Raw genomic sequence first — 72,089 nt, 5'->3', positions numbered from 1 at the left:
CTCAGTTGATGTCTTCTATAGAGTAGAGGACCTTAGTTGAGGTCTTCTATAGAATAGAGGACCTCAGTTGAGGTTTTCTATGGAATAGAGGACCTCAGTTGAGGTCTTATATAGACCAGAGGTCCTCAGTTGAGGTCTTCTATAGAATAGATTACCTCAGTTGAGATCTTCCATACGATAGAGAACCTCAGTTGAGGTCTTCAATAGAATATAGGACCTCAGTTGATGTCTTCTATAGAATAGATATCCTCAGTTGAGGTCTTCTATAGAATAGAGGACCTCAGTTGAGGTCTTCTATAGAAGAGAGGACCTCAGGTAAGGTCGTCCATACAATAGAGAACCTCAGTTGAGGTCTTCAATAGAATATAGGACCTCAGTTGATGTCTTCTATGGAATAGATATCCTCAGTTGAGGTCTTCTATAGAACAGAGGTCCTCAGTTGAGGTCTCCTATAGAATGGAATAGACGACCTCAGTTGAGGTATTCTATAGAACAGAGGATTTCAGTTGAGGTCGTCCATAGAATAGAGGACCTCAGTTGAGGCCTTCTATAGATAAAAGGACCTCAGTAAAAGGGTTTTTTAGAGAATAGAGGACCTCAGTAGAGGTCTTCTATAGAATAAAGGACCTCAGTATACGTCTTCTACAGAATAGAGGACCTCAGTAGAGGGTTTTTATAGAATAGAGGACCTTAGTAGGGGTCTTCTATAGAATAGAGGACCTCAGTTTAGGTCTTCTATAGAATAGAAAACTTCTGTAGAGGTCTTCTATAGAATAGAGGACCTCATTAGAAGTCTTCAATAGAATAGAGGACCTCAGTAGAGATCTTCTATAGAATAGAGGAACTCAGTTGAGGCCTTCTATAGATGCATCCCGATGCATACCTTTAACAACACATTCTTGCGCAACACTTTATAATTATGTAGGAACATGATTAAGGATGCGATCGATATTGTCAATAGATGAAAGTTTTAATTCAGACAGGCTGATGGTATATCTCTGTCGGCAAAGCCGACTGATAATTTTTACTTGTTCTAGAATCAACGTGTGCCCTAATTTCAAAATCAAGGCTAATTGATCTGTAGTCTGTAGGTAATATGTGACTCTGTTTTCCCGCTTTGGGAATGTAGGTCGCCTCTATCTCTTTCGCAGACTAGCTTTAAACATCTCCGTCAGTAGCATTATATATTATCCAGTCCAGGCGATTTGTACGGCTGAAAGCTATCGATCGCCCATTGAAGCCATGGGAGGATAGTTAATCTACAGAGGGTCATCTTTTTCAGTGCTGGGTTGATTATTCCTTGATGTATGCTAGCCACCATGTAGATCCATGCAACCGAGGAAGTGTAACCGCGATAGTAGACCCGGAGTCTCTAGTCCTGCGTTAGTCCACGTAACGCCGGTTCATTTAATACTACCTATGAATTTGTGATAGATTCTTGCGAAACTTTGCTACTTCCTTTACTCCCTCTAAAGCTAACCCAAGATTTTTACTTAGCATTCTTGAACCTTACAGGCATCTCAATCAGTCTTGAGCTATGTCTTAATGGTATTGTTATATAACCAATTTACGTAGAGTAGCTAAGTCTTTGCTCCACAAAACCATTTGGGATAGGTGATTACATGGACAGATATAAAGACATACCCATCCATATTCTATCTTTTTATTTTCTTAATTGATATTGTTTTAACTTTTTTAGCTTCAAATGCAACAATTCTTGCTTTGTTGAATTCGTTTGTACACGTTGTTATGTACACCTATTACACGGTTGCTGCCGCCAAACCGAACATCGATTTAAGGCCATGGAAAAAAATATTGACCAGCATACAGTTGATACAGTTCATCCTCGTGGGTATAAACTTCTCAATTCCAATATTTTTTTATAAATGCTTAACATCGCATTTATTATTCTGGATGTGGACAGGATTTATACAGAATTTATTTATAATTGCAATGTTTTCAAATTTTTATTATCGTACGTATATACGAAAAACTAAGAAAGTTAAAATATAAGTAAAGAAAATTTTCTCAGATGTTGTACAATTTTTTTAATCATTTTTGCCTGTTTTGTAATATTTTATAACTAATATAAATAAATGGAAAATATATGATTTTTTAACTTTAGTTTATATACTGTTGGCCTGTTTCTTTACGACGATTTGTATTCAAATTCGTTCGAATTACTACCAAACACCTGTTGTAGGAAATGTTTTTTTGATTGAAAATAAAAACAATTGAAACATTTTTCAAAAAACATAAGATCGGTAGTAGTTAGAACGAGTTTGTGTTCTGATTGTCTTAGTGAAACAGGCGAAAAATATGGTATTTATTGCAAGGGTAAGTAGGCCACCTGACATTGTTTTTTGGAAAATTTGACACTTGTTAGCCTAAACATACTCAGGACAGTTTGATGGTTGAAGGTCGTCTAAAAACGGAAGTTATGCCAGAAAAAAATTGAGCCGTGCGTGAACGGATAATGCAAGATCGCCATGTTATACACCGTGAGATAGAGACACTCTTTTTAATTTCTTCCACAAACTAACATTTGATATTGCATGAACACGTGACCACAAAAGTGGGGTTTTCTCCTAGATCCCGCACAATTTCTCAAACTACTGAAAAAGGGCTCTTGTCGATTGGTGCAAAGAAATTGTGAATAAATACGATCGCAATGCTTAAAACGACGCACAATGGTTCAGAAATCGATTTTCCTGACCAAAACCCCAAATATTTGTCGTCACCTATTGTTAGCTTCTATACAGGATTCGATAATAATCATACTGAAACTAAGGAAACCAAAAAATTAAGTCAAAATATTGGAAGGTGTGACGTGCTCCTAGAAACAACAATTTTCTCCATTTTGAAAAATAAGTAATTTTTCAAAATGTCTTGAGAAAGAAAGAGCTATTTCTCGGAAACTATAAAGGATATTGTGTTCATTGTTCTTTTGTTAGGTAGATAGGACTGTTACACCTAAGAAAAGTTTCAATAAATTACAATAGCGTTAACGCGTATTGCGCTATTTTAGTTTTCCGGAGTAGAACTTTTAGGGAACAACGTGGAACAGGGTTTGGTAATAACCCAAAGATGCCGGAGAGTGTAATCTTTCAGCCTATATATACTTTTGTATTCGTCCCGTTCCGTTCGTTTAACACTTTATAATATTATTGAAATTACGTGGAAACAAGGCAGAGATATACCCTCAGCCTGTGTAAATTGAAACACTTTTTTCCAAAAAAGTTATGTATTTAGCGGGTTTCAAAATTTTGGGCGTATGAACCGACAAAAATGTTGATTAGGATTAAAGTTCAAAAGCCTTGCAGGAGGTACTTAAAGGAATGGATAGGGGGTTTTTACACCCTTCGGACTGTTTTCTCAAGAAGTAAGGACTTGCCCCAGAAAAAACTTTTACCATCGTAATTGAGGCAGCTTCAACAAAGTGATTCGATAGCAGGACTTAAAGTGAAATTATACGAAATTTTGTGTGGGATGTACCGGATGGAGTGGACAAATATAGTCCATATTCAAACCTGATCTATATCTGGTAGATATGTTAGGATGTGCAATGTATGGACCAAATCGTGCGCACAATTTTTCCGAACATTTTTGAACTTTTGTGGGGGAGGTAACTGAAGAAGTGGACCGATATGGCTTATCTTCAAACTTAAACTAAGTTTGGACACAATATTACGAAGGCCAAATTTTGGACGGAATCGGCATATCCGTTCGAGAATTATCTTGCGCTCCAACCTCTACACATGGTGTGAAAGAGGTTTTTTTCAACTTTCTTTATGTAAGTGTATAAAAATGTGTGTTTTTTTCCATACCATTTCCCATATAAATTACAGCTTTTGTACACAAACGGACAATATTGCAGATTTTTTTGTAATTACGGATTACTTACTCCCATTCGTATATGTTTGATTTTATAAAGTTTTTTGCTTCTCCTGTAAAATTATTATTTTGTTAGTTACGACTTTTGGCATTTATGGTGACGATATGTGTTTTTACATGAGTTTTATGAGAACCCAAGGAGCATATTTTAATTTTTGAGCAAATTTTAAATATTTTGAACAAAAAATATTTAAAAAAAGAATTATTTCTTTATATAGCTTATTTAATGGGGTGTGACCATTTTTATACCCTACTCCACAATGTGGAAATACCCTAAGTTTGTTTTGCTAGAAATGCATGAAATATTCGTCGTAGACTCCCAATGTGGTATACCATTTTTCATGTCTCGACGAGGTAAAGCGATATGTGTCCATCCGTCTGTCCATTATAAATTGTAATCAAACTCCAGGTCCGATCGCCTCGAAATTGTAAATAAGGTAAGATTATGTGACGAAGAATACGCTTGCAATTCATGATGGTGGTCAGATAATATTTAAATAGACCGAAACTTTTGTGTGAAAATTGAAAAAAAAAATAATATTCAGCTTATATCTTTATTCCTGAAAGTAAGCCACACTTAGGGAAGGGTTTCTTGACCTTTCTATTGATGCAAATTCTGTTCATCTACGTGATCAGATAACAGAGTTAGATCCTAATATATCCAGTTATTTTCTAGTAATGTAATCATAAACACGCTATATGTCGCTATTGCAGTTCAATAGTCATGAAATTTTGCACGAGGTAAGAGTTTGGGTCCAGGAAGATGCATACAATTTCGTAAGATGTTCTGATACTATTAGCGAGTGAAATTGACCAAAAATATATAAAATATAAAAATATATAAAAATGTTATTCCTGATCGATGATTTAATTCCAGAAGGGTAAATTACTTTATTACAATAATGTGTCGGTTAGATAACGAACCTACTGCCTAATATAATGGACTCATGTACTCTACTCCGCAACGCGGGAAGCGTATACTAAGTTTGTTTTGCTAAAAAATTCATGTTACATAGCTAAATATCCGTCGTTGACCCCCAATGTGGTATACAATTTTTCATGTCTCGACGAGGTAAAGCGATGTGTGTCCGTCCGTCTGTCCATTATACATTTTAATCAAACTCCAGGCCGCAATTATGGATCCTTCGTCACGAAATTCGGAGGCCAGCTTCAGGCCAGAATAGACACCTTTATTGGTGATGTTTGTTAAATATTTAGAGTGAAATGGACCAAAAACAAATTTTTTATCCGATTTTTTAGCTGTTCTGTTTGTCGTAAAATGGGCCGATCGGCGGAATTTTAAATAAGGATTGCGTTTATGACAGAGAAGAAGCTTGCAATTTAACGTGATGATCAGATAGTATTTACCAGGTAAAATTGATCGTAAACTTTATGTGAAATTAGTAACATTTGTAATATATCAAGCTTTTTGTAGAAAATTAACTTATGTTGAAACTGAGGTATGGGGTATTGTAACTCGCGATCTGTTTTACTATACCATAACTTTTGACCGCATTTCGGTAAAATAAACTGTTTTAGCCCGATTCACCGAGGGGTTTCTTAAAATAATAATTTGAGCGGAAGCTGTGGTCGTACCAAGGTAAAAAAATCGGAAAAAATAGTAATAATATAGTAATAGTAATAAACGAGTTTCATTATGTTATTTTCCAATTAGTGGTTTTACAACACAATGTAGAGCTTAATGCTCAAAGGAGAAGTTAAAGAGCACACTTCAGAGTTGAAGTTTCTAATGCATGATTTTTTAATATATCCACTGTATCTGCCTCAAACGGATGCTGACATTTTGAAATCTGAAAAACGTTTTTTTTTTTTTTTGAATTTTTGCTTTAATCGGGACGCGCAGCTGGATTTCCCTAAAAGCTTATTATTTGATTGTAGTACTCGCGATTTCGCATTTTTGAATGTATAACATGAGGGTGTAGCCCTCACATGATCACAGTAATCTGCGCCCAAACACGAAACTTTTGTGCGTAAATTTTTCTCAAAAACCTATTTTTTTGGTTTAAAATTTACAAACGTCTTTCGATTTCCGTGGAAACCCGCGTAAATTTAGTTTTTTTACGTTCTGAATCTATCAAGCCACGACGCATAAAAATCCACCCACTAGATCGGCGGATATGATACCCCTCAAATTTCGAAAATTTGCAAAAAATTATTTTGAAAATATCGCATATTAAAACGCGTTTTGGATGTGTCAGTTCTACTTAAATAAATAGATCGATACGCGTGTTTAAACTGCGCGAAAACAGATATTTAAAAACTCTCGTAAATCCAGAGATATAATAGATTTTTTCTAAAAATTTAGTGCGATGCTACATCCACGGTTCTTGATGGATCGCATTGAAACGGCATAGAGTGATGTATTGTTTAATGGTGATTATTGAAATCGGATGCGCATAAAATGTAAATGAACTTCGCGGAAATTGTGACCATTTTACTGTATTTTGCACCCTAATATGCAGCAGATGCTACATCGTGGCCGCCAAATAGACTTTGACAAACTGTACATCAAAAAAGAGGGATTGATTCGCTGTGTTTGAAAATCGGATGCGCATCATGTCATTTTCATAATTACGCGGTTTATATGCGTCTCAAATGTTGTAATATTCAATATAACATTATTTTAACGTTATGCCACAATTGGAATTCCTTGTAATTTAATATAAGGTTCTAATAATAGTATCCAATAGGAAAACTATAAGTGAAAAATTTGTTACAACGGAATATCATCATTATTGCGTGAAATTTTTACGAAAATGCCGAAGAACTCAAAAATGTTTTCTCCAACTTTTCCTATAAAACCATAAAAAAATAAAATTAGAATAATATGATTTTAATTTTTTCGTAATATTTTCTTCGTAATTTTGCAAATAAAATGAATACTATAGCTCCAACCTTCACAGCTTAGGTCTCATTTTATTCCTCAAAATGTCTGGATGCTGTTATAATTTTTTTATATATTTTTCGTAAGTATGAGAGCCATTGTTTCAAAAATATGTTTGTAAATACGTGAAATTATTTAACAAATTTGATTTTTCGCGAATCCATTGAGACTTTGCGATTATTTTTTGCATCATCGCAAAGGGTACGAATTCAGTTAACGATAATAGGATATAACAGCTAACTATTTTAAGCCGCGATTTTTTTTAGAATTTTTTCTAATTATCATAATTAAAACGGTCATATCTTTTGCGCGCAACGATCAAAATTAGTAACGAAAACAGATTTGAAATGCTGATTTTTTTCTTAATCTATGTACCAAAAATCATTGATGTAGTATCAAAATTTTTTTTGATTTTTTTGAAATGGAAAAGACAATTTTAGACATTTTTCCTGATATATGTTATATATTCGTTCGTAGTCGACACATTCAGCCCACGTGATTTATTTTTGGCCGACCTTTCCGAAGATACCAACTGTGTTGACATACGTGGAGGTCGTACTGCGCTAGAGTTCGCAGTTATTGTTTAATACTGACAGCACGAGGAAGATGCCAATAATTTTGGATAATGATCGGATAGTATTTGGTATGTTATCATGTATATATGTATATGAGCGGACGGCTAAAATACGTCGCAATAATACCGAAGAAATTCCGTGGAAAACTAGTGCCCATAGGTAGTGGAGTAGGATATCACATGGTCAGCCCTGTCCGACTATAACCCTTTCTTACTTGTTTATATATAGGAAGATATAAAAACACAAAACACTCATATTTTGATTTAAAATAGAAAAATACTCAACTTTATAATACTTGAAGAATTATGAAAATACCTTTATCCGTTCAAAAGTTACTGAATTTTGACCAAGTAAAAACGATTCTGAACCACTGTGCAACATTTACAAGATCGTCACAGACGACGAATCTTGGATCCATGCGTATGAGCCCGAAACAAAACAGCAATCAACCGTGAGGTTATTCGAAAACGAAAGTTGTTCATGGAAGAAACACTTCAAAGCGAATGGTCGCCTGTTTCTTCTATTATACGATTTGAGAAACGTAGGGCGGTTAATTATGAGTGGTGCAATACATTTTGTTTGCTGAAGTCTGATGTGAAATTCGAAGAGGAATTGATGGCTCGTCCACCGTACAGACCCGACTTTGGTCCCAATGATTTTCGTAGCCAGAAGATGCTGTAAAAGCGTTTAAAACCATGTTTTGAATGAATCTCAATCGGGGTGAAAAAATGATCCAACAATTGGTTTGAGCACATGAAAAGAGTGTATCTTGCTGAAAACTACTTAAGAAAACAATAACACTAATTTTGATGGTAAATATTCGTGTTTTTATTATTAAGCCAGTAACTCGTCTAGTTCCTCTCGTACAGAACATTTGTTCCATAAGCTGAACTAAGAAAAGATATCCATTCATCTCTATTTGTAGCTTTATTTTGCCATTCGGGATATCGTGTTCATAGAGAGTTCATCATCGCTCATTTTTATCACATGGCCTAGCTGACGCAATGGTTGTATCTCGATACGTTGAACTATCTGATGTCGATGTATAGCAGATACAGCTCTCGTGGTTCATACGACGTTGACATTCACCGTCAACGCATATTTTTCCGAAGAATTGTTCTCTCAAACTCTGCAAGCTCTTTCTTAAAGGTATCAGATACTTCCCCTACTAGTCGTCCCATGATGCCTTTATCATCAGCATCTGCAAGTAACATGTGGCTATTGGTGTAAATTGTGGTGCAATGTTGTCATCTTGTCGGAAACCTCTTTTGGTACTGAACTCTTCAGATAGGTTCTTTCCTATCTTAACTGAGGACGCAGTATCAGTTCGAGTCATCTTACAAATCCGAATGACCTTTGCGGGGTTACCAAATTCAGACATTGCTTGGAATACCTTTGATCGTAGGAGACTATTTTATAATCGAAGAAAGGGGGGTAGGTGTCGATATGCATCTGTTGTAAATATCTGGTCAATGGTGGACTTGCCAGGTCTAAAGCCACATTGGTATGGCCCAATTACTTCGTTGACCATAGACTTTAGTCGTTCGCACAATATTCTTGACACTATCTTGTGGACAATAGGGAGGAGACGTATACCCCTGTAGGTAGAGCATCTTATCTCCTTTCTTGTGGAAGAGACACAGGATGCTCAGATTCCAATGGCCGTGTACGCATTCTCCTTGTCAGATGGTGTGTGTAGGCTACGGTTGGGAACAGTTCAGCTGGTTAGTCATTGGCTGCTGCTGCCTTATTATTTTTTCAGCTGTCTTTACCTCATCTTGGCCGGGCGGTATACATCCAACACCATCTTCTAGGATCGGATATGTTGTATCTTCGTAGTCTTTGCTAGTATTGGATACCAACACTTTGGAAAAATGCTGTTTCCATATCCAGAGCACATAATATGTATCAGTTACTAAATTAACTTGCTGGTCTCTACAGTATGGTTTACCTGTACCATCAGTTTGATGTTTCACACTTTGGTAGATTTGTCAGACTTCATTCTGGCTCCTGTATGTCTCGTTTATTTCACACTCCCGCTTTTTCCATTCCTCTTTCTCTCCTGCAGAAAAATAGTTTCTGCCCTACGCGCTGCTACTGAATGTAAAGTAGCCCTATAAACCGCCTTTGTTTTCTTTGGTAGCACCACGACACTGCTGGTCATACCATGGTTTCCTTGGTGGTGGTCTTTGATATTTTGAAGTATGGATTTTGCGCCTGTTTGCATGGAGTGGACAATACTTTGACATTGCACAGTGGCCAATTTTACGAAAAACCTGGCCAAAACTATAAAAATGAATGAATTTAGACATAACCTAGGGTTCTTATGTTTTTCGGGTCGCTGGTTTCATTTTTCATATATTTTACCGCCAGACGGTCTTTAAATGGGTCTTTTTGGTTCCTTCTCCTATAAAATGTGATTGTTTCATATAAAAATGTCTTCAATCGGTCGGAACCTTTACAGATAGTTCCGTCAAAAGTTTTAGCTAAAATCCTCAAAGTACCGAAAATCTGGAGGTACCGTAATATGGTGGCTATACCAAAAGTTGAACTATGTTGACAATTTTTGGAGGCGATGTTTTGTGACCACTGAGAATCCCAAACGTCAATCTACAGGTAGTTCGGCTAAAATCCTCAAAATGCTGAAAATCGAGCGGTACAGATGTAGGGGGGCTCTACCAAAACATGGACCTATGTTGACAATTTTTGGTGGAGTAGTTTTGTGGCCACTGGGAACCCCAAACGTCAAATTACAGGTAGTTCGGTCAAAAATGTAGCTAAAATCCTCAAAATACTGAAAATGTGGAGGTACCATTATATGGGGGGTATGTATACCAAACCGTGGGCCGATATATCCCATCTTCAAACTTGACCTGCCTATGGAAAAAATACAATCGAGTGCAAAAATATAGCGCTCTAGCTCACGGACAGACGGACATGGCTATATCGACTCAGAATTGTATCCTAATTAAGAATATATATACCTTATAGGGTTACAAACGGAAAAACAAACTTAATATACCCTCCATACAATGGTGGAGGGTATAAAAACACAATTATTGGAATATATGAGAGATCTATTAATTTAATTTTTTGTTTGTTTTTTAATTTCTTTGGTTAATGTGTGATATAATGCAATCGAAATTACCAATTAATTAAAAATATTTATTGGTGTTATGCCCTCAGTTTAAGTTTGGCTTTTAATTAAGTTGATCGCCGTAAACAATAACAACAGTTTGAATTGTTCCATTTTTCATGTTATTTTTATTTATTAATATAATTAAACATACAGTGACCCAACTAATTATTTGCAAACATTGGAAAAAAAATAGATAAAAATAACATTTACATATTTGGCGAATAACAACATTCCTAATCATTTCAAATTTCAAAACAAAAAAAAAAAATCCAAATATATAGGGACTGTACCGTAATATGGATCTATATAGACCATTTTCAATAACAAAAGTTTTACGGATCTACAACTAATATGACCAAGATTTTATCCACCTACTTCACAAATGGAATGACAATCTTAATATACCCTCCATTATATTGTGGTGGTTATAATAACAAAGGAAAAGGAAAACAAAGACCTTTTAAAATTAAAGATCTTTGCAAATGTTTTAGGACCATGATCTACAAATCTGAAACTTGAATCTTAGGACACATGTACATGCAAAGTACATGATATTACTGTCAAACAGGAAATACAATAGTTTGGGACTGACGTCACAACAACACTCAAAGGTGAAGCACTGACTTACAACTTCTATGACATAAAGCATGAGTTTGGTTGCGGATTAGTAGTAAATCGGAGGTTAAAATATCTGGTCTCCAGTTTAACCCTGGTTAAACTGGGTCTATACTAAAACGTGGATCTATATAGAAAATTGTGAACAGAAATAAGTTTTAGCTCTTACTTTCAAAATACCAAAAATCGGGAGGTACCATTTTATATAACTAAACATGAAGCTATGTTGACAAATGTAAAATTATAGATCTTTGGTAAAAAAGGTAGCAAAATTCTCAAAATACCTAAAATTGGGACACTTATATGAGAACTATAGCAACACATGAACCCACGTTCATAATTTTTGGGGGAGAAATTTTGCGACTACTGGGAACTTACAGGTAGTTCGGTCAACAAGATGTACCAAAAATCCTCAAAATACATAAAATCCGTATGTACTGTTTTATGGGGACTATACCAATACTTGGGCGTTGACAATTTTCGGTGGAAAAAGTTTTGTCGCCACTGATAACCTCAATGTTCAATAACAAGTAGTTCAGTAAAAAAGTGTGACCAACATTTCTAAAATACCTAAAATCGAGAGGTACCTTTATGTGAGGACTATAACAACACATAAACCCACGTTGATATTTTTGGGAGAGAATTTTTACGACCGAACTTCAAATTACCGCTAGTTCGGACAAAAATGTAATGAAAATCCTAACAATACCTTAAATCGGGAGATTCCGTTCCATGTTTTGTATAGCCCCAGACCATAACATGGACACATGTTGACAATTTTTTGGAGGAGAAATTTCGTGAGCTTTGGGAACTTCAAATGTGAATTTATAGGTATTTTCGTAAAAAATTAACAAAAATCTTCAAAAAAAAAAAACCAAAATCAGGAGGTACCTTTAGGCATATCGTCGGTGTCATACTTAAGTGTTCCATACGCCATTTTTTTACTTTATATAGATAGATATGTGGGGGCCACCGTGGTGAAATGGTTAGCACGTCCGCCTTGCACTCAGAAGGTCTGCGTTTCGAATCCCAGGCCAAGCAACATCAAATTTTCAACGGTGGCAAAACTCCCCCTCAGTAATGCTGGCGACATTTCCTGAGTATTCAAGCCTTGAAAAACTTCTCTACAAGTGGTGTCATAAGACACGCCGTTCGGACTCGGCAATAAAAAGTAGGTCCCATATCATTGAGCTAATATGAATCGGCGTGCACTCATTGATATGAGAGAAGTCTCCCTTGTCCCATCTGGGATGTTTGTGGAACAATTATATTATAGATATAGATGTGGTTCTTAGGGGTTTCCGGTGTGCTCTTTCTGAACTTTTGATCGGATTGCTCCTACCTGCTCTAGCTATCCACGTTTCGACGCCAAACATGTTTCAAAAATCAGAAAATCCATTCCAATATTTGACATTTGTGTCATAAGTGTGGATATGACACAAATCAATAAAAATTATATTTTTAAACAATTCTCTATAACTTTTATATTCCGATACATATTCCTTTATATTTTTGCAAATATGCTCTATATACTGTTATTAATAATTTAAGTAAAAAATATATATATTTTCTTTAGTCAGCCCCACACAGTTGCGCATTAAAGTGCGATTATCTCAAAACGGGCAAAGGGCGTATGGAACACTTAAGCATGACACCGACGATATGTCAAACATGAACCTTTATTGAAAATTTTTAGTGAAGAAGTTTTGTGACCACTTGGAGCCTCAAATGTCAAAATATATAGCTAACAACCTGAAAACACTGAAGATCGGGAGTTTTAGTTATATGGGGGCTCTACCGAAACATGGACCTATTATGAAAATTTTCGGCGGATAAGTTTCGTGAATGCAGGGAACCTCAAATGTCAAACTACAGTGTAACGCCCAAAAGTCACATAGTTCGTTTTTGAGGTTCATTATTTAATCTTCATCATAATTTACACTATTTATCATATGATCCATTACATAGAATTATCATGAATCTTAAATTGTTATGTTCGCGTATGTAAATTAATTTAAGTTATTCATATTATAAAATTATTTATTTAAATTTAACGGTCATCACAAACCCCCCTAGTGGGAAAGATATAAATTAAATATGGATGTAAATTAAGCAGAGCCCCTAGCGGTACATAGTGGTACTGGAGTGATGTTTGTATGTTCCTGGCATGTGGTGACAGTTCAAGTGATCGTCGTAGATTGACAGTTGATCTGGCGAAATCGTATAAAAGGAGGTGCCTTTCACATACTCGGGGCAGTCGTCTGTTGATGATTGCTGAGATAAGGTGGTTGGTTAGAAGAAACGGCGCGCAACCTTGGTTGAATTGAGTCGAAGTATTCTAAGCAATATTCCTTGGCTCATAGTGGGGACTGAACCACGGCGACGGGTGGGTGTATAGCAATATACACTATTCTCTAGCTGTGTTGACGCTACTGTACTACGGCGACGGGTGGGTGTGTAGCAATACACACTATTCTCTAGCTGTGCGACGCGACTGAACCACGGCGACGGGTGGGTGTATAGCAATATACACTATTCTCTAGCTGTGTCGACGCTACGGTACTACGGCGACGGGTGGGTGTGTAGCAATACACACTATTCTCTAGCTGTGCGACACGACTGAACCACGGCGACGGGTGGGTGTGTAGCAATACACACTATTCTCTAGCTGTGTTGACGCTACTGTACTACGGCGACGGGTGGGTGTATAGCAATATACACTATTCTCTAGCTGTTTTGACGCTACGGTACTACGGCGACGGGTGGGTGTGTAGCAATACACACTATTCTCTAGCTGTGCGACGCGACTGAACCACGGCGACGGGTGGGTGTGTAGCAATACACACTATTCTCTAGCTGTGCGACGCGACTGAACCACGGCGACGGGTGGGTGTATAGCAATATACACTATTCTCTAGCTGTGTTGACGCTACTGTACTACGGCGACGGGTGGGTGTGTAGAAATACACACTATTCTCTAGCTGTGCGGACGAAATACTACACTGGACGTGGATACTCAACCGGGCGCCGTCTGGTCAAGCCGCTGCCACATTATTCGTCGATATTCATCGGGCTGCCGCATTGCCAAGCCGCTGCCACATCCTTCGTCGATCTTCATCGGGCCGCCGCATTTTCAAGCCGCTGCCACATTATTCGTCGATATTCATCGGGCTGCCGCATTGCCAAGCCGCTGCCACATCCTTCGTCGATCTTCATCGGGCCGCGGCATTGTCAAGCCGCTGCCACCATTATTCGTCGATATTCTTCGGGCAGTCGCATTGTCAAGCCGCTGCCACCATACTTCGTCGATATTCATCGGGCTGCCGCATTGTCAAGCAGCTGCCACCATCATTCGTCGATATTCATCGGGCCGCCGCATTTTCAAGCCGCTGCCACATCATTCGTCGATATTCATCGGGCCGCCGCATTGTCAAGCCGCTGCCACCATATTCGTCGATATTCTTCGAGCCGCAGCATTGTCAAACCGTCACCGCTACGAGTTATTCACCGTTCACCAACCACATCTACGTTCGTCGATTACCCCATAAATCATATATCATCATCCCTCATCGATCTTCCTGCTCTCATCATTCTAATACAACGGTCACACAAAACTTCGTCATAGATTAATATAATGAGGATTGGATTATGTGTTATGTGTAGTGTAGTGTTAAGTGTTTTTATTAAATAAACTGTTTATAACGTTTTAAGGAAAACAGTGTGCTTCTCTCTCCTTGTTGTTCCCAAATCAAAAATAAATTCTTGTGACGACCCTGGCCCCCGCTGAACCTACCCCAGCTTCAAAGTGAAAACACGTCGTCACAACAGGCAGCTCAGTCAAAAACTGTAGCTTAAGCCTTCAAGATATCTGAAATCGGGAGATACCGTTCCCATCTGTGAACTTGGCTAAATATGCTCTATATTTATCTAGCTCAAGTTTTTGGACGCTAGAATGATTACAAAAGACGGGTAGACTGACATGGCTAGACCGACTCAGAACAACATTTCAACGTTTGAAAGCATTTAATTGACTAACTGTATGTTTACTTCATATTTACCACATTGTATTACAATGTAGTATATTGAAATAAATATTAAAATCAACAGTCTTAGGTAGATTACATCAATTCTAGTCACTGTTGGTCATTAACTTTTCAAACGTTGCTAGTGCTGTGTTGTAGGTGCTTAAACCGTGAAAAGGCAATTAGTCGAAATTTAACAAAAAATAAAAAATAAAAATGCTGTTGCTAAAGCTTTTATTTGAGGCAATTGTATATAGCGTGAACGACTTAAAAATAGGTAAGTGTAGTTTGAATATTCGTGTTTAATAAAACCAACTTGCCAGGAGTGTGCCTTCCAGGAATAAGGATATAGACTGTATATTAAAAATTTCGCATAAATTTCTGATAAATATTATTTGATAATCATTTTAAATTGCAAGTGTCGTCGTTGTCATAACATCAAACCTTATATAGAACTAGCTGAACCCGCTGCGCTTCGCTACCACGACTAAGATAAAATATAATGTAATGCTATAATCATATGAACTTCATTCTTTAATATTATAATTAGGAATCGGATTTTTCCATATTTTTGTAAATTATAATGCAATACATCGGTTATTAAACAATAGAAGCTGGAGCTTTGTACGTATTTTTGATTATTTTCAATATGATATCGAATGAATGGTTGAAATTTCAAAAATAAGCAAAAATCTGATTTCTAATTATAATGTATGGGGCTGCTATGGTATTTTCGTATGTAGTAGGAGGTAACACTCATAAATCCTTTCCGACTATAAGTATTCCTAGGTAAACCACTTTTACAAATTTCATATACTCGTACACTCTTAATTTCGACAGATTGAATTAAGATCTACCTGAGCCTACACTCCCCGTTAAAAGAGTGAATTTAATTATGAATAGCACCAGGTTTGGGGGTAGTTATAATTTATTTTATTCATTGGATTTATTTGCCCAGGTGCATATCGACACCTCCAAATAATAGTATGCTAAGTCTAAAAAGTGAGTTTTGCAGGAGAAGCTCTCAAAGTGTGGAAATTTTTTTGAACTTCAGTACTATGCTAAGTCAGTTTTTGTTTATAACTTCTGTTCGGATTGATCGATCATTACCAAAATTTGACAGAATTTAAGTTAAAGGACTTTCGACACCTCCAAATAATAGTTTGCTAATTCTGAACAGTGAGTTTTGCAGGACAAGCTCTAAAAGTTTGGAAATTTCTTTGACCTTCAGTACTATGCTAAGTAAATATTTGTTTATAACTTCTGTTTGACAGAATTTAAGTTAAAGGACGTTAAATATAACAAGTAAAAAGTCGTTAAGTTCGGCCGGGCCGAACTTTTTATACCCTCCACCATAAAATAGTCTTAATTAAAATGGAATAATTAGGGTCCTTTCACAATTTTAGGTGTAACAACTTTTCGACAATGGATAGACGCCTACTAATTCCTTTTGGAGATGAAAGCCTTTGGTGTGTTTATATTAAAAACCCCGAAGGACAGATGCGCCGTGAGACGAACTTCCGCGTTATGGCGTGATGAAGTTTTTGCAAGAGACCCGCTAAGCCATCATGAATTAGCATTATATCTTTGTTTGTTGTTTTGTAGAGCACTTAAGCAATAGTAACGCTAATTCCTGATGGCCCACAGGGTCTCTAACAAAAATTTCATCACGCCATAACGCGGAATTTCGACTCACCGCGGATCTGTCCTTCGGGGTTCATAATATACTCACCAAGGCCTTTCTTCCCCAAGAGGAATTTTCCGTACCCCAGACTTTCACCTCCATTTTGTTGCACAGTGTTATCTAATCTAATCTAAAAAAAATGTGTTCAGGTAGGTGAAAGGTACCACCTACGGGGCTATATCAAAGAGTCAACCTATCTTTAAATTTTTGGCGGAAAAGTTTTATAGCTGCAGGGAACTTCAAGAGTCAAATCGAGGGTAGTTTTATCAAAACAATGTAGACCCTCAAAAATGGACCCATGTTGACGAATTTTAGTGAAAAAATTTCGTGACCACTGAAAATTCCCGAAAATCGGGAGGTACAGTTATATGGGTGGATATACCAAAACATGGACATATGTATATTGACGACTATTCTTGAATAGACAAAATTCTCAAAATACCGATCATTACATCCAGTTCAGTTAAAAATTGCAGCAAAAATTCTCAAAATACCGAAAATCGGGAGATACCGTTTTATGGGGGCTATACCAAAACTTGGACCTATGTTGACGATGTTTCTTTGGAGATGTTTTATGACCACTGAGAACTTCAAATGTCAAATTACAGCTATTTCCGTTAAAAACTGTAGCTAAAATTCTCAAAATACCCAAAATCGGGAGGTACGGTTATAAGGGGGCCATACCAAAACATGGACCTATGTTGACGATGTTTGGTGGAGATGTTTCATGACCACTGAGAACCTCAAATGTCAAATTGCAGATAGTTCGGTTACAAATTGTGGCTAAAATTCTCAAAATACCGAAAATCGGGAGGTACCGTTATATGGGGACCATACCAAAACATGGACCTATGCCCATATCCTTTGGGATATAAGTTTGTTGATCACTAGAGTGATTACAACAGACGGACAGACGGACATGGCTAGATCGTCTTAAAATTTTATCCTGATCAAGAATATATATACTTTATAGGGTCGCAAATGATTAGTTCGATGTGTTACAAACGGAATGACAAACTTAATATACCCTCCATACTATGGTGGAGGGTATAAAAATGTAAAGAACTTGAAAACATGCTAAGTCGACTTAGCATACTATTGTTTGGAGGCGTCGATATATCAAACTATTGTGACACCTTAAATAACTCTTAGGATAACTCCTACTTGTATAGATAAATTTTACTCCAATATTGATCCTTAGGGCTCCCAAAGATATGATATTTATTACCTGTAGCCTTGGTCAATTCTTTTCCAACTATAAGTACTTGTGTATGTAATAATGGCTTCTACTGACTTTGAAGTCTCTTCAAAATTTTATTTAAACTGGGCATACACATCGTGTTTGGAGCATCATAAAAATGATATCGGCCGAAAATATAAAGGGGATCTAATCTGAACCGATTTCAATATCATTTGGAAAACTTACTTCTAGACCAAATTCTTTTACAAATTCCCAATTTCATTGACATTTGACAAACGTAGCGTCTTTGGTGCATACTTACTACTTACTTAGCTGGCCCATTACAGAACATTTGTCCCATAGACCGAACTAAGAGAAGATCTCCAATTCTCTCTGTTTAGTACTTTGCTTTTTGGAATACCGCGCCTTGTCATCTCTTCATCCACTTGTTTGAGCCATCTATTCAATTCTGCGTGCACCGCCATGTGGCTCGAATTTATACGCCTTTTTAGCGGGTTCATCATCGCTATTTCTTATTATATGGCCTAGCCAACGCAATCGCTGCATCTCTATACGTTTAACTATATTGATGTCGTTGTATAGCAGATATAGCTCGTGGTCTTTATTTCACAACTGATGTCATTTGTTGTATTTACGATGGTGCCGAGTTATACGAAGTCTTTTACTACCTCAAAATTATAGGAACCAACGTCAACAGTTGGTCCGATCTCAATGGACGCATTGCGCGTCGACACCATCAGCTTGGTCTTCTCGCCGTATACCGCCAGACCCACTTTGGCAGACTCTCCTTCGACCTTCATAAAGGTATCGGTAACTTCTTTTACTGATCGTCCCATGATGTCTATATCATCAGCATAAGCAAGTAACATGTGGCTATTGGTGTAGATTGTGCCACTTCTTTTCACGTTTGCCTCTCGTATAACCTTTTCTAGCAGGATGTTGAAAAGATCACACGAAAGGCTGTCTCCTTGCCTGAAACCTCTTTTGGTACAAAACTCTCCGGAGATGTTCTTACCTATTTTAACTGAAGATCTTGTGTCAGTTAGAGTCATTTTACAAAGCCGAATGAGCTTTTCGGGGATACCAAATTCAGACATGGCTTGGAATACCTTTGAACGTAGCGGGCTTTCGAAGGCTGCTTTATAATTGACAAAAAGGTGGTAGATGTCGACCTGCATCTTTTGGGTCTTCTCCAGGATTTGCCGCAGGGTAAATATCTGATCAATGGTGGATTTGCCAGGTCTAGAGCCGCATTGGTATGGTCCAATTATTTCGTTTACCATGGGCTTTAGGCGTTTGCACAATATCCATGACACTATATTGTAGGTGATAGGGAGCATAAAGTTGGAGCATAAAGTCTTATCTCCTTTCAGGTTCCAATCGTCGGGTACGCGTTATTCCTGCCAGATGGAGCTAACAAGCTTATGCATACACCTTATCAACGTGTGGCCTCCGGTTTTAAACAGCTCGGCTGTTAGGCCATCAGCTCCTGCTGCCTTATTATACTTCAGCCGGTTTATTGTTGTCTTTACATCATTTTGGCCGGGTGTTATACATTCAATACCATCTTCTGGGATTGGATCTGTGGTATCTTCGTCGACTTCGCTACTATTGGATACCAACAGTTTGGAAAAATGCTCTTTCCATATCCTTAGCACACTATCTGTATCAGTTACCAGATTACCTTGCTGGTCTCTACAGGAGGATGTGCCAGTTCCAAAGCCATCAGTTTGATGTTTCACTCTTTGGTAGAATTTTCGGACTTCATTCTGTCTCCTGTACATCTCGATTTTTTCACACTCCAGCTTTTCCATCTTTCTCTTTTTCCTACGGAAAAGACGTTTCTCCTCTCTCCTTTCCTCCCGATACCTCTATCGTGCGCTACGCGTTGCTACTAATTGTAAAGTAGCCCTATACGCCACATTTTTCTCTTCGGTGGCAGCACGACACTCCTGATCATACCATGGATTCCTTGGTGGAGGTCTCTGGTATCCAAGTACTGATTTTGGAGCTGTTTGCATGGAGTGGGCAAAGTTTTGCCATTGTCCTGATATGTTATCGGGACGATGAGTGCGTTGATTTAGAAGTTGGGTCAGTAGAGTGGAATATGCTGTGGCTATCTGTTGTGATTGCAGCTTACCGATGCCCAACTTCCGTGTTGTGTCTGTTCGCACTTTGTTTGCTACGTTTAATCTGGTACGTACCTTTGCTGCAACAAGGTAGTGGTTCGATGATGCATGTCTTCCATCTATCACAACGTGATTAATTTGATTTCTTGTTTTTGATCTGGCGACAGATCTGGTACTGCTAACTACCATGTTTCTTGCTTCGGCAAAGTCTATCAGCCTCATACCATTGTCATATGTTTCACTGTGGAGACTGAATTTCCCGACTGTTGGGCCAAAGATATTCTCCTTTCCAATTTTTGCATTAAAATCGCCTAGTATAAATTTAATGTCATGGGCAGGACAACGGTCTATTGTTTCTTCTAAGCTCTCGTAGAATATATCATTGGTCTTTTCGTCCTTGTCTGCAGTGGGAGCATGAGCGCAAATAAAGCTGATGTTGAAGAATTTTGCAGCGAGTCTTTCATTCACTGGGGTGAAGCTGGAGACCAGATGTTTTAACCTACGACCAACTACAAATCCGCAACCAAACTCATGCTTTGTGTCATGGCAGCTATAATACAGTGCGTCACCTGTAGGTGTTGTTGTGACGCCTTTCCCGTTCCATCGTATTTCCTGTATGGCAGTAATGTCGGCCATGTACTTTTCAAGTACATCTGCCAATGCATAAAATATATGAAATCGGCCGAAAATATATATGGGAACTATATCCAAACCTGAACCGACCCCAATATAATTAGGCAAACTTATTTCTACACCAAATTTCGCAATACATATATTCCAAATTTCATGGAAATTGGACATACATTGCGTGTGTGGTTCATAAAATATATTAAATCGGCCGAAAATATATATGGGAGATATATCCAAATCTGGACCGATTTCAACATAGTTCAGCAAATTTATTTCTATACCAAATTCTTTCACACATTAAAAAATTGGAGACATTATCTGTTATCATTCTATAGATATTTGCATAAAAAATTTAATTTTTTTGGAGGTACCTCCGATTCTGATGCTATATCTCCGGATCAACGCGGAATTTCAGAAATGTTTATAGCCTATGTTAATTTCAGGCCATGTAGAACAAACAAACAAACGTACAAACATTGAGAATGAATATGTATATCAGAGCCAAGCGCTGACAGTAATGAATTTTTGTACAGTTACACTGTTAGTGACGCTTCTGCTAGGTTTTGCAAATATTCATGCAGACATAAGTATGTATGTGATTCCATACGCACATTAGTATGTATGTGACAAATTTATAAATGCGTTTCTTCTATTTATGATTGTGGAAAATTTAAAACATTTGTTTAATAAAGAAAAAATAATTAGAAGAGAATTGATAATAAATGGGTGATAATATAGATAAGACTTCATTACAACAGACCTTATTTTCATTCCGCAAAATAGTATTAGGGACTTAACAAATGTTTCGTTTATTTTATGAAATTGTTTGATTTTTTAATAAAACCGTTTTATTTATTTAATAAAGCTGTTTCATTTATTTAATGAAACTATTTCATACATTTTTGGGGCCAACCAAAAACATCAAAAATATATAAAATTTTTTGCCATTTTCTTAAAAGATGTTTGCGTACTAGTTTTTATACCCTCCACCATAGTATGGAGGGTATATTAAGTTTGTCATTCTGTTTGTAACACATCGAACTAATCATTTGCGACCCTATAAAGTATATATATTCTTGATCAGGATAAAATTCTAAGACGATCTAGCCATGTCCGTCCGTCCGTCTGTCCGTCTGTTGTAATCACTCTAGCGTCCGCAATAATTGAGATAGAGTGCTGAAATTTCGCACCCGAGCGTCTTTTTACCATAGGCAGGTCAAGTTCGAAGATGGGCTATATCGGTCCACTTTTTGGTATAGCCCCCATATAACGGTACCTCCGGATTTGAGGTATTTTGACGTTCTTCGCCACATTTGCAGATCGAATTAGCTATAATTTGGCACTTAGGGTTCCCAGTGATCAACAAACTTATATCCCGAAGGATATGGGCATAGGTCCATGTTTTGGTATAGTCCCCATATAACGGTACCTCCCGATTTTCGGTATTTTGAGAATTTTAGCCACAATTTTTAACCGAACTATCTGCAATTTGACATTTGAGGTACTCAGTGGTCATGAAACATCTCCACGAAACATCGTCAACATAGGTCCATGTTTTGGTATAGCCCCCATATAACGGTACCTCCCGATTTTCGGTATTTTGAGAATTTTAGCCACAATTTGTAACCGAAATATCTGCAATTTGACATTTGAGGTTCTCAGTGGTCATGAAACATCTCCACCAAACATCGTCAACATAGTTCCATGTTTTGGTATAGCCCCCATATAACGGTACCTCCCGATTTTCGGTATTTTGAGAATTTTAGCCACAATTTGTAACCGAAATATCTGCAATTTGACATTTGAGGTTCTCAGTGGTCATGAAACATCTCCACCAAACATCGTCAACATAGGTCCATGTTTTGGTATAGCCCCCATATAACGGTACCTCCCAATTTTCGGTATTTTGAGAATTTTAGCTACAGTTTTTAACCGAAATAGCTGTAATTTGACATTTGAAGTTCTCAGTGGTCATAAAACATATCCAACGAAACATCGTCAACATAGGTCCATGTTTTGGTATAGCCCCCATATAACGGTATCTCCCGATTTTCGGTATTTTGAGAATTTTAGCTGCAATTTTTAACCGAACTAGCTGTACTGATCGGTATTTTGAGAATTTTAGCTACAATTTTGTCTATTCAAAAATAATCGTCAATATATGTCCATGTTTTGGGGCGACCTGACTTAACGCCCAACGGACATAACGCCCAAAATTAATTTTGGGCGTTATGTCCTCCCTGACCCCGGACTTAACGCCCAAAATGAAATTGGGCGTTAAGTCCGCCCCCATAGCGGACATAAGGCCCATTGGGCTTTATGTCCGTTTTCCGAAATTAATGATTTTCCCACTTCATAAGTAAAATTCAGATTTATTTAGAAATGAAGTTGATTTATATATGTATGTAATAAATTAAAAAAAAAAAAGCTTACTGAAATCATATTTAAATGTATACGGATTTTCCAACAATTTGTGGACAAATGGACCCAACATTACAGTACTGTGATCGTTATGATTTACTTGAGTTTTCTCGAAACAAGATTTACAAGCATGCACAATTTTGCAAACCTGCAATTTTATTTTTTAAAAACCTATTTCGTATAAAAGATCTTTCTTGCTTGCGATACATCTACAACGCCATAAATAAAACATTGAGTCATAGAAAATCAAAATCAAAATTCAAACCTGAATATGCTGGAAGCGATGGAGCAAAAGTCAAAAACGGTATATTTTACACGAAAACGCGCGCGCCTTTTTTTTTAAATATACGGTTTTTGACTTTTGCTCCATTGCTTCCAGCATATTCAGGTTTGCTCTATGACTCAATTTTATTTTCAATGAGTAAACAATTTTAAATACTTATTAACATTTAACTTAACAACTTACGAAAGCGATCGAGCAAAAGTCGAAAACGGTATATTTTATAAGAAATCGCGCGCGCGATTTTTTATAAAATATACCGTTTTCGACTTTTGCTCGATCGCTTTCAACATCTTTAGGTTTTATGACTATGACTCAATTTTATTTTTAATGAGGAAACAATTTTAAATACATATTAACACTTAACAACTTACGAAAGCGATCGAGCAAAAGTCGAAAACGGTATATTTTATAAGAAATCGCGCGCGCGATTTTTTATAAAATATACCGTTTTCGACTTTTTCTCGATCGCTTCCAACATCTTTAGGTTTTATGACTATGACTCAATTTTATTTTCAATGAGGAAACAATTTTAAATACATATTAACAGTTAACTTAACAACTTACGAAAGCGATCGAGCAAAAATCGAAAACGGTATATTTTATAAGAAATCGCGCGCGCGATTTTTTATAAAATATACCGTTTTCGACTTTTGCTCGATCGCTTTCAACATCTTAGGTTTTATCTATGACTCAATTTTTAATTCACAATAAGAAATAAATCACTCAACACGCTGTTAAACATTCCGTTTTGTCAGTCTTCGTTATTTGGAAATGTGTGAATAAATTCCTGAGGAGATTTCGATTTTTCGGAGCTCCTTATGCGTCCAACTAGTTTAAAATCAACTGAATGATGTTTGCTATTTTAGGAATCATTCAAATCATTTTTAAAATCTACTTAACCATAATATAACCTGAAAGAGTGTACCATTTTGAAAATTTTAAAAATTTTTTTATAATAAAATTAGACAGAATGATCAAAATAATAGTTTATTGTAGGTTTTGAAACACAGCAATTGAAACCGGCCCTGCATTACAAATATTAATTTTTAATCATTAAAATATGAAAAAAAACACAACATAATATTTTGGGCGTTATGTCCACTTACAAAGCGGACACATTTTTTTGGCCTTGTGTCCGATTATTTTTGGGCCTTATGTCCGGAGTTAGGGCGGACATAACACCCAATTTTATTTTGGGGGTTAAGTCCGGGGGCTGGGCGGACATAACGCCCAAAATTAATTTTGGGCGTTATGTCCTTGGGCGTTAAGTCAGGTCGCCATGTTTTGGTATATCCCCCCATATAACTGTACCTCCCGATTTTCGGGAATTTTCAGTGGTCACGAAATTTCTTCACTAAAATTCGTCAACATGGGTCCATTTTTGAGGGTCTACATTGTTTTGATGAAACTACCCTCAATTTGACTCTTGAAGTTCCCTGCAGCTACAAAACTTTTCCGCCAAAAAATTTAAAAATAGGTTGACTCTTTGATATAGCCCCGTAGGTGGTACCTTTCACCTAGCTGAACACATTTTTTAGATTAGATCAGATAACACTGTGCAACAAAATGGAGGTGAATGTCTGGGGCACGGAAAATTCCTCTTGGGGAAGAAAGGCCTTGGTGAGTATATTATGATCCCCGAAGGACAGATCCGCCGTGAGTCGAACTTCCGCGTTATGGCGTGATGAAATTTTTGTTAGAGACCCTGTGGGCCATCAGGAATTAGCGTTATATCCTTGTTCACTGTTGCTTAAGTGCTCTACAAAAACAACAAACAAAGATATAATGCTAATTCATGATGGCTTACAGGGTCTCTTGCAAAAACTTCATCACGCCATAATGCGGAAGTTCGAATCACGGCGCGTCTGTCCTTCGGGGTTTTTAATATACACACACCAAGGGCTTTTATCTCCAAAAGGAATTATCTCTGTCCCAACATTTGTGTTCACAGTGTAATTTAAGCAATAGTGGGAGGCAGTAGGAGTCTAACCATTGTCTAAAAGTTGTTCCACCTAAAATTGTAAAAGGACCCTAATTATTCCATTTTAATTAAGACTATTTTATGGTGGAGGGTATAAAAAGTTCGGCCCGGCCGAACTTAACGACTTTTTACTTGTTTTTATCATAATTTCAATATATATTTCATTAATAAAATCCGTTTAGTTAATCAAACCAATGAATATATTTGGAACAATATTCCAAAAATTAGCTTATTTTCTCAATTGTTGTTGTTGTAATATGTAATTTATATACCCAATCTTTATAAATTTGGTTTCATACTTTTCTATGCGTTGTCTAGATTCTGTAGATATTTTTAATTTATTTTTAGAGGTTTGTACGGACTCTGGGCATGATAATTTGGATTTACTTTAAGATTTTTTGTTATTTTTTGAGTTTTCTCGAAAATAAAAATATATTTTGTAAATATTTGAACATCTACAAATAGATGTGGAATGCTGTAAGCGATTTATGGATAAATTTTGTCATAAAAATAAATAACACATTTTTAAATATTTTTCTCTAAATGAGAGTAAAAACCGCTACAACTTTTGCGTCCATCGGCCATGTTTTGAACGCGAACGGTTTTGAAACCAAATTTTTTTCCTTAAGCTCTACACAAAAATCGTAGATGTGCTCGCAAAAAATTGTTTAAGTTTTTTTAATATGGAATTATAAAAGAATTTTGGTTCTTACCATATACCCTTTGACTCGACCAAACTTTTGTCTCATCGAAATAATGGCTTTAGAGCCCAAGAAAATATCAAACAAAACCCCTATTATTGGTACACTCACACTCACATCTTTGCATTTCCACGAAACAAAAACTATGTACTTAATAAAGTTTTCTTTTGTTTTCAGATGAACGCATAACAACTCATCCAATACTGGGTAGTCCGTGGCCAATGTTTTCCTCAATAATATTATACTTCTTGCTAATTTTGGTAATTGGAAAAAATTTCATGAAAAATCGACAACCTTATAAAGTAAAATCGTATATGCAAATTTACAACATTGTACAAATTTTATTAAACACTTTTATATTTTATGCTGCTCTCCACATTACCGTCATGAGTTCGGATTATAGTTTTAAATGTCAACCACACAATCCGTTCGATAGACGACCAAACACAATGCGATTTGTTCGACCGGCAATATTGTATTATATATCAAAATATTTGGATTTCTTCGATACGGTATATATTTGGCAAACAAGTCAAAGAAATTATTCAATTATTACTAATTAAATTCTCAAAACTTTACTCTTGCAGGTATTTTTCGTTTTGCGTAAGAAAAATAATCAAATTACTTTCTTACATCTATATCATCATTCGATAATGCTTTTGGCTGTTTACGTGTATTTATCGCAAGCGTTTGGTAAGTTTTGTTTGAACTGAATATTGAATATTTAACTACCAACAAAATATGAAGGACATTAATTAGCTATTATAGGATAAATTAAGAAAGTGAAACCTAATCTCATCCGTATCTATCTCTTGTGCAGTTTCACATAATCTACTATAGTCGAAGCCACTGTCATTCCGTCTTAAAGTTAGAAATTCAAATATGCATTGGCCTGTAATAAATCCAACAGTAATCTTCTTCCCTAACTTATCTAATGAGAGGATGGAAAATCCTTCTATATTGGGAAATCACAGGCCAGAATGCTTTGCGTACCTGCATCTGTGGTACACGTTCTCAAGGTAGAACTCACGAAGTTTTCCGATGTAGTAGCACATTGGTGGCAAATAGATCGGTTTAGAGCCAAGCCAAGATAGTTCATTTGCTAATTCGTTTCCAATTCTATTACTATGTTCTGGTACCCAACGAAGTTTAACGGCATTTCGTATATCATGCAGGGACTCTCTACATTCAATGATAACATGCGAGTATATGCCAAGACTATCGACTTATACAGGTATGGGTCCTGTGATACTGCTTTTAAGTTCCCTAGCCAATTCGGCTGCTTTCCTTCCCAAGGAGGTACTGCATAGACAACATCTTGTTGTGTTGATGTACTGGTAAAATATGCGTCTCCTCATGAAGATGGTTCACTGGTTCGCTGGTGTCATGAGGAGGCACCCTGTTGCAGTTCTCAGGTTAGCATTCCGGCTTGAATATTCCTCCACTGCGTAGCGCCGTCAAAATGGTGAACTGTGTGACAGTGGATGGACCGCATACATTACGATCTCTATGTCGTCTGGAGCGTCTGAAATTTCGGAAAGATACACTTTCAACCGTTCCGAAGATATATATCACCACGCGTTGGGCAACTCCCTTTTTCACTCAACGGGTTTCTTAATTCTACGACTACCGTCCACACATATAGTTGATATGATCCAAAGTTTCAAACAGGACTGGAGGGAAGTATTTTCTACATCCTCGAATAGCTTGGCATGGTTGACCGTATTGAAAGCTTTCGATAGGTCAAGAGCCAGCACAACTGTTCGATCGAACGGTCTGCTCTGGTTCAGTCCTCGACTGATATGTGTGGATATGGCGTGTTATGCTATTGGTGTGCTGTGCCACCACAACTGTTCGGTCGAACAACCTGCTCTGGCTCAGTCTTCGACCGATATGTGTGGATAGGGCGTGTAATGCTATTGGTGTGCTGTGCCACCACAACTTTTCGGTCGAACGACCTGCTCTGGTTCAGTCTCCGACTGATATGTGTGGATATGGCGTGTTATGCTATTGGTGTGCTGTGCCACCACAACTGCTCGGTCGAACAACCTGCTCTGGCTCAGTCTTCGACCGATATGTGTGGATAGGGCGTGTAATGCTGTTAGGGTGCAGTGTATTTTTCGGAATCCATGCCAATGTTAGGTAACTGGGAAACTGCTTATCATCATGGGAGGCGTATTGCCTCTGGAATCTTTACTGCTGGCGACATGTACGTATTTCGCGTTTCCGATGACATTTGCAACATCGCCCATTGTAAATTGTGATGGTACCTTTTCGGTTGGGAGTGCCCTTATATGGCATAGCACACTCGTCACTCTCGGAAAAGTTACTGGCACCCAATGAAAGTAACAGTCATTTTGTCACCGTTCTTTCCCGAAATCGAGAGTGATTTAACCATTACCCAATCCTGTTCCAATGTTGCATTGCTTCAGTTGGTCTACCCACTTTTTCGGCTCATGTTCGCACACTAGCCTGTTGACTTCAAGAGTAAGTTCACCATGCTCATTTGCTAGTCCCGTCACCTCTGTATGAAGCCAGCACACAGTGGTCGAAACCACTGATCTAGCGGCGCAAAATTAAAAACTTGCAAACAAATTGAGATATGTTACTGAAATTTTGCACAAACTCAGCCTGTGTCTGTGGGTAATAATGGGCCAAATATGAAGAATGTTTTGGTATAGCCCCCATATAAGGTTACCTTCTGATTTTCGGTATTTTGGGGATTTAAGCCACATTTTCGTAGCAAATTAGCTGCAATTTGGTACGACGAACCGCTACTGCGTTTAATACTACCTACGAAGTCGGGATAGTATGTTGTGAAACTTAGCAGTTGCTGACCTATGATTTTTTTTGCATTCTTGAACCATATATGCATCCCAATACGTCCTGAGTTTTGTCTTACTGACATTGTTATATGATCTCCTAGCTGATTTACGTTGATTAGCCAACTGTTTGCTCCACCAAACCACTTGGGATAGGTTATAACATGGACAGTTATAAAGACATACATATCTATATTCCATATTCATATTCTTAATAATATTGTTATTTATTTTTTTTAGCTTCGCATGCAACTCCTACCGCTTTAGTGAATTCTTTTATACACATTGTTATGTACACATATTATATGATTGCTGCCGCCAAACCGAACATCGATTTAACACCATGGAAAAAAACGCTGACCAGTATGCAGTTGATGCAGTTTGTCCTAGTGGGTATACATTATTCAATGCCGATATTTTTCTATTATTGTGATCTTAAATTATTCTGGATACAGATAGCATTTCTACAGAATTTATTTATGATTGCAATGTTTTCGAATTTTTATTATCGTACGTATATCCGAAAGAGTGAGAAAGTCAAAAAACAAAAGTAAGGTTAAAACATAAGTTAAATGTTTGTGTCATTGTTTGTTGTTTTGCAATATTTTTTATAACTAATATAAATAAATGGAAAATATTGCTTTGAGAGTTAATTTAGATTTTTATTAAGCACTTATTTTATTTAAATCGAATTTACAACAACAACCACTGTACTACTACTCACTATTTTCAATATTGATTTTGTTATTGTTTTTTTGTTGAACCATCTCTCTCTCATATTTGTTTTTGTCTAATGCACTGATGGGCAGAAATGCTCTGCCTCACACACAAAAGTGTAAAAAATACATGAGTCTCTCGCAATTTGCCCATCATTAGACTCTAATGATATTTTAACATTGTGGCGTCATTCATTGTAACCCCTTCTACTCTTTCTTAATTTTATGTACCTCTGCCCTGCTCTCTGGTTTGGTAAATTCTCTCAACTTTCTTATCTTTTTTTTTTTTTTGAATGGTCTCATCATCTCACGTATCAACAAACCACAACACAACCCCACCATCGTCTCGCCATCACATTAGCTTTGTTCCTTTACTTTTTTATGGTAAAAGTGGTAAAAGAGAAAACTGTCAAAATTGCACTCCCATCACCAGTTTTACCAGAAAAGTAAAGGAACGCAAAAATAGTAGGTCTGGTAGCAATGTCAAAAAGATACATAAAAATTCACTTTTCTTTTATTTCACAGCTTTTAATTTTGTTTTGTCAACGTTCACTTTTTTTCTTCTGTTTTGTTAATTTTTTCTTCATTGTCAAATAATCGACAAACAAATGTCGAAAAATCAGTTTTACCAGTTTTCACCCGAAGAAATTTGTCTGGTAGCCTGTGCTAGAAGAGAAAGGCATTTTTGCTCTCTCTCCTCTCTCTTTTTGGGGTTAAGGAACGCTTTGCAGGTTAAAAATGGTAACAATTGTTTAAAATGGTAACCTGAAGTAAGTAAAGAAACACAACTATTGAGACTATATCAACAAACCACGACAACACACAACAACTAAACGCTTTAAAGGAAACTACCACCATCGTAACAATTGTCAAACAAAGTGATTGGTTGTACGATAAAGTTCGCATCTACAATTTTTTAATTTCTTTAATATAAAGGCAACATCTAACATCTCAACCTAGTGCTGATAGACTCATCATGTATGTACATATGGTTCATATTGTTCTGCTATGCTCACAAGACGATAACAACAACATTGAAATTCATTAGAAGGAAACCGTAAATTACAATAATACAAAATAAAATCATTAATAAAAAGCAGGCAATTTTGTCTCTGGTGTGTGGTGGTTGTTAGTCAATAAAAACAAAACAACTCGCCAAAATTGTTTTTTCAATCTGTCAGAAAAACGAGTATTTTTGCTTTATGAAAGGCGTTCATGAAATGCAGAAATTTGAACCTTTGCCAGACTTTATGAACACTATTCCTAAAATGCAGAATTTTTTTTTGTGTCTCATTGCATATGGTAATATTACTTCGAGACATATATCGGGATTGAATATAGACTATATCGGTCCACTGCTTTGGGTACCTCCCACATAAAATTCAGAAAATGTAAATTTTGAGAATTTTCTTCAGCAGGTTGTCCTTGCGGCTCCCTTTTCGACGGTACAAGTTTTTTCGGGGCAAGTCCATACTTCCTGAGATAATGGCTTCCTGACGGTACCAACTAAAATATCAAATCCGCAAGATAACTCTCGCAGGGAGTCTCTGATTGGTCCAAACTTTGCACATCGTATTATTCCATTAGTCATATATCAGGTTGGAATATGGACTGTATCGGTTTTTTCGAAAAGTTCTTCTTGCGAACCCTTTACGACAGGGTATTTTTTTCGGGGGCAATTCCATACTTCGTGAGATAATGGGTAGTGCGTAAGATAACCCTCTAAGGGAGAAACCGATTGGGTCCAAACAGTTTACATCGTATTATTTCTTATAGCCTCCCACACAAAGTTTGGAAAGAGATGGCATTTTCATATTCCTCGTACAGCTAATATAATTTATTTAATTGACTTATATCTCCAACGCAAAAAGCGGTATGAAGAAAGTGCTTGCGCAGTTTTTTAGTCCATTCGGTCGAAAATTTAAAAACACAAAATACGAAAATTATCAACCCCTTTTACATTGTTAAAAATTATATTAGCTAAAATGCCAAGAATTTCAGCACCAAACGAAATTAGTACATCAATTATAAAGACAAAATATTTGTTAATATAATTAATTCTTGAGCATATTCCTGGTTTCAGTTGAATTCTGCAATCGATTTAGAATATTTTGAACTAGTTATGTACAACCGTATGATGCTTGGAAGAATAAGTCATCTGGAGGAGTTTTCAAGCTATATATTTTATTATTTATGATTGGACTGTGGTCTAGCGAAACAAACTTATTGAAGCCATTATTAAATACTTACTTACTTACTTAGCTGGCCTTTTACAGAACATTTGTTCCATAAGCCGAACTAAGAAAACGTCTCCAATCCTCTCTGTTTACTGCCGTATTTTCCCAATCTGGGATATGTAGCTTTCTGATATCTCGTTTGACTTGTTCGATCCAACGAAGCTTTGGCCTACCAGATCTGCGAGAACCTCCATGCGGCCCGTATTTATACGCCTTTTTAGCGGGTTCATCATCACTTATTGTTATAACATGGCCTAGCCATCGCAATCGTTGTATCTCGATTCGTTCAACTACATTGATGTCATTGTATAGTTGATACAGCTCGTTGTTCATACGACGCCGATATTCGCCGTCAACACAGATTGGCCCGTAGATCTTTCTAAGAATTTTTCTCTCGAACACACCAAGCACTGCCTTATCTGCTTGAGCAAGTACCAATGCTTCGGAACCATACATTAGCACGGGTAGTATCAGTGTTTTGTAAAGTGTTACTTATGTTTGACGAGAGGTGGCTTTATTCCTAAACTGCTTACTCAGCCCAAAGTAGCATCTGTTAGCCAACACTATTCTTCTTCGTATTTCACAACTGATGTTATTTGTTGTGTTTATGGCGGTGCCGAGGTAGACGAAGTCCTTTACTACCTCAAAATTGTAGGTATCACAGATGGTGTGGGGTTAGTGGACATATTACGCGTCGATACCATCAACTTGATTTTTTCGCCGTTTACTGCCAGACCAACTTTAGCAGATTCTCTTTCGACTTTTGCAAAGGTGTCAGTTACTTCCTTCACCGATCGACCCATGATGTCAATTTCGTCGGCATAAGCCAGTAACATATGGCTTATGACGTATGTTGAATAGATCACACGACAGGCCGTCTCCTTGTCTGAAACCTCTTTTGGTAATAAACTCTTCGGAGAGGTTCTTTCCTATTTTAACTCAGGATCTCGTCTCAGTTAACGTCATTCTACAAAGCCGAATGAGCTTTGCAGGAATACCAACATCAGACATGGCTTGGAACACCTTTGAACGTATAGGTCTGTCGAATGCTGCTTTATAATCGACGAAAAGATGGATGGTGCCGATCTGCATTTCTTGGGTCTTTTCCAGGATTTGTCTCAAGGTAAATATCTGGTCAATGGTGGATTTGCCAGGTCTAAAGCCGCACTGATTGGTTCCAATAATTTCATTGACCATAGGCTTTAGTCTCTCACACAATATGCCAGATACTATCTTATATGGGGGGTTACTAGCCCGACGCCCAAACCCAGGTTTTTAACGTACTTATGGGTGAACGCGCGGCACATGTTAGCTCACTACCTTTAACGGGTGTTAAAGGCAGCTCCTCAGGTGACACCACGGGGAGGTCAGTGTCCACTTGAGATGGGAGAGGGACCAAGATAAATCCTGGACTTTACCATGTTAAAGCCGGTCAGGACCGTTCCTTGGTATCTTTCATCCCCTACGTCACCCAAATGCCAGTGAACGCAAATACTAAAGTTTTCAGAGTTTTGGTAGAAAGAACAATGCTTACCTTGACCAATATGCACATTAGACTGGTTTTAACTCAAAGGGAAAAAAATCAATGTCGGATTTTTTATGCGGCACCCTCCTAAAATGTTTAGTCATGTTAAAAATTAAGATTGCCAAAACTTGAGCTCAATCAGAATATGTTAACACGTGCCACTGGGGCCTCAAAGTTTTCAAGGGCTTTTTATATAGCCAAAATTAAAATCTGATCCGATTTTTAAAATTTTTTGTAGGATTACTTACTTAGCCACTACAAAGAACTGGTAAACTGTTTTCATCGATTGGACAGTATAACAATAAATACAAGATAATTGGACCGAAAAAAAGAAGACAGGTGCATCGGCGTTTTGAAAGTTTACGTCGGGAAGTAACCTAAATAGGCGTGGCAAGTTCCGCCCATTTCTACAAGTTTTGAAATATTCGACATCAGATTCTTTAGAATCCTTGCATTTTAGGTATAAAGTATCTTTGGCAATATTATTGACAACAGTGCGGTGTATCTTTTTGTGAAAATAATTAACCCTCATGCGAGTCACTAAATGGGTCTTTTTGGTCCCTTTTTTCAAACACGTTTAAAAACTCCTTTAAAATGTGATCGTATCATTTTAAAATATTCTACACAAGTATTTGTCATAAAATTCTACTATAGGTCCCCAAATACACCAAAACTCTAAATAGTACCTAATCGCCAAGAATCTGCCAAAAGTAAAATCACGTTTTAGGGTTAATGTTGTACTTTATCTGAGTTTATTAAGTTTATTCTGGATAGAAGACGTCAAAGACAAAAATATTCTCCATCAAATTTCAATGTAACTTGCCGAATAAGTGAAATGTGTATTTATAATATATATCAAGAAAATATATACATCAATTTTGCCAACAAAACACCCATATATCATTTTTCGAGTTTGTGCATGAAAGTAACATGAAATTTAGTTTTAGACGAAAGGTGTTAAAAATAGAAATATTCTACACAAAATTTCACTGCAAGCCCACAACAAACTACTTTGATATGAAAATTAAATATTATAGGTAGAAATTATTTGTTAAACTTTTAGACTCGTAATTAAAATTTAATCCATACTAACTCAAAGTCTACTAAAATACTTTACTTTTTGGGGATCGGGTAAAGAGAAGAAGTATTCCAAATCAAATTTCATTATGAGCCTCTGAACAAAAGAAATTAGTAGCTATAATATTTAACATCTCCAGAAGCTTTCGCTTTTTTATATATAATTTAGGACTATGTTTTTATTCACATTTTCGTTATCTGCGATCACAAAATTTATTTTTTATTGATGTTTTTTCATAATAAATTATTTCGTAATAAATTATATGGTGTATATGGGGATTTCTGAGTGAAATCGGACACTTTTTTAAGATGAGGTTTTTGATTTCCTTTATTTCTTGCTGCGGTGATGCTGCTCATTAGCAAAACATTTTAGTATATTTTCAGATTTTTTTGGACTAACCGCTCCAGAGAAATCGCGCCTTGAAAAAGTCAAATTTTGTAAAAACTACATGCAAAGAAATACTCATAACTTCTTTAATATTGGTCCAATTTGAAAAAATCTTTTTTTGTATGTTTTGTTGTTTTATCAGCTGTTAAATAAAAAATAGCAAAAAAATTTGCACAGTGGGCTTGGATGCTATTTCCGCGATTTAATATTTAAAATCAATTTTTAAAGATGTTCGACCCCTTCGATTTTCTTTAATTTTTTTTTGTATTAAACTACGTTCAATTACTAAAATTTTAAGTCATATGTGGTAATGGGATTCGGACGATTACTATTTTTTCTGAATTTTTTAAAATTTGTCAATTCAATTTTTCCTTTATAACTTTGTGCAAAATTTATTAATTTATTAAAAAAATTAAAAGTTTCATTTTTAAACATTTGTTTTGATTTTATATTTATGAATTTATCTCAAACATCTTAAAAACAGCATCATTTTTCGATTTTGAAAATGCATCAGCGAAAATTCCATTAAAGCCCACTGTGCATTTTTTCTATTTTTTATGATAAATATATAATATATAATGATAAATATGTACTCTTAGCTTCAAAGATACAGGAAATACAAATTTTGGACAAAGGTATAAAGGAAAATTTGTACTGACAAATCTTAAAAAATTCAGAAAAAATACTAATGGTCCGAATCCCATTACCACATAGGACTTAAAATTTTTGTAATTGAACGTAGCTTAATACAAAAAATACAAAGAAAATCGAAGGGGTCGAACATCTTAAAAAATTGATTTTAAATATTAAATCGCGGAAATAGCATCCAAGCCCACTGTGCAAATTTTTTTGCTATTTTTTATTTAACAGCTGATAAAACAACAAAACATACAAAAAAAGATTTTTTCAAATTGGACCAATATTAAAGAAGTTATGAGTATTTCTTTGCATGTAGTATTTACAGAATTTGACTTTTTCAAGGCGCGATATCTCTGGAACGGTTAGTCCAAAAAATCTGAAAATATACTAAAATGTTTTGCTAATGAGCAGCATCACCGCAGCAAGAAATAATGGAAATCAAAAACCTCATCTTGAAAAAGTGTCCGATTTCACTCAGAAATCCCCATATATAATAGGGAAAATATTGATAACCCAGATCGGACTTCGAAAATGTACGTATTTTAGTACTATAAACTAAAATAACGTCATCAGGATAAGTCCATGGGTTCCTAATATTGTATGTGAAAATGCGGGGATAGTCTACGGCTATTGTCCAGTGAATATATCTAATATACGAGTCCTAACATCCATGACTTTGGTATGGTCCTAAATACCATAATGGTGGCAGCTACTCCTGCTCTGACAAAATTGACTGAATTAACCCTTGAAATCGAAGTAACTATTCATATCCTAACTAAATTTATTATGATCATTCATGATACACACATGTATGTCACTTTTTAGAGTTAATTCAATCAATTTTGTCAGAGCAGGAGTAGCTGCCATCATTATAGTATTTAGAACCATGCCAAAAACATAGATGTTAGGACTCGTATGTTAGATATATTCACTGGACAATATACGTAGACTATCCCCGCATTTTCACATACAATATTATGAACCTATGGACTTATCATGATGACGTTATTTTAGTTTATAGTACCAAAATACGTTATTTTTCAAAGTCCGATCTGGGTTATCAATATTTTCCCTATATATATATTCACCATAGATTTTTCAAAAACAGTTTTGATCGAGCACATATAATCTTCTTAAAGAATTTATTATGAATAAACATCAATAAAATATATTTTGTGAGCGCAGAAAACGAAAATGTGAATAAAAACGGTAGAATATGATCCTAAATCATATACATACATATAAAAGCGAAAGCTTCTGGAGATGTTAAATATTATAGCTACAAATTTCTTTTGTTCAGAGGCTCATAATGAAATTTGATTTGAACATTTCTTCTTTTGGCACAATCCCCAAAAAGTGAAATATTTTAGGAGATTTTGACTCAGTATGGAATAAATTTTAATTAAGAGTCTAACAGTTTAACAAGAAATTTCTACCTATACTATCTAATTTTGTAACGCAATTTTCTTAACAAAGTATTTTACTTAGATATCTAGTTTGTTCTAGGACTTACAGTGACATTTGTGTAGAACATTTTTTCTTTTAACATCTTTCGTCTAAAACTAAATTTCATTGCACTTTCATGCATCAAATCGAAAAACGAACAATACAAATTTATTTAAAAAAAATATTTGGGTGTTTTGTTGGCAAATTTGATGTAAAGATTTTCTTGGTATTTCAAATACATTTTTCATTTATTCGGCGACTTATACTGAAATGTGGGACAAAACTTTATAAACTCAGATAAAGTACAACATTAACCCTAAAACGTGATTTTACTTTTAGAAGATTTTTGGCTTTTATGTACGATTTAGAGTTTTGGTGTATTCGGGGACCTATAGTAAAATTTTATGACAAATAATTTTGTAGAATATTTTGATCTGATACGATCACATTTGAAAGGTGTTTTAAACGTTTTTGAAAAAGGGACCAAAAAGACCCGTTTAGTGACTCGCATGAGGGTTAATTTTTTCATTAAAAGATATCCTGCATTGTTGTCAGTAATATTGCCAAAGACACTTTATGCCTAAAATGCAAGGATTCCAAGGAATCTGATATCCAATATTTCAAAACCTGTAGAGATGGGCGACACTTGCCACGCCGATTTTCGTTACTTCCCGACATAAAACGCCGATACAAGTGTCTTCCTTTTTTCGGTCCTCTTTCATAATGTACTGGGTTTCTTGTAATTTTAAAAAAAGTTCAATTTTGTTGTACAGTGTAATCAAAGGGCAAGGATCTATTTTAAGATTTTGCAATTGTTCAGAAATGTATAACAATTGAATTAAGCATTTCAGTGGCAAATGTTTGCAGCAGTGCTGAAACAGAAACATACAAATTGAAATAGGCGTGGATATTTTGATTGCAATTTGGTATGCTCAAGTAATAGTTTTCCTCATTTCTCACTAAATGTTTTGCATACCACATTGTGTAAAAGCGTTCCACGTTTGTGCATTTTTTATTATATTACAAGCAGACCGGGGTCCGCGTTGCTGACCCGTCGTAATGAGTTTTAATGGCAACTTTTTATGGACTTTATGCTTGACAATTCAAAAATAGATATTTTCCACTTCACTTCTTCGGACCATTGTCAAACTGAGGAGGATTTTCAATTTATCAACAGATTTTGTCTATAACCTTTCTTCCCTCTTATGGACTTTGTCGAGTTTTGTGCCCATTGATGCTGCTTAGGATTTATTATCTTTCACATCCCATATCTTTAAAATAGAGCAATCTAATTATAAAAGTTTAAATTTCTTCCACATACTGAGACTTATATGTTTTAGTTTTTCATGTCTGATGGACGGTTGAACCTTGCCATTTAAGGAAATTTGTAAATATATCGTTATTCTTGAACCATCGCAATTTGCAAGTTTAGCGAATATAGCGATTAGAAAACAATAGGCCCCCAAAATTCGTCTACAAATATATATCTTTTTGGGCCACGGGACATTCCTAAAATCTTTTTAAAAAAAATCATTAAATCAGTGGTATTGAAAAAATATGTATTGAAAAGAGTGGGAGTGGTAATCAGTTTTCTAGATATAACATATTTATTTTGGCTCCAAATCATAAGTTTGGCTTATGCATATAGCGTTTTAAAAAGGCGTGGGAAAGGTACCCAACCTCAACATTCGTAATTTTTGTAAATATGAAATTTTGCAAATGTCATGATTTTTATTTTTTATAAATATAGCATTTTTAAAGAAATAGGGTATATGGTAAGTACCCCGCCCCTTCCGGAATTCAACTAAATTTGTAGCCTATTTTAACCCTGTACATTCCCTGGCAATCGGTTCTGTAGTTTTTGTAGAAGGGTGACGTAGGGGATGGAATATACCAAGGAACGGTCTTGACCGGCTTTAACGTGGCAAAGCCCAGGGTTTATCTTGGTCCCTCTTTCATCTCAAGTGGGCACTGACCTCCCCGTGGTGTCACCTGGGGAACTGCCTTTAACACCCGTTAAAGGTAGTGAGCTAACATGTGCCGCGCGTTCACCCAGAGGAACGTTAAAAACTTGGGTTTGGGCGTCGGGTCAGTAACCCTCCCCTAGTAAAAACAGCCTAATTTGAAAAAACGAAAGAAAAGAAAAACAAACCCCTCTAAAGTTGACGAACCTCGCAAACGTTTTAAGGACCATGATCTGCGAATCTGCACCTGGAATGTTCGCACTCTTTATAGAGAAGGTGGAGTTTACGCATTGGCAGATGTACTTGAAAAGTACAAGGCCGACATTACTGCCATACAGGAAATACGATGGAACGGGGAAGGCGTCACAACAACACCTAAAGGTGACGCTCTGTATTATAGCTGCCATGACACATCTGGTCTCCAGCTTCACCGCAGTGGATGAAAGACTCGCTGCAATTCGACTAAAAGCAAAATTCTTCAACATCAGCTTTATTTGCGCTCATGCTTCCACTGAAGACAAGGACGAACAGACTATTTTACGAGCGCTAAGAAGAAACTTAAGGCCGTTGCCCTTCCCATGACATTAAATTATACTAGGCGATTTTAATGCCAAAATTGGAAAGGAGAATATCTTAGGCCCAACAGTCGGGAAATTCAGTCTCCACAGTGAAACATCTGACAATGGTATGAGGCGGATACACTTTGCCGATGCAAGAAACATCGTAGTTAGCAGTACCAGATTTAAGCATCTAGATATTCATAAGGGAACCTGGCTGTCGCCAGATCAAAGAACAAGAAATCAAATTGATCACGTTGTGATAGATGGAAGACATGCATTAGGCGTGTTGGATGTACGATCGTTCCGAGGCGCAAACATTGATTCGGACCACTACCTTGTTGCAGCAAGGGTACGCACCCGCTTAAACGTAGCAAACAAAGTACGAACAGACACAACACAAAAGTTAGACATCGGTAAGCTGCAATCACAACAGATAGCCACAGCATATTCCACTCAACTAGCCCAATTGCTTAATCAAAGCACTCCTCATTCCGATAACATACCAGCGCAATAGCAAAGCATTGCCCACTCCATGCAAACAGCCGCAAAATCCATACTTGGATACCAGAGGCCTCCAGCAAGGAATCCATGGTATGATCAGGAGTGTCGTGCTACTTTACAATCCGTAGCAACGCGTAGCACACGGGAGAGATACAGGGAGAAAAGGAGAGAGGAGAAACGTCTTTTCCGAAGGAAAAAGAGAGAGATGGAAAAGCGGGAGGGTGAATAATCGAGATGTACAGGAGCCAGAATGAAGTCCGAAAATTCTACCAAAGAGTCAAGCATCAAACTGATGGCTTTGGTACAGGCACATCCTCCTGTAGAGACCAGCAAGGTAATTTGGTAACTGATACAGATAGTGTACTCAGGATATGGAAAGAACATTTTTAAAAACTGTTGGTATCCAATAGCAGCGAAGACGACGAAGATACCACAGTCCAAATCCCAGAAGATGGTATTGAATGTATACCGCCCAGCCAAGATGAGGTAAAGACAGCAATAAATCGACTGAAGAATAATAAGGCAGCAGGAGCCGATGGCTTACCAGCCGAGCTGTTCAAAACCGGAGGCGACACGCTGATAAGGTGTATTCATCAGCTAGTTAGCACCATCTGGCAGGAAGAACGAGTACCCGACGATTGGAACCTGAGTATCCTGTGCCCCGGCCACAAGAAGGGAGATAAGACTGTATGCTCTAACTATATAAGTCTACTCCCTATTGCCTACAAGATCGTGTCAGGGATATTGTGCGAACGACTAAAGCCTATGGTCAACGAGATAATTGGACCATACCAATGCGGCTTTTGACCTGGCAAGTCCACCAGTGACCAGATATTTACCCTGCGGCAAATCCTGGAGAAGACCCAAGAGATGCAGATAGACACATACCACCTTTTTGTCGATTATAAAGCAGCCTTCGACAGCCCGCTGCGTTCAAAGGTATTCCAAGCCATGTCTGAATTTGGTATCCCCGCAAAGCTCATCCGTCTTTGCAAAATGACTTTAACTGACACGAGGTCCTCAGTTAAAATAGGAAAGAACCTCTCCGAAGAGTTTGGTACCAAAAGAGGTTTCAGACAACGAGACAGCCTTTCGGGTGATCTCTTTAACATCCTGCTGGAAAAGGTTATACGAGAGGCAAACGTCAAAAGAAGTGGCACAATCTACACCAATAGTCACATGTTACTTGCTTATGCTGATGATATAGACATCATAGGCCGATCAGTAAAAGAAGTAACTGATACCTTTATGATATGTGAGAAGACCAAGTTGATGGTGTCGACGCGCAATGCGTCGATTGAGCTCGAGCCGACTGTGGAAGTTGGTTCCTATAATATTGAGGTAGTAAAAGACTTCGTCTACCTCGGCACCTCCGTAAACACAACAAACGACATCAGTTGTGAAATAAAAAGAAGAATTATATTGGCCAACAGATGCTACTTCTCGTCAAACAAAAATAACGCTCTACAAAACACTGATACTACCCGTGCTGATGTATGGCTCCGAAGCCTGGGTATAGATGGCGCAAACAAGTGGATGATGAGATGAGAAGGCGCGGTATTCCAGAAAGCGAAGCAACAAATAGAGAGAATTGGAGATCTTTTCTTAGTTCGGCCTATAGAACAAATGTTCTGTAATGGGCCAGCCAAGTAAGTAAGTAAGTATATATAAATCGGACTTGAATACAAATTAATGACTATATTTACTCCAAACACATGAAGCAAAATATAACAAAACTTAAAAACTTCATATCTTGTTTAATTCGAAAAAAATGTAGGTTGAAAAAATTTTGCAGGGTTGTTCTATTCAAGTGAGCGGCAGTGTATGTTATTTTTGAGACTGTTGCAAACATATATATGTCTAATGGAAAATATGTTTGGGACATATGTTAAAGAGGCATACTTTTTCCTCCGTGTACCGTTATATGCGGCCTACACCAAAAAAATGGACCCACGTTGACAATTTTTGAGGATAGGTTTTGTGACCACTGAGAACCTCGAATGTCAAATAACATGTATTTGTACCGAAAAGTCGGGAGGTACCGTTATATCTAGCTACATTGACTATTTTGTATGGAGAGGTGTTGTGATCACGAAGATATTAATGGCAAGATTGATTGGGAAATTCATTCTTCACAATGAAATATCTGACAAGGGAACGGGGCTGATGACTTCGCGGTAGCTCACCCTCCTTGAGTGACGAGCATGGTCATCTGTTCACAGATACAGATAGTGTGTTCAGGAATTGTTATATGGTGACTATACCAACTCATTGGCTGATATAGGTCATCTTCGAACTTGACTTGATATTGCGCCCTAGCTCAGACGGGCAGACGGACATGGCTAACCGACTCAGAATAACATTAACATTTTGAACTTTTGAAAGCATTTGGTTGTATGCTAAGTTGACAAAATTGTATTACTATGTATATAGAAATAAATATTATAATGAACAACCTTAGGTAGCCTGACAATCAATTATAGTCAAGTTTGGTCATTACCTTTTCCAACGTTGCCAGTGCTGTGTCATAGATACCTTCTGAACCGTGAAATATCGAAAAATAAAAATGCTCTTGCTAAAGCTGCTATTTGAAGAAATTGTATCTGGTGCGAAAAACTTAAAAATAGGTAAGTGTGATCTACAATATTTGTGATGTGCTGGATCTAATCTACTTGACCGTAATGTGTCAAGTTTTGGTAATTTTGCTGGCTGCTAAATATTCATGGCAATCATGAATATTTTTCTCGGAATTTTCCGCACGGAAAATAATTTAAAAAAGTGAAATTCCATATTTTAAATCTTTGAAAACCCACTAGGATCACTTAATTATGGAATATTTTCGCCGAATCGACTAAATAAATCCTTTTTGGACATAAATATGTAATTAACAAATTTTGAAATTGAGGAAAGGGAAAAAACTCCGCAGGGAATTTTTATTCATGATTGCCCTGATTATATTGAATTACAAGCGTCACCTTTGTTGTAACATCAAAATTTAATTACAATATCAAAATTAATCCTGTTTTTTGATAAAACATTTCGCTATCTAGATATTTTACGATTATCACCAACAACTACAAGCTTCTGTTTTTACAGAAACCTCAGCTCCATATGCAATTTCATGACAATAGGTCCATAATTTCCACGTTTTGTTGTAGGGGTAAACAATTTCTACAGAAAATTGTCTGTATACAACCACTATTTAATATAGCCCCAGTGTAACGGTACCTCACGATTTGTTGTATTTGGTTGTTGTTTGTCACATGTTCGCACCGAAATGTGGATACAAAAGTTTTATTTGGAAAATCGTTAATACAACTAATACCGTGGCGGAGGATCATAAATAGATATCGCAGTTTGGTATATTTTTTATTTCTTATCTAATTGCACTCAAATGTTGGATATAGACATTTTAAGGATAAATTTTTCGATATCTGTGGCCATATCAAAAACATGCAAAAAATATGGAAAAATATACAAAAAATATACAAACGGTTTTTGGCTGAAAATCGTCATGAAAGTCGTATAATTGTCAATTAATGTTGAAAAATCTTCAAAACTCTTTGAAGTGTTCTTTTAAATTAAGATTGTTGGCCATTTAATGTCAATTTTTTTAGCAGATTATTATGTTACTGGCAAATTGTCCTCTACTTCGTATGCGGATAGGAAATAAAAAACAAATAAAACATATTTTATATGGAAAGGGTGAAGTATGAGCATGCTTTTTTAATTGTTTTTAATTGATATTTAATTTTATTTAAGTACTCTTCCACTTAAGCCTATGTTCCAAACTTAACTAAAACTTTCAGAAAAAGAACAATGTTGTTAAAAGGATTCTTCACATTTGACTATTTGATCTCAGTAAGTAAGACAGAAAACGCGTTCGCGTCCTGGGTTCGAAAAATCGTTTTAAATGTTGTGTCATTGGTTTTTGATACAATATTTAATACAAACCGGGCCCTTATCTAAAAATTTACAGGTGTAGCTCTACTTGTTCACCTAATACCTTTGGTATTACATATAGAAATATGTCGTACATTTCATATATACAGTTAGTCAACTTAATTATTGCAAAACCAAAATTATTACAAAATTTTAAATAAAACATCATTTTATTGGTATAAATAAATATCATTATTAATATTTTTGTTAACAATACAATTCTTACACATGTTTATTAATATAATTAAATTAAAAATAGCTAAATTTCACTAAACATTTTCTTAAAATAAACAAAAATGAGTACAACTCATTGTTTGCACTTTCGACTAAAGAAATGCAACATTCACAACTTTTCAGTCTTTCACGGTATTTTTCGAAAAGTTGGTTCTAATATTTCGTATTCCCACATTTGGCATCAAAAACAGCTTGTAAACGTATCTGAATTTAATAAATAAGTTTCGGAATGTCGTATTCCAATTGCATTTTTTAGCCAATCTTCTTCATTGCATTTTATTGAGTCCTCCAGGTTAGTGGGCGACCTATTCCCGACTTTTTCGTTCAGGTGTACCTATGAACTTTCGATGGGGTTAATATCTAGACACTGGAACGGGGTGTATATGACTTTGATACAGTTGTATAACAACCAAGTCCTGCATAAATTCGATTTATGCTTAGGGTCGTTGTCTTGGTAGTACTCATATTGCAATTTGTTTGAATTTTCAGGGCCAAAAGGCCCAAACTTCTTGACGCTTTTGGTTAAATTTTTTCTTAAACATCTAAATAAACCTCCTATGTCATTGCTTCTTCCAAAAACAAGATTTTACCAACGTCACTGCTTGGTACATACTATAACTGACAGTTTTCCGAACTTTACGGTATGCATTAAATTTTTGTTTTCCATGGCTTTCAAGGGTTTTCCCAATACTTTTTGAGATCCATTGTGATTGTACAACATAATTTTAGTCTCATCAGAAAATATAACGCCATCCCAACACTAAAGATGGTGTGAAAAGTTGTCTATAACAAGTCTGAATAGTTTCTATATATTGTGATGGAAGGGCAATGGTTTTTACCTAGTCACTCGTGATGAGTGCTTGTTATTATGTAGCACTTTTCTGATTTTTCCATGTGACACACTTACTCCAAAATCATTTTTAATTAGAACAAGTAAAAAGTAGTTAAGTTCGTCCGGGCCGAACTTTTTATACCCTCCACCATAAAATAGTCTTCATTAAAATGGAATAATTAGGGTCCTTTCACAATTTTAGGTGGAACAACTTTTCTACAATGGATAGACTCCTACTGCCTCCCACTACTGCTTAAATTACACTGTGAACACAAATGTTGGGGCAGAGATAATTCCTTTTGGAGATGAAAGCCCTTGGTGTGTGTATTAAAAACCCCGAAGGACAGATGCGCCGTGAGTCCAACTTCCGTGTTATGGCGTGATGAAGTTTTTGCAAGAGACCCTGTAAGCCATCATGAATTAGCATTATATCTTTGTTTGTTGTTTTTGTAGAGCACTTAAGCAACAGTGAACAAAGATATAACGCTAATTCCTGATGGCCCACAGGGTCTCTAACAAAAATTTCATCACGCCATAACGCGGAAGTTCGACTAAAATTCTCAAAATACCGAAAATTGGGAGGTACCGTTATATGGGGGCTATACCAAAACATGGACCTATGTTGACGATGTTTGGTGGGGATGTTTCATGACCACTGAGAACCTCAAATGGCAAATTGCAGATAGTTCGGTTACAAATTGTGGCTAAAATTCTCAAAATACCGAAAATCGGGAGGTACCGTCCATTGGGATATAAGTTTGTTGGTCACTAGGAACCATAAGTGCCAAATTATAGCTAGTTCGGTCTGCAAATGTGGCGTAGAACGTCAAAATACCTCAAATCCGGAGGTACCGTTATATGGGGGCTATACCAAAGAGTGGACCGATATAGGCCATCTTCGAACTTGACCTGCCTATGGAAAAAAGACCCTCGCGTGCAAAATTTCAGCACTCTATCTCAATTATTGCGGACGCTAGAGTGATTACAACAGACGGACAGACGGACATGGCTAGATCGTATTAGAATTTTATCCAGATCAAGAATATATATACTTTATAGGGTCGCAAATGATTAGTTCGATGTGTTACAAGCAGAATGACAAACTTAATATACCCTCCATACTATGGTGGAGGGTATAAAAAGCTATTTTCAGGTGCTGCTTTGGGCTATTTCGTTTAATTTCTTTAATCATTCTACAGTCAATTCGTGTTTGAAGCATTGTGGCGTTTTTTTATTGGGATAGCGTTTGCAATTTTGTTTTTTTTTTTCAAAATAGTCTGGCTTAATCCCATTGTTGTTGTTTTAATATTTTAAAACAACTATTTTATTAGTGGAAAAGATTTGGCATTGTTCGCCAAGGGTTAAGGCAGGGAATACTATAGTTTCGATCCACGCCACTGGATCTCATCAGTTCCCTTATTTCTTGTTTGTGGATATTCTCCACCGAAGTTATTTTTCAATAACTTCTTCAACAAGAAACTTTTTATACCCAAACATCAATCGTCTTCGCCTTACCCCTTGGCGAACACTTTTCCACTAATAAAATAGTTGTTTTAAAATATTAAAACAACAACAATGGGATTAAGCCAGACTATTTTGAAAAAAAAAAACAAAAGTCAATTCGTGTCGTTAGTATTTTGGCCTTGCCATGTAACGCCCTCAATTTGAGCCTGGCTTCTTTCTCGGTGCGGTATATGATGTTGTATACACTTCTCAGCTTACGAGAGGTGATTTTAGGGATTTCTCTTTCGGATGTACTTATTATAATTGGAATATACCAAATGTTGCATATTTTCCTAAACCGTTTACCTGACTTTCTCTTTTTCTGAGTATACCGTCTACGTTAAACACACAAACATTAATTTATGATCAAAAATTATAGATCTACATGTCCACATACCATAAAAGTCTTAAAAATCCTTAAATGCAAAAAATCGCGGTGGAAACCCCACGATTTCATTCCACATTAATTCATTTTGCAATTATTTAGTTGACACCACAAAAACTGGGTACATATCCTCCTTGTCCGTTGTTTTTGTTATTTCCAACCGATTTCTGGATTTATTGGCTTGATGTTGTCATTAACAGGCAAATCTACAGATATTTACAAAAAGCCCAACATTATTGAAAGAATTTCTTGTAGTAATTCCTAATTAAACATCTAAATTTTTAAAAATTCATGGTTTGCAATAATATAGTTGACTAACTGTATGTCGTACATTTCATATACTTTAAGTTCAAATTTTCATAACCATTTTGATCTAATCCCAGCAGTGATACTCAAAACAAATTTCAAAGCGCTGGATTTACCAGTTCATTTCATATTCCTTCAATGTTTAGTACTTGTAAGTTCTTTTAGTACACTTATTGTTTATTACCATTTTAGTACACTAAAAGTAAAATTCAAATTATATAATTCCATATCCATACTATATACCAACTGCGATTTTCATTTCCAGCTCTATCTGGTCCCCAGAAACAATTTTGGCACTATTTAATATATACATAATACGAACTACAAAAACATCTTCCTAATATTTTAAATAGCTCATCATCACAACATACATATTATACAAATTCTGCATCATTTAGTAATTTTCGTACATTTCCAAGATTCGTACATTTCTCAAACCCACACCTAATCTGTTTGTTAACCTCGCGCACCAGAAGTGACTCTCATACATACCAAATCCACACACCAAATACCAAACTTAGAAGGATTTAGTACTTTTCGTATATTTCTGGTACGTACATATTTCCTAAGCCACCTCCATATACCAACGTTACACTCACAATCTCCACCATCTAGTGCTTTTCATATAATTATGATACACATTTTCACAATCACATCCATACATTTATAATATATTTTGCAATATTAATGAATATCAGTATTTTTTGAGCCCAAAACGACTGGGGACACGGCACGGTAATGAGTTCTTTCACCTTGCGCCCAATTTTTTTCATATAAATATGTAGAATATTTTATTCTATTTCTAAAAATTTAAAATTTTTTCTAAGAATTTAAATTTTTTTCAATATTTTCATCCCTAAATGCGTCGAGACACAGAAACAAGACTTTTCGCAATATTTACCCACATATATTATTATATTAAGTTATATTATGTTAAGTTGGTTTTTATCGTTTGTAACGACCTTATATCTTGTTACCCCTAGTAATTTTAAATTTCGGATTACAGCTCGTTTGGTTAACAATTTTATTTAAAGTCTTCAAAATATGTACGTAAAATCGGGAGGTTCCGTTATATGGGGGGCTATACCAAAACGTGTGTCGATATAGCCCATCTACGAACTTAACCGAAATGGCGGGAATTTGGTATTCATAGCTCCTCGTTAAAGTTACAAAACTTTACCTAAGGTTTTAGCCGCCTAACCCTACCGATATGGCTAAAATTTTCCATTCCTAAATTTTACAGTAAATTAATATTTACTTAATAACTAATACATATTTATTTTCTATTTTTTGTTTGTTTTTTAGATGAACGCATAACAACAAATCCAATACTGGGCAGTCCATGGCTCATGCTTGCCTCAATACTATTCTATTTATGGTTAATATTGGTAGTTGGAAAAAAATTCATGAAAAATAGAAAACCATTTAAAGTGGATATGTTTATGCAATTGTACAACATTGTACAAATCTGTTTAAACGCTTTTATATTTTATGAATTTGTCCGCTACACCATTATGCGATCCGATTATAGTTTAAAATGTGAACCATTTAATCCACACGATAGAAGACCAGAAACAATGAAGCTAGTTCGTCCAACAGTATTGTATTATATATCAAAATATTTGGATTTCTTTGATACGGTAAATATAAAATGGAACGAATTTGATATGTAGACATACGGGGTACGTGATGAAAACCGAATCGACTCGATTTGCAGCGTCGAAATGGTATATAATCGGAGTGCCGTAGATGATAGTTTTTAGTTTTGCTTCGCAAACGCCTCTTATTTGAATGATATTTTTAAAATCCATTTTCAATTTCATTAAAATATTCACCAAAATTGAAGATCGAATTGTTTTCCATCACATACCTGATAGCTAATTGTAACTAATTATATTCATAACATTACTCTTGCAGGTATTTTTCGTTTTGCGTAAGAAATATAACCAATTGACATTCTTACATATTTATCATCACTCGATCATGATTTTAGGGACTTATGTGTATATGTCGCATACGTTTGGTAAGTATTTGTCTGAATCAAGACTGGGCAATCGAAGTCCCTTTTGTAGTATTGTGTTTGTGTGTGTAAATAATATCAAGTACGAACAAGTGCGGCCGGGCTGAACTTGTTATACCCTCCACCACGAGTTGTATTGAAGTCAAATAGAACAATTAGTTTTCTTTGGTTTACGAAGAAGACTGAATACAAATTTTCGGCAATTTCGGCAAAACATTGTGGCTAGCCTTCAAAATACTGAAATTCGGGAGGTACGGTTTTATGAGGGCTATATCAAAACGTCGATCTATACCTACAAAGTATGGCAGAAAGTTGTTAGACTCAGAGAAGACTGAGTACCAAATTTCCGATATTTCGGTAAGATAATGTGGCTAAAACATTCAAAATACCGAAAATCAAGAGGTACGCTTCTATGGGGGATCTATACTGAATGACCTATACTGATAATTCGCTTCTGGAATATTTTATAACCCTATGGAAGACTAAATAACAAATTTCAGTGTTTCGGTGGGATATTAATGTGACAACCTTCAGAATTACGAAAAATCGGTAGGTACCGTTCTATTCTATCACAGCCTTCAGAATTACGAAAATCGGGAGATACCGTTCTAGGGAGGCTATATGGAAACGACGAATTTCAGTCGGAAAGGTTTTTACCTCCAACGTAGACTAAATACAAAATTTCAGCCATTTCGAAGAGTTGTTGTGGCCACAAGCTTCAAAATACCGAAAATCGGTAGGCACCGTTCTATGGGGTCTATATTACGACGTGGACATGTACCGAATGATTTCTGGGGGAAATTTTTTACCACCAACGAAAACTAAATATAAAATTTCAGCCATTGCGTTGGAATATTGAGGCCACAATCTTCAAAATACCGAAAATCGGGAGGTACTGTTCTATGGGGGTTATATTAATGACTGGATCTGTACCGACAAAGATTTATACCCCCAACGAAGACTAAATACCACACTTTAGTCATTTCGGAGGAATATTGAGGCCCCAACATTTAAAATACCGAAAATCGGGAGGTATCGTTCTATGGGGGCTATATGAAGGCGTGGACCTATACCTATAGCGAAGACTAAATACCACATTTTAGCCATTTCGGAGGAATATTAAAGCCACAACATTCAAAATACCGAAAATCGGAAGGTACCGTTCTATGGGGACTATATGAAGGCGTTGACCTATAACGACAAAACTCTGGGGGAAAGGTGTATACCCCCAACGAAGACTAAGTACCAAATGTCAGGCATTTTGGTGGGGAATGAGGCTAAACCCTCCAAAATACCGAAAATCGGGTGGTACCTTTCTATGGGGGCTATATAAAAAAGTGGGCCGATAAAGCCCATTTGCAATACCAAACAGTAGTAGAAACTTCTACATCAAATTACAAATCTCTATATTAAAAATTGCGAGCTTTATCCTGATTTCAACAGACGGACGGACGGACATGGTTATTATACCCACAGCATTTATGCCAACGAGGGTATATAAACTTTCATACGGGCAAAATGTGCCTCATCGAAATAATGGTTTTGGACCCCAAGTATGTTTGGACGAAATATGTTTCTGACAATTTGGAGTTGATTTAGCCATGTCCGTCCGTCTGTCTGTCTGGCTGGAGCGCACGATAACTCTCGAACGGATCAATCGATTCGCTTCAAAATTTGGCCTTCGTAATATTTTGTTCAAATTTAGTTTAAGTTCGAAGAAAGCCATATCGGTCCATTCCTTCAGGTACCTCACCCACAAAAGTTCGGAAAAAATGTGCGCACGATAACTCTTGAAGGGAGTGACCGATTTGGTCCATACTTTGCACTTCCTAATATATCTACCAGATATAGATAGGATACCTCCCACACAAAATTTCGCATAAATTCACTTTAAGACCTGCTCTCCAATCAATTTGATTTTTTGAAGCAACTTTTATTCGCTGCCTCAATTACGACAGTAAAAGTTTTTTTCAAGGTCAAGTCCATACTTCTTGAAAAAAACAGCCCGAAACGGGTAAAAACCCCTATACCACCATATGTAGGGGCTGGAGAGCTTGACCCGAATACTGCGTTCGTCCACATTTTCGATATCGTAATATTTCTTCGAATATTAGATGGAATACGAAGATGGTGCTTACAGGTCCACTCTTTCCGGTACCTCCCCTACAGAAGTTCCAAAATATTAGCTAAAATGGCACGTGCGATATCTCATAAACGCAGCAGCCGATTTAGCCCAAACTTGGAATCTCTAAATATTTTGTCGAAGCATAGTTTATATACAAATGTGGGCCCTATAGGTCCAATCCTTGGGGAACTGCCCACACAAATGTTCAACATTTTTGTGTAATTAAGGGTCTGTTCGAGGATCCTTTGGAAACTTTTACCGAAGGATTTCCTAGTGGCCGTAAACAGGGCGATATTATGTTTTTCGTAGGCAAGTATGGTACAAAAGCCCTATCTATCGATATCCCCCGCAAATTTTTGAGCTTTAATCTAATCCATATTTGTAATGTACACGAAACAAGTCGAGATGCTTTGTCAAAATATACTTGGTTTTATTGCATCGTAGAGTTTAGAGAGACGTAGGACTGCGGGAGCCTTCTATCGCTAGCACTAGTCGGGTGGGGGGTTCGGGTCCTATTCTCACTAAACCACTTATCCATTACATGAATTAAATTTTTATTACAGACTCCCTTTTTTAAAAAAAAAATAAAAACAAAGACCAAAACCAATCGATGGCAAAGGTGGAAAATTAGATTAAATTATGAATTAGTGAAAAATTGGAATTGTTGAACTTTATATTTACTTTATATTTACAATATATTCCCCCCTGATGTCATTGGGGAATGTGCTTCATTACCCACACCTACCTATGTCCCTTACACACAAAAATATAATTTTTACAGGAACCCCAAAATGGCACTAACTCTACCTACTTACGATCTCATCTCTCGAGAAGAAAACATTGGGAAACGTTTAGCAAATCATTTTTGATTAACAAATTTATTCAAGGCATAATAAGAATTCTGATTAAAATTCAGGATTTATGTTTTCTTAATTAATAATCATAATTCGACTTTATGACATAATTCATAACAAAATATATATAACAAGTTAGATTGTGATATAATTATTCTTAGTTGATAGGATTTGTAAATTTATATTCCGCAGACTATGCATTAAATTGTATGGTTATTTGTATAATTATCGTTAAAGAGGAGAATAAAGGCAATATCTAAATTCAATAGAGGGTTAAGATACACATAAGCTCGTATTATGCAATCAAAACAAAGAATGATCAAAATTTGCATAGCAAGCACAAAGTGGAAATAAGATCGCAGGAAAAAAAACAACAATAAAACAGCTTGAAGTTCAATGACACTTTCAATCTGTTAATTATCATTACATTATCAAAATTTAATATTCTGCTACCTATGATTACATGATTATTATGATTGCTCTGTTAATTTTGATCAGATGTTAAAATGGATTGTGACTTGGATATTGCTTTCACTCTCTCTCCACAAAATCGATGGGCAAGAAAATGAAAAGTAAATCTAGACAAGTAACGATTGGACAATGGAAGAAAGTTTGTTTACATATTTACTTTGTCATGTACTTACATGTTATAAAGAAGAATAAAAACTCACCAACAAAATTCCATTAGTGTATGAAGGCCTTCAAGACGAATGGTGTTGTTGTTGTTACAGTTGATGTTTGCTATTAAAAGGGCGTAGCAATGCAATCATATGACTTGCATAGATTTAGCTTTTGTAAATTAATGATTTAAATTTTGATTGAAATATATGCTTATTTATAATAGTTACGTTACGTATTCACTTTTGTGTGTATTATATGATAATTCCTTAGAGTAAAATTCTTAATACAGCCATCGACATTATTGCGTAGTAGCCGCATGGGGTAATAAAAAACGCATAAGCTTCCTCTGGGAAATGCTTCTTTTTAAAGGTTGATGTTTCTATGATGATTCTGGACAAACTTTAATAATCTCGTTGATTTTGGAGGGTGAAATCACGGTACATGAGGTTTGATGTTAATGTCCGGGACTGTAGATCAATTTGCAAGTGGTTGGCAGACATCAGAATTTAGGTTATGATGCGTTGAAGGTTAGAAAAAAACGGGCACACGTTGATCATACAAAAAAATGGCGTTTCATTGCCGATTGCTGATTATAAATTTATGAGATGGACGTGGATTGGAAAATTAAGTGACATACACTTTTCCGTTTGCCAAATATTTTCAATTTGATGATGTCACTAAGACGATTCCGGATATAGTTTGTTGTACCTGCCCAAAATCACTTAGACAAAAAAATGGCGTCCATTTCAGGTTATGAAATTTTATAGTGATTCAGAATTTAGGTTTTCCACAAAAAAGATGCCCCAGATCGTCACTGCCCTGTGGGAAGCCACGACCTGGGTTGACAAGTGTCTGGAACAGGATAGAGGTTAACCAAACGTATTGTGATCCTATTTGTATGGTTATACGTCAGACGAATAGCCACGAAATAGCGTGGTAGTTTAAGCGTTGATTGGTTATTCCTAGCAAAGGAAAAATATGGCCTAAGTATTACCATAAAACTGAGGAATTTTTTTATTTTGTGTTACCTTTGAAATTTTAGGCAGGGAACTGGAAATTTTAATTTGATTTGCAATCCAGGCGAAATAATATTGTTCCGATATTTCTCTTCGTATTTTAATAATGTAAAACTAATTCGTTCACACTTTCTTTAAAAATTCACTGTGTGAAAAATGGAATGATTTGTAATTACCACGATGTGATCACTTTTAAATCTTCAAGAAAAAGAATTTGTAGGAGTGTGAAATTCCATGAGGAAAGTTAGGACGCTGTATTAAGTTGGAGAATCGATAATATAGCGTAGAAGGAGGAGGATAAAAAACGATATCGATTATATTTAGTACCGTACGATTGGCCGAAATTTATCCCGCAGAAGGTTTTTGCAATGACTCTCAAACTTTAACCACTTTTGATTGCTTATATTTTGTATATTTTTTTAAAAACTTTTATATTTTCAAATATTGTGTTTATTTCCAATCCTTTTTTATATATTTATATAATAATATCTGCAATAAAAATTAGCATCTCAACACGTTTTGATATGATACAAGGCATAATTTGTCACTTTGAATTATTTGCATTCCTCCAAAAGGCTTATTAGACAACTGATTTGATAAACATTAGAACAATTGCGAGCAGGTAGATGCAAAGAAGAATAAAAAAAAAACATAAAAGGCAGAGAGAATGATCATCAATTAAGATCGGGTATTAACAGTGAAGGTCAGGGTATAAACACCAGAATAAAATTTGTTGTTGGTGTAATGCAAAATGAGTAATACACATTGATGTTATTTGCATAATTATTTTATTACCTCTTATGTTCTCAGTGACTGGTGATTGATCCCACTACACTGTGGTAAAAAAGTATGCGATATCTTTGTTTTTTTAATTTATCTTTCCATCAGACAATAATTTTTTTGCAAAGGACGTCATTACAAAACCAGGTTATTTACCAGATTTTCGACAGGAAATAACCAGGAAAAAGACGTTTATTGTTTAATGTCCTTCGCATGAAAGGTGCCAACTACTTTTCCTTCCATATCCTCCAGGAGGTAGTAGTGACTGCCGAGTTTCTCACGGACCTTGGCTTTGACAAAAAGGGGTGCTAGTTTTGAGTTGTAGTTCTTTTCGAGGCTACTCTGTGTAAAGTTTCTTCTGTACACTTCTTGGCCCACACTAAATGTTGGTTGCCTTGTACGAAGGTTATACTGTTGCTGGTTAACCTGAAACGCTTCTTTGATCCTTTTTTGAAGGTCAGTTCTCAGAAGCTGAAGCTGATCGTCACGGCACAGTGATGTGGTCGGCTCATTTAGCAAACTGAATTTTCGAAGCAGGCTGTAGGTCGAACCATGGGTAACCATGTCGAAGCCGAACAAGGCATGGTATGGGGTACAGTGAATAGATTGGTGTATGGAGTTGCGTAAGGCACAACTAATAAAACTTAGCTTTCGATCCCATTCCTTGTGGTCGTTTCTAAGAAATGCTCGTATACCCGCAATAAGCGAGCGGTTTACACGCTCAGAGGCATTTGCCTGTGGGGAGTATAGAGCAGTGTAAACATGATTGATACCATAGTTAGTGAAAAAGGCGTTCAAGTCGTTAGCCTTGAACTGGCTACCGTTATCACTAACTATGGTCTCGGGGACTCCATAAATGTGGAAAATATTCGACAACAAAAATCTTGTATTGCGGTGGAGGTAAATTTCCGAAGGGGACATAACCAATGGAATTTACTGAGATGATCGAGGACAATCAGTATTCCAATATGTCCCGATCGGCTTCTGGGATAAGGTCCCAGGAGGTCTATAAATAGACGCTGAAATGGGCGGGTAGAAACTATATGGTTTACCATTGGTGGCTTCATTGTCATGTTAGGCGCTTTTGTGGTTTTACAAACCTCGCAGTTTCTCACATAGTCCCTAACGTCGCGTACCATTCCTGGCCAAAAACAATTTCTACGGACCAAATCGAGAGTTTTGGCCATTCCACCGTGCACAGTAACAACAGAATCGTGTGCTCTTGATATCACATCCTTCCTAAGACGAAGTGGTATCCAGAGTTTCCACGCCTGTTGTTCTTGCTCCTCCGAGCCCGAGTAGTGCTCGGTACGGTGGTATACATAATTGTCAATTACCCTCACATCTGGATATTGAGACTGATTTTGGGTGACTTTGTCTTTCAGGTCTAAGTATTCCTTGTCTTCGAAATATGGAGAATTCAAGTCTATTTCAGGGAGTATATCGTTAATGCTGGACACTTCTTCTGTCGGAATCCTGGACAAAGCGTCCGGAACCACATGCTCTTTTCCCTTTCTATGACTGATGCTAAATTTGTATGGTTGGAGCTTGAAAACCCAACGGGCAAGTCTCCCGCTCAAATCAGGTTGCCGCATCAGCCATAGAAGGCTAGAATGATCAGTGACTACCTCGAACTCCTGAAGTTCAAGGTAGCACCTAAATTTTTTTATCGCTTCAACGGCAGCCAAGCACTCGCGTTCTGTAACGCTATAGTTACGTTGGGCCGTTGTGAGCTTTTTGCTCATGAAAGCAATGGGTTTCTCCTGTCCCTCATCATCCAGCTGCACAAGGACCGCACCTATGCCGAAGTCGCTTGCGTCGCAGTGGAGATAGAATTTTTTTGAAAAATCAGGGTTTGATAGAATTGGAGCCGAAGTAAGTATCTTTTTGAGCTTTTCGAACGCTATCTGGGCTTCCGGAGTCCATTGAAACTTCTTTTTGGATTTAAGGACCTCCGTAATAGGGAAAGTTTCGGACGAAAAGTTTTGTACGAAGCGCCTATACCAACCAGTCAGACCCAAGAATCCTCGGACTTGCCGAAGGTTCTTGGGAACTGGCCAGTTGGTGATAGCTATGACCTTATCTGGGTCAGTAGTTATACCACCGTTGCCTATTATATAGCCTAAGTAGTTTACCCTAGTCACACAAAACTTGCTCTTAGACACATTGAGGGTAAGGTTCGCCTTTCTAAATTGCGAGGCTATCCTTGCCAAAACGTCAAGATGGGAGGGGAAGTCTTCAGACACGATGACGAGATCATCCAAATACCCAAACACGCAATGGCGCAAGTCGGGAGGGATGATCTCGTCCATTAGCCTACACATCGTCTGGGGGGCATTACAGAGCCCGAAAGGCATTACAACAAATTGATATAATGGCCTTCCGGGAACTGTAAATGCCGTAAGATGCTTCGATTTTTCATCTAGGCTAATCTGCCAGAAGGCATCTTTTAAATCCAATTTGGAAATCAGATTGGCCTTCGGCAACCGCGCGAATATCCCCTCGATATTTGGCAAAGGATACGCGTCCTTTTTCGTGACGGAGTTCAACCTCCGTGCATCTAAGCAAAGTCTGACTTTGTTTGGTTTGATTACTAATCGCATAGGGGAGCTCCAAGCGGAGGTTGAAGGTTCAATAACCCCCAACTTGAGCATCCTATCGATTTCTCCAAACATCAATTTTTCGACCGCAGGGGATACTGGATAGAACCGTTGCTTGATAGCAGTAGCATCTCCGACATCAATGGTATGCTGAAGCAGAGTGGTTCTACCTAGTCCCTGGGTCTCAAAATTCGGAAAAAGGTCAATAATCGCGTTCAATCGTTTCTTTTCGTTGGCAGATAAAGGGTATAAGTTGGTATCTTCTGGGGTAGGATCAGATTTTAGGACATCTTTGCTTTGCAAGGGGCTCAGTTCTGCAAAGGTTCTTGAGTCTAATGATAAAAAGTCAACAGAACCAACAATATCTGGCATTAAATCGAATTCTTTCCAGAAATCGACTCCCAGGATAAGCCTTTGAGAGATTGAAGGTATTATAAACAATTTAATTTGTTTATAAATGCCCTTAAAACAAATAGCGACGTCAATCCAACCCAAAACTGGCTGAGTTTGACCGTCTGCTGTTTTGACACACGATCTACACTTAGAAAAGGATGGATATTGGGAAAAATCATGACCAGCTAAGTCTGACCCGATACAGCTTATGCTGGCCCCTGTGTCCAATAATCCATATTCTTCGAATTCTAAAAAAGATACTTTGGCATAGTATCTCAGATCTTTAGAATTCGATACTATGGCAGAGACTAACAATTTTTTACATTTCTTGCGTAGTTTATGAAACGATCGCAGACGGAGAGTTGACCTTTTTGGTGTCTTTCTATCAGAAGGGTATATCTGGGATATTTCAAAAATTTCATTACGTCTTTGAACATACCGCGCATATCGAATATGATATGGAAGTTTTGGGTAAAGGGTAGCGGATTTTTCGCCAAGAGATGTAATTTGTACACCTTCAGGTCTCCTCAATATTGATATTCTGCTATCATTAGGTTCTGAATCATGTCCGGGTAAAGCCTTTAAGTCACATTTGGGTACTAAATTGTCGAAATTATTAGATTCATTTGAAGTTTTAGGATCCACTACCTGGATTAATCCATTTGTGGACCCGCCCTGTTGGGGTTTTTTGAATAAATTGGTTTTCTGTTCTTGCAGTCACTACAATTCGGTTTGTAGATGTTCTTGGCCCCACATCCGTAGCAGAAGATATGCCTATCTTGTAGGCAATCTTGCCAGTGGTGGCCAACTTCGTCACAATTCCAGCATTTTGACGGATTTGTTGCCTTGTGAACTGCATCGACATTCAAAAACCCCTCTTCAGGAGTCTCGAAGTTCTCTTCAATGTCAATATCAGCCACATATTTCTTTGGAACATTGCTAGTAGTAACACCAGCACGGGAAGACAAGTTCTTCCTCACGTACTCGTCACTAAGAAAACGTTCCCGTGTTTGGACTAACTGTCTTAGGTGAGAAATGGACTGTATTTTAATATATAACAAATCTTGACGCACTTCTGGTCTAAGATTACGTACTAATGTTTCTATTAGCTCCTCATGAGGCATAGGATTTGTTAATCTATCCATTACTGCAGAAATTGCTTCAAAGAATGTATCGAAAGATTCATTCGAGCGCTGCTTTCTATTTCGGATCTCATCCTTTATGTCAAACGAAGTCTTATAGTCCTGATATTGGGAACGAATGGCCTGGCAGAAATTGTCCCAGTTCAAACTAGACGTTTGCTTCCGGTACCGCCAGTACCAATCCTTTGCCTTCCCAACTAATAAAGTATTTAAGTTTCTCAAGATGATCGAATAATCATTATTGAAGTTATCTTGAGTCAGTGTCCTTATTCTATATAAAAATTCATCAACATTTATTCCTGCTGACGAACCGTCAAACTTCAGACCCCAACTCTGAATAATAGAAGTGGCCTTATCAAAAGTAAATTGATTCGTCTGGGAGGTGGATGTCGTGTTAGGTGATCCGTTATAATCACTAGGATTTCCCTCTCTTATTTGAGGGACATTATTTTGTCCAGGTAAATTGTTATTAGTGGGTATAGGAATAACATTACCAGTAGGATTCGGAGAATTAATAGGATTATTATTCCGATCGGTTATTGAATTTGGGTTGTTATTTTGGAGCATTCTTGATATATTCAACTCGATCATACGATTGATTAAGTCGTAATCAACAGTGGCATTTTGATTATTTACAATTGGCGAGTTCATTGCCTGTGCATTCTGCACGTTGGGGTTGTGAATAGGTGTTGTAGAATTTTGGAAACTTGTATCCATATAGTATGCTAAATCTTGTAGTAGATTGCGACTTGTGCCGCGAGTATAGTATCGTTTGGTCTGTGCTCCCCTTCCCTTGCCCCTTTGGGCGGTCTTAGTAAAGATTGGAGCTTTAGGTTGGTTATCTACAGCTCTTAACTCATTGAGTTCACATGGCCTGTTGCAAATGGGACAAGTTGAAGCTGTCGACAAATGTTCTTCAATGCATGCACGATGAAAGCTGTGAGAACACGCACTAATTATCAGACATTCTTGGCCTACTGCCATGGCCAAATTACAAAGGGAACATTCTCCACTTACAGGAGCCGCCGAAGCAGAAGGCGCTATAGATGGAGGAGGTGTACGTTCAAGTGACATTGTGAAAAAAATGTTTCTTCTCAGAAAATTAGATGGTATTGGTTGGTATCGGTAATAATTATATTCAAATTTCAATTGGAAACTTTTGAAATATTTGATAGTACGTTTCAAGTGGAAAACAGTCGTGTATAAAAAAGGTTTCGTTATATAAATTCCAAGACATATATATATATAAATGTTTTCGTTCTCGAGATGAGATGAAGTGTGAGAGTAGTAAAAGATCAGTATATGTATGTAAATATAAAGATAAATTTCAAATAAAAAGGCTATGGAGATAATCATATAGCAAGAATTTCAACTATCTGTGACACACCAGCTCATTAATTCTTCGATTAACTCTGGTCAAGAAATGGTCACAAAAGTGCTCATTTTTTAGCATATTCAGTGAAGTCCTATAACTCAAGCAGATGCTGATCCCTAAGCTACAGATAGCTGACACAATTACTCTACGAAAATCTATAAAGTCATAAGAATTTCAGTGCCTATTATTCTCGATCTCTTTAAAAGGATTGTTCTCGATGAGCGGTTGATTAATTCGAATATAATCAAATTATCAATATTCCTGCAAATCTCAAATAATTATTTAAAGAGGAAGAGTCAAATACTCAAACAAATTACTTACAACTTTGTTATAAATGAACTTTACAAAAATTTCAAATCAAATTAGAGCCTTAGAAGATACGGCGATCTTTTCGGGCCCCACGTTGGGCGCCAAATTCTGTAATGTACACGAAACAAGTCGAGATGCTTTGTCAAAATATACTTGGTTTTATTGCATCGTAGAGTTTAGAGAGACGTAGGACTGCGGGAGCCTTCTATCGCTAGCACTAGTCGGGTGGGGGGTTCGGGTCCTATTCTCACTAAACCACTTATCCATTACATGAATTAAATTTTTATTACAGACTCCCTTTTTAAAAAAAAAAAATAAAAACAAAGACCAAAACCAATCGATGGCAAAGGTGGAAAATTAGATTAAATTATGAATTAGTGAAAAATTGGAATTGTTGAACTTTATATTTACTTTATATTTACAATATATTCCCCCCTGATGTCATTGGGGAATGTGCTTCATTACCCACACCTACCTATGTTCCTTACACACAAAAATATAATTTTTACAGGAACCCCAAAATGGCACTAACTCTACCTACTTACGATCTCATCTCTCGAGAAGAAAACATTGGGAAACGTTTAGCAAATCATTTTTGATTAACAAATTTATTCAAGGCATAATAAGAATTCTGATTAAAATTCAGGATTTATGTTTTCTTAATTAATAATCATAATTCGACTTTATGACATAATTCATAACAAAATATATATAACAAGTTAGATTGTGATATAATTATTCTTAGTTGATAGGATTTGTAAATTTATATTCCGCAGACTATGCATTAAATTGTATGGTTATTTGTATAATTATCGTTAAAGAGGAGAATAAAGGCAATATCTAAATTCAATAGAGGGTTAAGATACACATAAGCTCGTATTATGCAATCAAAACAAAGAATGATCAAAATTTGCATAGCAAGCACAAAGTGGAAATAAGATCGCAGGAAAAAAAAACAACAATAAAACAGCTTGAAGTTCAATGACACTTTCAATCTGTTAATTATCATTACATTATCAAAATTTAATATTCTGCTACCTATGATTACATGATTATTATGATTGCTCTGTTAATTTTGATCAGATGTTAAAATGGATTGTGACTTGGATATTGCTTTCACTCTCTCTCCACAAAATCGATGGGCAAGAAAATGAAAAGTAAATCTAGACAAGTAACGATTGGACAATGGAAGAAAGTTTGTTTACATATTTACTTTGTCATGTACTTACATGTTATAAAGAAGAATAAAAACTCACCAACAAAATTCCATTAGTGTATGAAGGCCTTCAAGACGAATGGTGTTGTTGTTGTTACAGTTGATGTTTGCTATTAAAAGGGCGTAGCAATGCAATCATATGACTTGCATAGATTTAGCTTTTGTAAATTAATGATTTAAATTTTGATTGAAATATATGCTTATTTATAATAGTTACGTTACGTATTCACTTTTGTGTGTATTATATGATAATTCCTTAGAGTAAAATTCTTAATACAGCCATCGACATTATTGCGTAGTAGTCCGCATGGGGTAATAAAAAACGCATAAGCTTCCTCTGGGAAATGCTTCTTTTTAAAGGTTGATGTTTCTATGATGATTCTGGACAAACTTTAATAATCTCGTTGATTTGGAGGGTGAAATCACGGTACATGAGGTTTGATGTTAATGTCCGGGACTGTAGATCACTTTGCAAGTGGTTGGCAGACATCAGAATTTAGGTTATGATGCGTTGAAGGTTAGAAAAAACGGGCACACGTTGATCATACAAAAAAATGGCGTTTCATTGCCGATTGCTGATTATAAATTTATGAGATGGACGTGGATTGGAAAATTAAGTGACATACACTTTTCCGTTTGCCAAATATTTTCAATTTGATGATGTCACTAAGACGATTCCGGATATAGTTTGTTGTACCTGCCCAAAATCACTTAGACAAAAAAATGGCGTCCATTTCAGGTTATGAAATTTTATAGTGATTCAGAATTTAGGTTTTCCACAAAAAAGATGCCCCAGATCGTCACTGCCCTGTGGGAAGCCACGACCTGGGTTGACAAGTGTCTGGAACAGGATAGAGGTTAACCAAACGTATTGTGATCCTATTTGTATGGTTATACGTCAGACGAATAGCCACGAAATAGCGTGGTAGTTTAAGCGTTGATTGGTTATTCCTAGCAAAGGAAAAATATGGCCTAAGTATTACCATAAAACTGAGGAATTTTTTTATTTTGTGTTACCTTTGAAATTTTTGGCAGGGAACTGGAAATTTTAATTTGATTTGCAATCCAGGCGAAATAATATTGTTCCGATATTTCTCTTCGTATTTTAATAATGTAAAACTAATTCGTTCACACTTTCTTTAAAAATTCACTGTGTGAAAAATGGAATGATTTGTAATTACCACGATGTGATCACTTTTAAATCTTCAAGAAAAAGAATTTGTAGGAGTGTGAAATTCCATGAGGAAAGTTAGGACGCTGTATTAAGTTGGAGAATCGATAATATAGCGTAGAAGGAGGAGGATAAAAACGATATCGATTATATTTAGTACCGTACGATTGGCCGAAATTTATCCCGCAGAAGGTTTTTGCAATGACTCTCAAACTTTAACCACTTTTGATTGCTTATATTTTGTATATTTTTTTAAAAACTTTTATATTTTCAAATATTGTGTTTATTTCCAATCCTTTTTTATATATTTATATAATAATATCTGCAATAAAAATTAGCATCTCAACACGTTTTGATATGATACAAGGCATAATTTGTCACTTTGAATTATTTGCATTCCTCCAAAAGGCTTATTAGACAACTGATTTGATAAACATTAGAACAATTGCGAGCAGGTAGATGCAAAGAAGAATAAAAAAAAACATAAAAGGCAGAGAGAATGATCATCAATTAAGATCGGGTATTAACAGTGAAGGTCAGGGTATAAACACCAGAATAAAATTTGTTGTTGGTGTAATGCAAAATGAGTAATACACATTGATGTTATTTGCATAATTATTTTATTACCTCTTATGTTCTCAGTGACTGGTGATTGATCCCACTACACTGTGGTAAAAAAGTATGCGATATCTTTGTTTTTTTTAATTTATCTTTCCATCAGACAATAATTTTTTTGCAAAGGACGTCATTACATATTTCTGTCGGTTCATACGCCCAAATTTTTGGAAACCCCAATAAATACATACGTTTTTTATACCCTCCACCATAGTATGGAGGGTATATTAAGTTTGTCATTCCGTTTGTAACACATCGAACTAATCATTTGCGACCCTATAAAGTACATATGGCGAATAACAAAATTCCTTTACAATTCCATTTGAAAAAAATTAAAAAAATTTTTTGCGAGCACATCTAAGATTTTTGGTATAGAGGTAAAGGAAAAAAATCCGGTTTCAAATCTGCTCGCGTTCACGAAATTTGCCAATGCGCGCAAAAGTTATAGCGGTTTTTTATTCTCATATAAAGAAAAAATATTTAAAAATATATTTTTTGTTGTTATGAGAAAATGTATGCATAAATCGTTAACAGCATTCCATATCTATTCGTAGATGTTTAAATAGTTATTAAATTTATTATTATTTTCGCGGAAAATCAACAAATAATAAAAAAAATTTTTGAAGTACATCCAAATTATCCTGTCCAGAATCCGTAGAAACCCTCAAAAAATAAATTAAAGAATATATGCGGAATCTAGACAATGCGTAGAAAAATATGATACCAAATTTATAGAGATTGGGTACAGAAATTACATATTATAGCAACAACAAAAGAGAAAAACTTATTGTTGGAAAATATTGTTGCAAATATTTTTTTGGTTTGATTCTAAAATTAGAAAAAAAAATATTTGGGAGTTCTCCAACTATTTTGCTAAAATCCCATAGAATAATGAATGTATACTGTTAAAACTTCATCAAAAAATATGGTTTGCCATCGCGAGAGTTTAACTGATTACTGTGATAACTTATAAGGGTAGGCAATTAAGGGTAATATTAAAATTACAATGATTCAATTAATATTAAAATTAAAAAGCCCGTTATTCGCGAATTAGTTAAAGTCGGTTGATGCGCATCCGTTTTTGGATACAGCGAATCAATCTCTTTCAAAATTTATGCATCTTTCGATGTTTCACTCAGGGGCCATTGTGTGCCGCCAGTTGCATCATACACTGCAAAAAACCTTAAAGTTGGTAAAAGTCGCGCAATGTGCATACGTTTTGATGCGCATCCGGTTTCATCAGCGCCTATCAAAAATACGTCAAAATATACCAATTTTAATTAGATTCTTCAAGAACCGCGGATGTGACTTCACATTCAATTTTTTGTGAAAGACCCATATTACTCGCGTATCTCTTTTCGTTTATGACACGCGTTATCGCAAATATTATAATCGCCCGTAAAGGATTCCATTTATGTAAACAATTCTAAAGAAAATTGCGATTTAGTACGCGGATTTGTCAAAATATATTTTTGCTGATTTACCGATTTTCAAGGTATCTATATCCGCGGTTTTAGTAGATGAATTCGATCGCGGAAGCCTTCATTAGAAAAAAAAACTAAATTCACGCGGGTTTCAAAGGAAATTGAATGACAGTTGTAAATTTTACACGCAAAAAATATGTTTTGTAAGAAAATTCACGCATGAAATTTTGGCCTTTCGACTCCAATTACTATGATGCTGTAAGGAGCACACTCATGAGATATGCACCAAACGACGTAAAATCATGAGTTCTATAATCGTGTTATGAGTTTGGAATATTATCTTCTTGCGCGTCCGAATTATTAAAAAAATTCAAAAAAAAACCCCGAAATTCCGGCTTCAAAATTTCAGCATCAATTTTAGGTAGATGCAGTGGATATATCGAAAAATGATACACTAGTATCATATTGCCCATGAAGTATTCTTTGAGTCTTTCTTTTGGCATATGTCTATAAAATGTAAGGTTAAGCCAGAAATCGGAAGGGAGCATAAAAAAACTTGTTGGCTTCAACCCATTTTTACCTATTTCTCTACATTGATGCCAACACAGCTTCCACGTAAATTAATTTTTATTGTCGACCTTATGGGATTCCTCCTAAAACATTTCATTTTAAAGAATGTATATCATACTATATATAATATGTTAACAGTTCGCGAATTCTGAATGGGTGAAACTCGGATTCATCGATTGTAAAAAATTTTTGTTTTTCGCCATATATTCTTGATCAGGATAAAATTCTAAGACGATCTAGCCATGTCCGTCTGTCCGTCCGTCTGTTGTAATCACTCTAATTGAGATAGAGTGCTGAAATTTTGCAGCCGAGGGTCTATTTTCCATAGGCAGGTCTAGTTCGAAGATGGGCTATATCGGTCCACTCTTTGGTATAGCCCCCATATAACGGTACCTCCGGATTTGAGGTATTTTGACGTTCTTCGCCACATTTGCAGACCGTATTAGCTTTAATTTGGCACTTAGGGTTCCTAGTGATCAACAAGCTTATATCCCAAAGGATATGAGCATAGGTCCATGTTTTGGTATAGTCCCCATATAACGGTACCTTCCGATTTTCGGTATTTTGAGAATTTTATCTAAAATTTTTAACCGAACTAGCTGTAGTTTGCCATTTGAGGTTCTCAGTGGTCATGAAATATCTCCACGAAACATCGTCAACTTAGGTCCATGTTTTCGTATAGCCCCCATATAACGGTACCTCCCGATTTTCGGTATTTTGAGAATTTTAGCCACAATTTGTAACCGAACTATCTGTAATTTGACATTTGAGGTTCTCAGTGGTCATGAAACATCTCCAGCAAACATCGTCAACATAGGTCCATGTTTTGGTATGGTCCCCTTATGACCGTACCTCCCGATTTTCGGTATTTTGAGCATTTTAGTTACAATTTTTAACCGAACTAGCTGTAATTTGACATTTGAGGTTCTCAGTGGTCATGAAACATCTCCACGAAACATCGTCAACATAGGTCCATGTTTTGGAATAGCCCCCATATAACGATACCTCTCGATTTTCGGTGGGTCCATTTTTGAGGGTCTACATTGTTTTGATGAAACTACCCTCAATTTGACTCTTGAAGTTCCCTGCAGCTTTACAACTTTTCCGCCAAAAAATGTAAAGATAGGTTGACTCTTTGATATAGCCCCGTAGGTGGTACCTTTCACCTAGCTGAACACATTTTTTTAGATTAGATTAGATAACACTGTGCAACAAAACGGAGGTGAAAGGCCTTGGTGAGTATATTATGAACTCCGGAGGACAGATCCGCGGTGAGTCGAACTTCCGCGTTATGCCGCGGAAGTTCACGCCATAACGCGGAAGTTCGACTCATCTGTCCTTCGGGGTTTTTAATATACACACACCAAGGGCTTTCACCTCCAAAAGGAATTATTTAGGCCTCAACATTTGTGTTCACAGTGTAATTTAAGCAATAGTGGGAGGCAGTAGGATTCTATCCATTGTCGAAAAGTTGTTCCACATAAAATTTTGAAAGGACCCTAATTATTCCATTTTAATAAAATAGTCTTATTATGGTGGAGGGTATAAAAAGTTCGGCCCGGCCGAACTTAACGTCTTTTTAGTTGTTGTTTTTTTTTTTTTTTTTTTTTTTTGGGAAAAAATATTTCACTCCTCTGTCGGCAAGCTGACTGATACTTTTTTACTTGTATCGGCTTAAAATTTTACCCTGATCGAGAATATATACACTTTATAAGGTCTCCAGAATGATAAATTCAATTATACCCTCCATATTATGGTGGAGGGTATAAAAAGGGAGCGTTTGTTTCTCAAATGAGAATTTTGAAAATATGTACTAATTTTATTAGAGACATGTAAATAATCGTTAAGTTCCATAATTTTTGCATTTGAAGGTCCTAGTGATAACAAAAGTTCTGCACCAGTAATTCCTATTTTAAACATTTTTGGTGCAGAAATTTTAAGGATTATGGCGGTAATTCGGTAAAATTTTTAGCTAAAATTCTCCAAACACGGAAAAGTGGAGGTTACGTTATATGGTGACTATATCAAAACACTACTGGGAACCCCAAATGTCAATTTGCCGAAATTGCGGTAAAAAATTTAGCTAAAAGTTTAAAATACCGAAATTAGATAGGTACTCTCATTGCATTCAAAATGTTGACGATTTTGGTGTTGACAATTTCTAGTGAGGAAGTTTTGTGACCACTGGGAACCTCAAATGTAAAATTGCAGTTAGTTCTGTTAAAAACTGTATCTTAAATACTCAAAATACCAAAAAATACGGGAGTTACCGTTATATGGGGGCTATACCAAAACATAGACCTTCGTTGACAATTTTTGATACAATAGTTTTGTGACTGCAGGGAACCTCATATGTCGAAATACTTCCTGACCATTATATAGGAGCTATTCGAAAACATGGACCTATGTTGACTATTTTTCGAAACAGTAAGTTCGCTAAAAAATGTAGCTAAAACCCTCAAAATGTCGAAAATCGGGAGGTACTTTTGTATGGGGCTATACCAAAACACTGACCAATTTTGACAATTTTTCGTGAAGAAACTTGTAGCTTAAATCATTAACATACCGAGAATCGGGAGGTACCTTAATATGGAGGCTATACGTAAACGTGAACATTTAATGATCCTTCTTATTTGGTACAGAAGTTTCTATTATTCCAATGATGTTTTGGTATTGAGAATTTGTCATATCGGTCCACGTTTTCATATAGCCCCCGTAGAATTGTAACTTCCGATTTTTGGTATTTTTAAGGTTTTAACCTCATTATCACACCAAAATAGCTAAAATTTTAAATTCAGTCTTCTTTGCGACTACAAAACTGTCTACCCGAAATTTGTCAGCACAGGTTCACCTTTTGATATAGCCTCCTAGAGAACGACAACTCCCGATTTTCTGTATTTTAATAGTTTTAGCCTCATTGTCACACTGAAATGGATGAAAATTGGTATTTAGTCTTCTTTGGGGATACAAAACTGTTCCCTCAGAAATTTGTAACAGGTCTTTATCCTAAAGAAATAGGTACAATTCCGTATATAGTCCACGTTTTGATAAAGCTGTCATATAACCTGCCTCCCGATTTTCGGTATTTTGCATATTTTAGCCACATTATTCACTCGGAATGGCTAAAATTGTCCGTTTAGTTTTTGATAGCGGGTTCTCAGATTGGATTGGTACACGATACCGTCCGAAGTAAAATCGTTTAAAGAATTTTTCTACTGAAGTGGATAAAACTTGGTATTTCGCATTCTTAGTGGGTAGAAAACATCGATGTCGCGTTGGTATTAAACCTTGTTTAAAAGAAATCAATATTCACCAGTTAGAAGATTCCACTGACGGAAGAGCTTAGTACTTTCATAAACGATAAGAACGTAGTTTTTCCATTTACTTATATACAAATCTTGTGGAGGTTATAAAAAGTTCGGTCAGGCCGAACATAATGCCGTTCTTGCTTGTTTATATATATGATTTCTTTAATTTTTTTTTTTGTTTGTGTTCTTCTGTTTTTCAGCCTCACATCCAACATCTATCGGTTTACTGAATTCGTTTGTTCACGTTGTTATGTACACATATTATCTGATTGCTGCCACCAAACCAAAAATCATTTTAACCCCATGGAAAAAAATATTGACAAGTATCCAGCTGATACAGTTCCTTATAGCGGGCGTACATTATTCAATTCCATTATTAGTTCATAATTGCGGTGTTAATACGTTGCTACTATGGATAGCCTTTATACAGAATTATTTTATGATTGTATTGTTCTCGAATTTTTATTATCATGCTTATATACGGAAAAGTAGTGCAAAAATAAAAACATAATTTTTGAGGTTGGTAGTTAGGGGGCGACGGCTCTAAGTCACATTTTATTGTCAATGGAAAATAAATAAAATATCTCACTAACTTTATTATTGTCTCCGAAATTTCGTTGGGATTTTTAGGCTTTTTAGGGAAACTAATTTTTAGTGATCTTGCAACGACATAAATGGGGATACATATTACATGATGGAGGTTATATTAACTATGGCATTCTGCATGGGAGAACACCTTATACAGCAATACCCAGCTTTAATGTTAGTGTCAAATTCCGTACGACATTTTGTATATTTATTTCTATTTTTTATGTATATAGGGATATACATTTTTTAAGGAAAAACAAGTAAGCAAACACTATAGTCGGACGGGGCCGACCATTTGATACCCTACCCCACTACCCCTGGAAATTAGCTTTCAGCAAATCAAAATTCATTTATGGAACAAATAAACTTATTGTTAGAAATAACTTTGTGGATTCTGCCACCTTATCACATCAAGCTTAAATAATAATATAATAATTGTTCCACAAACATCCCGTAAGGGACAAAGGAGACTTCTTTCATATCAATGAGTACACCCCGATTCATATTTCCTGATATGGGGACCTACAGTTTATCGCCGAGTCCGAACGGAGTGCCCTAAGCCACCACTTGTGGAGAAGTTTAACATGACTAAATAACTCAGAAAATGTCGCCAACATTACTGAGGGGTATTTTCCCACCGTTTGAAGGTACCTGGCCGGGGAATCGATCAACGGTGGCAAAATACCTCTTAGTAATGTTGACGACAGTTCTTGAGTATTTCAGCTATGAAAAACTTCTCTACAAGTGTTGTCTTAGAGCACGCCGTTCGGACTTGGCGGTAAATTGTTGTATGTATAAAACCCAAAATTATACGCCAGGAGGAGGTCAGTGGGTGCCTTCACCTTCACCAATATTAATATTTCAAAAAAACTTTAACGGTAGCGACACCGAGTACATTTAAAAAAAAAAACGTGGCGAAGCGACCACATGCTGCAATATATCACCTGTTCAACAAAAAGGTAGTAACTAAAACTTTTCTATTTTTATACCCTCAGCCTTTAGGCTAAAGAGGGTATTTACACTTTGATACGACCAAAAATGTGCCTCATCGAAATAATGGTTTTAGACCCCAAGTATGTTTGTACGATATCCGTTTCAGACAATTTTGAGTAGATCTAGCAATGTCCGTCCGTCTGTCTGTCCGTCTGTCTGGATGGTGCGCACGATAACTCTCGAACGGATCAATCGATTCGGTTCAAATTTTGGGTATCGAATTATTTTGTCCAGATTCGATTTAAGTTCGAAGATGGGCCATATAGGTCCACTCCTTCAGGTACCTCCCCCACAAATGTTCAAAAATTGTCGCAAAACTTGTGCGCACGATAACTCTTGTAGGGAATAACCGATTTGGTCCATACTTTGCACATCGTGTAATTTCTACCAAACTTAGATGAGGTTCCAATATGGACTCAATCGGTCCACTCCTTCGGGTACCTCCCACACAAAATTTCGGAAAAGTTCAGTTTAGGACCTGGTCTCGAATCGCTTTGATTTTTGTTTACGCAAGTTGTATTCGCTATCCTCTATACGACGCTGTAAGTTTCATTAGGGGCAAGTCCATACTTCCTGAGAAAATAGCCTGAAAGTTACAAAAAACCCTATGACACCGTGTATAGTGGTTGGAGCGCAAGATAACCCTCGAACGGATCTGCCGATTCGGTCAAAATTTGGCTTTCGTAATATTTTGTCCAAACTTAGTTCAAGTTCAAAGATGGATTATATCGGTCCACTCCTTCCGGTACCTACCCCACAAAAGTTCGAAAATGTTCGGAAAATTTGTGCGTACGATAGCTCTTGAAGGAAGCTACCGATTTGGTCATTACTTTGAACATTATGAAATTTCTACCAGAATTAGATGAGTTTCCAATATGGACTCAATCGGAAAACTCCTTCGAGTACCTCCCACACAAAATTTCGGAAAAGTTCAGTTTAGGACCTGCTCACGAATCGCCTTGGTTTTTGTTGTAACATCTTGTATTCACTGTCCCCTATACGAAGGTACAAGTTTCCTCAGGGGCAAGTCCATACTTCCTGAAAATAGCCTGAAAGTTGAAAAACAAACCCTATGACTCCATGTTTATGGGTGGAAGCGCAAGATAATTCTCGAACAGAAATGCCGATTCCGGCCAAAATTTGGCCTTCGTAATATTGTTTCCAAACTTAGTTTAAGTTCGTAGATAAGCCATATCGGTCCACTCCTTCAGGTACCTACCCCACAAAAGTTCAAAAATATTCGGAAAAATTGTGCGCACGATAACTCTTGATGGAAGTGACCGATTTGGGCGATACATTACACATTCTCATAATATCTACCAGATATAGATCAGATTCGAATATGGACTATATTTGTCCACTCCATCCGGTACCTCCCACACAAAATTTTGGATAAGTTCACTTTAAGACCTGCTATTGAATCACTTTGATTTTTGTTGAAGCAACTTACATTGGCTGCCTCAATTACGATGGTAAAAGTTATTTCAGGGGCAAGTCCATACTTCTTGAGAAAACAGCCCGAAGGGTGTAAAAACTACTTATGGCACCCCCATGGTCTATGTCGGTCCATTCCTTTAAGTACCTTTTCCGCAAAAATTTTGAACTTTAATCCTAATCAACATTTTTGTCGGTTCATACGACCAAAATTTTGAAACCCTCTAACTACATAAGTTTTTTGTGAAAAAAGTGTTTCAATTTGCACAGGCTGAGGG

General features: G+C 36.4%; 2 protein-coding genes across 3 annotated transcripts in view; both read left to right on the top strand.

The window, feature by feature from the left end:
• Positions 1-2,013, top strand: part of LOC141398413 (very long chain fatty acid elongase AAEL008004-like) — a 12,599-nt gene extending 10,586 nt beyond the window's left edge. The window contains exon 4 of the mRNA XM_073975698.1: positions 1,700-2,013. Within this exon, the coding sequence (XP_073831799.1) occupies positions 1,700-2,013 (314 nt within the window). The remainder of the gene's footprint in view (positions 1-1,699) is intronic.
• A 13,277-nt stretch (positions 2,014-15,290) lies between these two features.
• LOC141397012 (very long chain fatty acid elongase F-like) lies at positions 15,291-69,470 on the top strand. Of its 2 annotated transcripts, XM_073972794.1 has the most exons (7): positions 15,291-15,427; positions 26,358-26,692; positions 26,768-26,873; positions 29,243-29,395; positions 48,563-48,897; positions 49,175-49,280; positions 68,997-69,470. In XM_073972794.1, exons 1-7 carry the CDS (start codon positions 15,367-15,369, stop codon positions 69,305-69,307), a joined length of 1,407 nt encoding a protein of 468 aa, XP_073828895.1. In that variant the 5' UTR covers positions 15,291-15,366; the 3' UTR covers positions 69,308-69,470. The 2 variants fall into 2 exon arrangements, with proteins under 2 accessions (XP_073828895.1, XP_073828896.1); XM_073972795.1 differs by lacking the exon at positions 49,175-49,280 and having other exon boundaries at positions 68,997-69,168.
• The last annotated feature ends 2,619 nt before the right edge of the window (positions 69,471-72,089 follow it).

This window comes from Musca autumnalis, unplaced genomic scaffold (genome assembly GCF_047663935.1).
Source record: "Musca autumnalis isolate F117 unplaced genomic scaffold, ASM4766393v1 scaffold_3, whole genome shotgun sequence".
In the NCBI taxonomy this organism is placed as follows: Eukaryota; Metazoa; Arthropoda; class Insecta; order Diptera; family Muscidae; genus Musca; species Musca autumnalis.
The sequence above is the reverse complement of the archived record's forward strand: the minus strand, read 5'-3'. Positions and strand labels throughout refer to the sequence as shown.

Bases quoted from the DNA above. Each gene is read 5' to 3' on its own strand.
- LOC141397012 (XM_073972794.1), top strand. From the start codon at position 15,367: ATGCTGTTGCTAAAGCTTTTATTTGAGGCAATTGTATATAGCGTGAAC. The intron at 29,396-48,562 runs GTATACATTATT...TTTGTTTTTTAG, and splicing joins GATGCAGTTTGTCCTAGTGG to ATGAACGCATAACAACAAAT. The intron at 48,898-49,174 runs GTAAATATAAAA...TTACTCTTGCAG, and splicing joins ATTTGGATTTCTTTGATACG to GTATTTTTCGTTTTGCGTAA.